Source organism: Rhyacophila brunnea, unplaced genomic scaffold (assembly GCF_057557595.1).
Source record: "Rhyacophila brunnea isolate RB1 unplaced genomic scaffold, BYU_Rbru_1.0 scaffold_12, whole genome shotgun sequence".
In the NCBI taxonomy this organism is placed as follows: Eukaryota; Metazoa; Arthropoda; class Insecta; order Trichoptera; family Rhyacophilidae; genus Rhyacophila; species Rhyacophila brunnea.
This window is the reverse complement of record NW_028232774.1, coordinates 42,494,995-42,567,083: the sequence shown is the minus strand read 5'-3', so window position 1 is coordinate 42,567,083 and position 72,089 is coordinate 42,494,995.

Sequence of the window (72,089 nt, the reverse complement as noted above, 5' to 3'; positions counted from 1 at the left end):
CAATAGAGAGGCGCACCAGCATGGGCTGCCCCCAGGGCTCTGTCCTCGGGCCCCTCCTCTGGAACGTGCTCTTCGACGATCTCCTTAGGATCCCGCTTCCAACCGATTGCACTGTCATCGCCTACGCTGACGATGCGCTGCTGTTGGTGGAGGCCGACAGCAGGGCGAAGATTGAGAGTGCCGTCGGCGAAGCCTTAAAGTCAATTGAGGCGTGGGGTAAAGTAAGCAGACTATCTTTCGCACCTTCCAAGACAGAAGCCATTGTCCTGAAAGGACCGGGACGACTAAACTGTAAGCGGCCACCCACAGTCCGCTTCGGTGATACGAGAGTGAAAGTGTCAAAGATCGTCACCTACCTGGGCGTCCAAATGGACACTATGTTAAATTTCCATCACCATGCCTTTACCCAAGTCTATAAGGCTGGGAGGGCCTTCCAGAGGGTGGGCCGTATGGCTGGTGATGGATGGGGCTTAAAAGTAAGGGCGCTTAAGATTGCCTATGGCGCCATTTATATGGGGATTGCCGCCTACGCTGCTAGTGCGTGGTGCTTGCGTATCCCGAAAAGTGTCAAACTTAGAAGCACTCTTTTAAGCGGACAGCGCAGCGCGCTGCTTTCCATAACCAAGGCCTACCGAACAACTTCTACGGCCGCGCTCCCGGTCCTGGCCGGCATTCTCCCACTAGATCTGCACATACAGGTCAGCGGCGCGTCAACGATGCTCTTCAAAGGCGAGGAGGCCGTTGTTGGTGACTTTCACCTAGCCCCGCCTCCTCGGCTTGTTGCTGAAAAAGTAACCTCGTTGAAGCGGACAATACGTCTCATGACGCTTGACGCGGCGTGGAAGACCTGGCAGCGACGGTGGGATGAATCAACCAAGGGCCGGCACACATATATGTTTTTTCCAAATATTAAATGGCGATTGGAGATAACCAAATATCTGACTCCTGACCATCACACCAGTCAATTTGTGACTGGACACGGTGGGTTCGCTGGCAAGCTCTTTGAGCTTGGACTTGTAAGCCGTCCGACATGTCCATGCGGAGGGGAGATTCAGGATGCCAACCACATCCTCTGGGAATGTCTTAGAATGTGCTCCGAACGGGAGGAGATGCTCAGGTCGGTCCAACCAGCTGTTGGGCCCATCGGGCCGTCTGACTTGGTTGCTACTAAGGCCAATTATCTTGCATTTAAAAAATTTGCGGCGTCTTACTGCGGGCGTGAAGATCTCTTCACATAATTTTTGCTGTCCGTATGATTAGCTTCATTATTTTGTTTTATATACACTAGAATCATTTTTATTTTGATAATTTCCCTGTGCTCTTCTCTCCCCGGCACTTTGCATTAGAAAGTAACTTTAAACTCAGTCAGAGCTCACTCTGAGCGTAGCAACCTTAGTCCTGGGTATCTCCTCCTAGGGCATTCCCGGTCTAAAACTTAACTAGATGCTTCACATCGCCAATGTAGGGTCACGTGATACGCCCGATTAAGACCGGGTGTGGTGCGTGGCGGGTTTTGGTTTGGAGGGATTAACTTCAATGTCCTTTGCCTCGAGCAAGACGGAAGCTGTCCTCCTCAGGGGCAGCTCCCGGGTCAATATAACTCGTCGGCCGCCAACGGTACGTTTTGGCCAAACCCCAGTGCGCTCCTCCGAAAGGTTGACGTACCTGGGAGTCATTCTTGACGATAAGCTGTCTTTCGCTCACCATGCGAAGACGGCCGTCTCCAAGGCCAACATGGCCTTCCAGAAGATGGCCCGAATGGCGGGCAGCAATTGAGGACTTAGGCCTAGAGCCCTTAAGATTGCGTACGGTGCAATTTTTACGGTTACGCCTCCAGCATTTTGCATTCCCGAGTCAACTCATTAGCAAACGTCGCGTCGCGTATTACTAAGCGGGTAGCGGACGGCGCTGATCTCGCTTACTTTTAGCCTACCGTACTACCTCCACAGATGCGCTTGCCATGCTCGCGGAAATTTCGCTTTACGAATGGAATGCAAGTATAGAGTTTTAAGTATTACAGTGAAGTTAAAGTCCCTCCACCAAACCCGCCCCGTACCACCCTCGGTCTTAATCGAGAGTATCACGGGACCCATCAATTGGTGATGTGAAGCATCTAAGAATTGGCCTGGGAGTGTCCTGGGAGAAGATGCCCAAGACTTAGATTGCTACGCTCAAAGTGAGCTCTGACTGAGTTTACTGAGTTTACTCTAATGCAAAGTGCCAGGGAGAGAAAAAGCACATGGAAATTACTAAAAAGAAAATGAAGCTACTTGTTAATTAAATTAAAAAACGAAGCTAATCATACAGGCAGCAAAATTTATGTGAAGAGACCTTCACGCCCGTAGTAAGACACCGCAAATTTTTTGAAAGCAAGATAATTGGCCTTAGTAGCAACCAGGTCGGACGGGCCGATGGGTTCAACAGCTGGTTGGACCGACCTGAGCATTTCCTCCCGTTCGGAGCACATACTCAGACACTTCCATAGGATGTGGTTGGCATCCTGTATTTCCCCTCCGCATGGACATGTCGGACGGCTTGCAAGTCCAAGCTCGAAGAGCTTGCCAGCGAATCCACCATGACCAGTCACAAATTGACTGGTGTAATGGTCTGGAGTCAGGTATTTGGTTATCTCCATTCGCCACTGTATGTCTGGAAAAAACGTATATGTGTCCCGGCCCTTGGTCGATTCCTTCCACTTTCCCTGCCAGGTCTTAAAGGCCGCATCGAGCGACATGAGTCTAATTCTGCGCCTCAATAATGCTACTCCTTCGCCAGCGAGCCGAGGGGGGGGGACGAGGTGAAAATCACCAACGTCGGCCTCCTCGCCCTTGAGGAGCAATATTGAAGCGCCGCTGACCTGAATGTGCAGGTCAAGTGGGAGAATGCCGGCCAGGACCGGGAGCGCGTCAGTTGAGGTAGTACGGTAGGCCTTGGTAATGGACAGGAGCGCGATGCGCTGTCTTTTTAAAAGAGAGATTCTAAGTTTGACACTTTTGGGAATGCGCGGGCACCAAGCACTGGTGGCATAAGCCGCGATTCCCATAAAAATGGCGCAATAGGCGATCTTGAGCGCCCTTACTTTTAAGCCCCATCCTTCACCAGCCATGCGGCCGATCCTCTGGAAGGCCACCCCAGCCTTGTGGACTTGGGTTTCTGCATGGTGTAGGAAATTTAACATTGTGTCCATTTTGACGCCTAGATAGGTGACGATCTTCGACACTTTCACTCTCGTGTCACCGAATCGGACCGTGGGTAGTCTTGAACAGCTAAGACGTCTCGGTCCTTTCAGGACAATGGCTTCTGTCTTGGAAGGTGCGAATGATAGTCTAGTTAATCTACCCCAAGCCTCAATTGATGCTAAGGCTTCGCCAACGGTACTCTCAATCTTCGCCCTGCTGTCGGCCTGGACCAGCAGCAGCGCATCGTCTGCGTAAGCGATGACAGTACAGTCGGTTGGAAGCGGAATTCTAAGGAGATCGTCTAAGAGTACGTTCCAGAGACGGGGCCCGAGGACTGAGCCCTGGGGACATCCCATGCTGGTGTTCCTCTCTATTGTGGTTGATCCAACTCGAAACTCGATCGATCTATTGGTGAAATAACTTTGAATTGACGCGAACAAATTTCCTGGTAGTCTCTTCAGCCGGAGCTTTTGAAATATAAGAGGCCAGGATGCACTATCAAACGCACGTGCAATGTCCAGGAAAACTCCTAGGACGTATTTACGGCGGGAATTTTCAGCAATGGCAATCACATTCCTTATGGCGTTGACTGTTTATTTGCCTCTTCTGAATCCAAATTGTTTATCGGAAAGCGGCGAGTGTGTCTCCAGGTAGGCTTTAATCCTGCGGCACAGTAGCTTCTCCAGCACTTTGCCCAGAGCGGGCAGAAGTGTTAGAGGGCGGTAGGCTTTGGGGCTAGACGGTTCCCGGCTGCCAGCTTTGGGGATTACCTTAAGTAAGCCCCTCTTCCAGCAGTCGGGGAACGTGCCGCTCCTGATGCAGTCACTGAAGAGGGCTGTAATCTCTGGCACGGCGATGGCCCATGTGCGTTTGACAAGTAAATTGTCAATGCAGTCCGGGCCTGGGGCTTTGCCAACAATCAACGTGCGTACGATGTGGTTGATCTCCTGTTCGGAAGGCAACGATGAGTGATCCGTGTCGATGGGAAGAGAAGCCTCGAAGCGGGCCATCCTCATGGCGTCATCATCCCTGGATACATCATCCAGGGGGATGAGAGCCTAGAGTAGGACCGCAGCCGTTTCAGACTCAGTACTGGTGAATCCGCCACCCGGTTTCTCGATACCGCACAAGAGGCTCGTCGGTCTTAGTCCCAGCCTCAATGCGCGGTATGGAGGACTCCAGGGGTCCGAACCTCCCTCGACGGTGACGAAGTTACGCCAGTAGTCTTTCTTGGCTTGAGTGATTGCTTTCTTGTATTCCATTCGGGTGGATTTGGCCATGGTTGCAAGGGGATCGATGGAGGCAGGTGGTTGCTTGCGCAGGCGTGCACGTTGATGGGCCTTGCGTGCTTTTCTGAAAAGTTTACGCAGGCGCGAAACATGCTGCGTCCACCACGGCGACTGGCTTGGTGGCTTGGGCTTGCAGCGTCCGAGTGAAGCTTCGGCTGATCCGGTGATGTCTGCAGTTAGTCGTGAGGCGACCGAGTGTAGGTCCGGAAAACGGATTCTAGATGTCCTGTCAAGCTTTTTGGAAAGCACCTCTTCAAACTTTTCCCAATTCCCGTCACGCGTTCTAAATCGCGTAGGTGGGGGTGGGGATAAGTCAGAGACGCCATCGTGCGTCAGCGGCCAGCTCAAAAGTGATCAACCGGTAAGTATTACAATCAGACGTGTAAAAATGTGTGATTATCTATTATCCACACTTCAATATTCAACGCCACAATCCAATTATAATAACTGCTGAAGTTGCTGAAAAATTTTAGGTCTCTGATATGTATGCGGACCTCAAAATAAAATATAGGCGAAAAGCTTTTTGAAATGGACAGAAAAACGTAACAACACAAAAACGTAACAGATTTTAGTTGATCTTTAATTAGAGAAGAGATTATATATGATAACCAAGCGGTTTACGCATCAGCTTATAATGTCATGAGTCCCAGGTATTAATTATTTTGTTTAGCAAAAGTACACAATATTCTTTTTCAATTCGTGGTTGTAGTCGGAGTATTGACATTCATTTCGCGTAAAAACAAAAATCTGTAAAAACCAGCACTATGTGGAGGTATATATTTAGATTATATTAAGATTGAACATGGTAAAAAAAGAAGAAGTAGAGAAGTCGATAAATCAGATAACTGGTAAGTGATGGCAGGGAGGGGTACAGTACTTTATTCTGTTTTTAGTTTAAGCGTGCACTTAAGCACTTTTGAAAATTGCCTGTTTAAATGTTTGAGAAACACTTCTGCAATGTTTGAACTTTACGGGAACACGTGGGCGAGATTTTATAGGTGCGTGGGTGACATGACCCGGCTCACGGCTAGCTCAATAATGCTACCGGGCCGTCACTGAGGAGACTAGTGATGAACTAGGAGAGGTGGATCTCCTTTGTAGTATCACAACTTTTGAATTCCCAAATAAAACTCTCAGCTGGTGTGGTGCCGAATTTATTCGGGTTCTAGAGTTCACGGTTTCACAATAAAGTTAACTGTCATTGTTCCCGTAATTAAATCTCATTAAAGTATCGGTAAACTATTTATTTGTTCACTATAGGATCTCTGTGAAATCTTTCACAAATTCCCAAAAAGTCACACCTAATTCAGAGAATGTATACGCAGATATTCTTTGGATATTTTTAATTCATGAAATATTTTCCCATAAGAAAGAAAATATAATTTATTCTTTGGTCACACAGTATTAGGTTTATAAAAAGAATAGAATTTATTTTATTGTTGTTTATAAAGTTTATTTATGTTCACAGTATGTTTACAAATATTTATTTGTGTTCACAGCTTGTTTACAAAAGGTTTGCTTAATGTTTACAAATTTATTTACTAAAATTTGTTTTTATAATTATGTTTACTTAGTAAAGTTTCAAAAATTTATTTTATAATTCCGTAAAGATTTGTAAAATTTATTATTACAAACTGAGTTTATTAATTTGTTTTTATAAAACAAATCCGATCACGTAATTTATCCCGATTACGTCACCTCGTATGATGAGTAATGAAAAATAAAATTACTCCGCGAGCGCGTCACTATCGACAGATACGTGGTATTCGAGCTACGTTTTAGCGGCCGACGTCACTACCGACAGATACGTGTTATTCGCGCTACGTTTTGCCCGCCGAAGGGGACTTACTGGTACGTATGAATCGCGAATGTACTGAGAACCGTGTCTCACAACTTGGCAGTGAGGACTGCTGCTGGTTGAAGATCGCCGGTGAAGAGTGTAGAAACTAATGATTTTACGGAAAAAGTGGTCGCCTTTTATACCCTTCGGATAGAGGTTTAACAGGAAACAGTCCGTAAGGGATAGCAGATGTATATCTTTCTCTCACGGGATAAATTTACGTATATCTCCCGTTCCTGACAATTGTCTAATAGATATATCTTCTACTTTAGTCGGGTTAAATTTACTCTACTTTATTTCCGCAAAATTAAGACTTAATAGGGGTGTTTTAAGCACCCTCTAGAACATGTCTTTTAAATACGCAGTTACGGTGACGTAAGCAAAATAGTTGATTTTATATGATTTTTCGTGTTCAAACGAAGGGGAAAGTTTCTAGCTTTCCAACGAGGTATCGGAATAGGCATTCGTGTACTAGATAAGGGGATGGCAGTCTTTAAATTTAAAACGTCAAAACGAAAGGTTGACACCCACGTTCTGGTCTTTTCCACCACTCTCGGCCTTTTTAGGCCAATAGAATTTTACTAAGTTTTAATAAAACTATTTATTCCCGCAGAAAACGTTTCATTCGATATTTACCTTCCGGACGAATATTATTACGTAGAAACTCTATAATATTATACTTAACATTTCAACTTAAATATATAAATGCTTAATCCTAACAAGATGTTAATTACGAGCGACTACAAATTTATTTAATCTTTAATAGTGGCTTTTCCATAGTAATCTAAACGTAACCTTGAATCTATTTTTATCTAGCAACTCAACACAGCTGGGCCGTAAATTCGAGTCGAACAGAATTCAGTTAAAGTTCAAGGTCACACGTCAATTTGTATTTTTAGTTGCAGTATTTGATTCTTTTATTTACCCAAGATGCGATTAAGATTTATTATTGTTTATGGATAGAAACCCATCTATACCAGAATTTTAAGTTTTTCCAATTGTTACTTTTACAATATTCATTATAGTCAGCAAGTTATAGCATTAACAAAATCTATAATTATAATTACGCGTCTATAAGTATAGGTACGCGTTTACAGTATTTTTATAACGATAGTTATCTCCTATCTGGTATTGATAAAATTAGTATCAAAATTCTCTATTCACAATTATACAGTATATAAATTTATAAATATTAAATTTTCTTTTTCAATTTTCATACATTTCCATTATTGCTATAAAAGTTATTGAAGCATGTACTTGCTAAATTTTACGTAAACAATCTCTCCCATAACTTATTTTCTAAGTTTAATGGAGATTTCCCGGAAATTTTATTCAAATTAGATCGCGTTGAAATTTCATGACGTGATATTTCGAGGGCTGTGGTCACAGTGTTCCAATTACACTTGAGCAGTCTCGATTCTCCGAGGCGAAATTTTCACGTAAAATTTTTATTACATTTACAAAGAAAAGGTTAACAACATACATTTTACTTCCTATTACTAAACGATTACGTTACTGGTTACCTGTTCAAGGTCTCTTTCGACCATTTCTTCCCTGCTTCTTCCATAGTTTAGAACCATGGGACTTATATATCCTGTTTGTACCTTGTCGTGAGGTTGTCGCACGGCTATTGAGAAGTAGAATTGACTACACGGCTAGATTTGTATAGTTATGTCGTTAAACCATACTCTGCCACAAACACTAACTGAAGGTCGGCGTTTCTGCTCGTGTCATGGGCCAGGTGGTTTTTCCAGGTATTAAAACAAATAAATGTGAAAGGTACGTATGCAAAATGATATGAAATTTAAAACAGCACGGGACTTTCTACTCGGCAATACTTAATTAGTTTCGACGTGAAAATTTACTGGTGCTACCCCTCGATATGCATGTCCAAACGAGAGGATCGATCACCCTCCTCTTGAGGGGGATCAGCACCATCCGAGGACGTACCATACAGAAAAACTGTACGCGAGCTAACCTACAAGACCGCATTTGCGGCATGGCAGTCGAGGTGGACGGCTTACCCCAAGGGGCGGCATTATCATTTTTTTCCAGACGTATTCTGCAGTCACCAAACGCGGAGACTTCAACCGTCGCACTGGACTAGCCAGTTCCTCACCGGTCATGGCAACTTCGCCGCCAAGCTTCATAGGTTTCGCTTAATTGAAGATGGGCCGGGTTGTACCTGCGGGCATGACCAACAAGACGCTGAACACGTCCTCTGGGATTGCCCGTTTATGGAATCCGAACGAGCGGAGCTGTTTGCCAGGGTCCAATTGGCCACGCGGACCTGATTGCAATAGAGGCCAATTTTGCGGCATTTTAAAATCGAAAATCGAGTCGTATGAGGATCGGAATAATCCCGACTCCTCCGTAAAATCAGACTAAAATCTTGAGCATCACGGGTGTATAACCATATTTTCAATCATCATAAATTATATACTCAGCTTTACCTACAAGTTTCATCTGATTTGCCATTAACCTGGTCATATTTCTGGAGTCATGACTCATGACCTCCGATCGTGATCAAGTCTACTATTTAAAGGTTAGTGACCCCATTTTCCAATCCATCATAACCGCTCCTTCCATGTGGTTGCAGTTACATCTTACATCTTACTTCATTCGGTCCAATTACTCGTTTCGTAATATGTAATTGTCAGCTTCTTTTATTATTAAAAAAGCTATAATATTTATAATAATATATAGGTACCTAGTTCTAATTCAACTTTGAAATAAAACGGTGTTACATAATATTATAAACTTTTCCGAAAGTTTGAAATCACTGCCCAACAACCTGCGACAGTGTCACGACAGGACCGCATAACAAAGGAGACTTGCCGGTCGTCAAATTCATGTCCTGGAATGCGGCAACGGAAAACGGATGTGGCTTTAGATTAATTTCTTGACATGTATATATTATTATTGCATACGGCTTGCATATGGCTGACATACATATTTGAGTTAGACTTTTCTGACAGTCATACAATAGCATACCTGAAAGGATTATTGCAGTTATCCTTCATTGTATTTTGTATCTAATAAATTATTAATAATTATTATCATCGATGTTCAGGAATGGCAAAAAAACTTTCCAGATTTGAATATAGAATGTGGATTTTTTAATCGACTTCAATCCATTCTAGCTGAAATTTGTTGAAAATTTACGAACATTTTTTTTATATTATGTAACTACTTCTCCAGTTTTTATGAGCAATTTACACAGCTGAATCTTAAATATAACCTATTATTTATTCATTTATAATAAACGGCGCAATCACCTAAGAAAAAAATATAAAATTAAACAGATTAATTATAATAAAATTATTATACTTACATAAAATAACTAGATACTACTTTCTACCCCAATTATTGGTCCAGATAATCGAGGTTTTACTGTAGTTACATACGAGCGAGCTTTTTTTGTGAAACTAGAATTAGCAAAAATATTTGTTTATTAGATACAATCTTGAATTACCAAATACCCTTTTGGTTATTATAATATTATGACAAATAGGTACATACTAGCATACCTACTTATTAGAACAGTCCAAACTATATTCTAGAATATTTTCTAATACGTATATTTCAGAGGTTCATCAAAATTATGTAGTTTCTATATTAAAGAATTTGGCATTCTTAATCTAATGGGTGGGACTCGAACTCATTTGAGTTTCACTTAACGGCCCACATGCCCAACGTTGTTCAAAATGGAGGTTTTATGGTATTTTCAAAGCATTAGCCTGAACATTCCTTAAACGTTGTAGATAATCTATTTATGTCATTTTTTTAAAGCCCTATTTATCTTTTATATTTATTTTAATCATTTAATGACTGCATAAAGTATTTTTATTACATAAAATAGTATTCTTCTAAACCTCTCGCTCTAATGTTTTAGAATATAGTCATATTTCAGTACATCTATGTGAAGTGGTGTAAACATTTTATAGTTTTATTCATTTTTAAACGCATTTACAAAACCATTAGTAAAATTAATATTAACATTATATGGTGAAATATTTACAATAAAAAAATATATTTTATAATCTCTGTGATCCCAAATTTGACAAGAATTTTAGCATTTTCTTATTCAAAAAATGGGCACCATCAACACATTTAGATAATTCTAAAGATACTGATTATAAGCTATGTCATTTACCATTCAAATTTAATAAACATCTTATGAATAATGATTGTTTTATAATAATTATTAACCTAAGAATAAGGTAGTATTTTTTTTAAATACGCCATTCTATTAGCATTTCCCAGTGGTTAAGCTACAATATACGGCCGTAGCCATAAATCGACAAACGATAAATGAAGCAGGGAGTAAGATCACGTTAATGCGCGTGTTTGAACATGTACCGTTTAAAAAAACTATTTTTTTCCAGTTAGGTACATGTTCAAACACGCGCGTTAACACGATCTCAAAGTAAACTGTTATACTTACATGTACGTGAATAATAGTTTTCGATTCTTTTGTGGAAAATAAAATCTTTGGTAATTAAAAGTACCTATTTGGTCATAGGTGTGACTATTTTACAATTATATTATAATTACAACGTTTTTCTTAGCTCGTATTCTTATTTGTCCGGTACAAATCTTGCAGTCGATTTTTAACCAACTTCCCGACTAGCTAGACATTTGAAACTTTTGGAATATATCAGAACACGATGCCAATGCATTTTTTAATACTTTTAGCCATCTTTGAGTAGAATTGAATTCATTTTCAGTTAATTCTGTTGTGTATGAAAAGTTATTTCGACACCATTATCGGTTGCTAAGCGGATGGTGCGTGATATACGTGCGTTACTATGGAAATCAATATGAATGTCAAAATGACATTTCAGTATTATTTCTATCAAGTACAATTTTTTTTGATTGTTTAAGCTAGTCAAGTCAAGTTTATATGATTCAACAGAAAATTTAAAAACGTTGTATATAAAAAGTTATTTTTATCTTGTAATTATTTAGTGAATATATTATTGTTTGTCAACCTGAACAATTAATTATTGTTTGTTTTCTGTGTGCAGCGTGTTGTTGTGATGTTTATAATAATTTAATAATGATTATATTATTGGAACATAATATCACCTATTGTGATTATTTGATGACAAACGAAGCTTCCTATAATATTATTTAATACGAGTTTAATAATACCTCGAAACAACAGTTGTCCTATCAAATAACCCAATTACCGCAATAACATGCCACAGTTAATTATTATGGAGATTTAACAATGAAAGTCACAAAGTGACCTGATTGATACGAATATAATAAATTAATAATGTATGGTTTTATTTATCAGATGGCCAGGCACTTGCAAACGGATAAACGCAAAGGTTAAATTTGTGTGCCTACTTACAACAGATTTATTGAAATAGGAAATTAGACATTTTCGATCTCTCTATTAAATCAAAACACGTCAAGGATGGGTCGAATAATTTATATTTTGAAATACGGATGTAAATAGAAAGGTTGTTTAGGTTTAGATTTTCCATTCATTCAAGTCAGTGGCTCCCAACCTGTAGGTCATAACCTCCAAGGAATCATGACAGGATGTTGTGGAGGGTGGCAATGGATCAAATTTTGATAGTAAGATAAGTATGACAAAAAAACAAATTCAAATATTCGCTTACAAAAGAAGAACCTTTTATTTTTATTTTAAAATAAAATAACACAAGTATTTAGACAGGTTACATGTAAATTATACGTAAAATATTTCACCCTGGCACAGTTCGCCGTGAGCTTTCTTATCGGAAAGAGAAGACCATATACAGTCTCCAATTTTATTAGATTCAATATGAACATTAATTCAATTTTCATAGCTGATTTTGGCAAAATTCATAAATTCAAGAATGAAAATCTAACCTAACCTAACAATTAATCCAGTAAATTGGCTATTTTCAAAATATATTTGCTGCTAGCTTCCTGTAAAGTGTAAACCGACAAGAACCGTGTTTTATTTAAACACGAATTGTATGTCGGTACTATACGACCCAAAGAGGTTGGACGGTCTTTAATATACGGCTATATATTTCCGATATAACATTTCACGGTGAAGTGTAATACAGCGAACTGTATACGTACAAGTTTTCGGACACGATTTAGACAACCCACGACGGCCGCGCGGCTTAAGCATCTGTCTATTATAGCGTCGTGGATCAGAGTGTGGACCTAATTAGGTTGAGCAAGTGGCTGACATCCATTTCTCGTAAAAACAAAATCAGTAAATACAAACCTCCACTATGTGGAGGCCAATATGATGATATTAGGATCGGACATGGTCGGAAAATTGGACAATTATTGCGGTCTTAGAAGAGAAATCGATTTGAAAGTCCGTAATCTACATTTTTTTTTATACATACTTTTGTTGAATTTGATTTTGTCGTACGTTTTCATATTATTTATATATATTTCATATATTTTATGAAATATCAAATTTAACCCCATTTGTAAATTTAATAGAATTAAACCGGGGATTGATTTCAAAGATGTTTATCAGCCGCCATTTTTTATATTTTACGACTAACTTTAAACATGATTTTATAGTTATTTCAATAGAATAAGTACATTTTATTTTACTATCTAATTGTTAAGTAATATGTTTGCAAAAAGAAAATACCCATTTTCTTTGTATTCCTAAATTTGCTTGACGAGTTTTTACGATTAACTCAAAATATATCTATATCCTATAAAATAATCGCGGAATATGTAAATTCGACTTTGCAACTAACACCCTCAATAAAATTAATACTATCGACGGAGACTAGATAATTGACAGAATTTGAATTTTTTTACCATAGATGATGCAACACAAAATTTTAAAATCGCTAGATAATAACATAACACTAGACTACGTGACTTTTAGCAAAATATAAGAAAATATTACTTAAATAAGAATTAAGAGGGCTTAATGAAAAAACAAAGTTAATTTCGGGTACTTTCAAAATTATTCACGAGAACGTGTGTCTCGTATAAATAGCGATCGCTGATTATATTAAAATTTAAAAGTTTGACAACCTTATAAAATAGCTTTAAAATCATATTTCATATAATTATTAATATAACCATTTCAATAGACATATCAAACGATTACATTTAAAGAATTTTATGAGTATTTTCAATAAGAATATTGTTACATTTCTAAAGCACGTGTCATTCAGTTTTGGTTTGAATAAAAAAATAATTGATTATGTAAAAAATACGGAGTTTTATATACTGCTGACGCAAGTCAACTGCCCGACCTCAAAAGCCTTTGATATCTAAACACTGCGATGCAACAACGGTGTTCCTCTCATTCTACCACTAGAGTGACTTCCCTTTCCGGCGTGGTTCGGAGGCTGTAGCGCTTGTCTAGCGCCGCGACGCCGACGAGGCTGTGCAAATCCACATGAATGATTGATGAATGACAATCAAGCCTACTACTGGAGGCTTTGACGCCACCCTGCCCCCCTCAATACAACTGAACTGTACGCCTCTGACACTGCGCTTGACAGTAATACAGCTCGTAAATTTTATCGCTTTCGAATTTTGGCGGCAAAAAACGTCGCTGATAATTTGGCGAGAGATTTTTTTGTTTGCGTATACAAATAAAATAATGACTCATAAATGTAACCGCAAATTTTTTGTTATCATTGTAATAAACAATACTTTATCTATAAAGGTAGTATAAATTATAATGTAGGTATAATTATTTCGCTGTTAAATATACGGAGGTTTTTTGTACTTACATAACATAATATAATATAAGAAATTAATATATTACTCGACACCTACGACATGAAACAAGCTACTTTTAGTATAGTTCAAAGTGTAATAATATGACACACTAGTGGTAGATAGGTGGAGAGACCATTATTTATATTTTCTTTACGCATGCCACTAAATCCGTGGGTATTAGGTTCGATACCGCGGATAGATCAATGTTTTGTATTTCTTCGATGCGTATTTTAACAGGATTGGTTGCTCGCTATTAAACGTATAACCAATAACATGGAAAAGTAATCAGTTCCTAATCTGGATCAACCATCTGATTTAAACCCGTGAAATACAGAATAAGAGGTGAGTCTTTATGGTATCTACTCCACTGTGGGTGCCTTTGAGAAAAGATGAACGCGAACTAGTATTAATAATTATTGACAGTACCTACAAATGTATAAACCGACCATTTTAGTTCCTAAGCGAAGCAGAAGGTTTGCCACGAAGTAACAGACTTACAAGATTGGTTGATAACCATTCATCCTACCAATAGATAGGATGAATGGATAAAAACACATTAAAATTATAGCATTTGATTTATGTTAAGCGCATAATTTGAATTTGAATCTGCGCCTTCTGTAGTTGACTCCATTCTATCTTATGCGCCAGCTAGAGGGCAGTGATTTGCTTGCGCGATATAGTTTGTGAAAAAATACGGCTTTTTAATACGCTTTTTGGTTTGCGCAAGTTATAGTTTTCCCGTCCATACACACGGGCGTCCCGATACAAACCGGTTTGCGCAGGTAAGCTTGTCGTAAAACAAGAGCATTTAGCCGGCGCTTTAACGATAAATGTATACTGAACATCCATAATATATCGAATAAATGGTTGATAAATGTATAATTTCAAAATATGTAAATTAATAAGTTAAGTGAAATTTGTTATTTAAAACCTGGGAATTTGAAATGTAATTCAATAGCGAAGTCAAGTGATTTTGTTGTAAGGTTTAATTTAAACTAAGCAAACATATAATATTTCAAGCAAAGACTCAATTTACGGATAATTTCAAATAACTTATGTATACTTGATATTATTTCCCGGGATAAATCAGGCGTGATATTTATTCCCAACTTTGAGTTCATAAGTATATTAGATGCCAACGCCGCTCGAGTAAGAAAGCAATGTCAGAAATCCATCCAATCCCTGCGATACTTGACCTGTTATATCGTAACTGATGATGTTTTTTTAATTTATTTTTTAGGTCATAGCATAAATAAATATGTCGATATCCAAATCGAAAACCTCGAATTATAAAATTTATTTTCTTATAAGTATATAATTTTACATTAGCAAACAATTTAAGAGCACAAAATGTGCCGGGGGTTTCTACGGAAATCCAATTTCCCTACAATTGTTGCGAAATATAGTTGATTTTCTGTTTAAACATGTATTTCATGGTGCTGAATACAATTAGAAGCACACAAAATAAATAAATTAATTATTGAATTTATAAATATTCCCGCCTAATAATTCACCTAAGTATTTAGTTACTGGCGATCGCCCACTGCGTCATCTGTGTGAAATACGGGAGAGGAGTGAGACAAATAAATATGCATAATGAAAAAATCCTCATATTGTCGATACGTTTTATTTGAAATATCGAGAATCTAGATGAAATTATACTAAGTCAAGTAAATTGATATGAATAATTTAGTCGAAAAGCTTTGTAAGACTCATCAATACTGGTCAAGTAGTTTTTGAATTACTTATTACCGAAAAAACGACAGATAGATACCCCAATTTTATTATTTGTAGTATTGCTTGTCTTTGTACGTCCTTGGATAAGCTTTCCACATAGTTATCAATAAATTTACATTAATAAAATGGAATTCTACTACAAAATTACCAATAAAATCAATGATCTGTTTTATGTCAATGCATTTGAATTACATCGCTGATTAATAATTCTCTTCTGGTCTTCTTAGTCCATGTCGACTCCTTAATTGGAACATATGGATACAATAATTCAGCTTCTCCGAGAATCTCTGTCGATCGCCAGTCTTCTTGCATTTTCCCAGGTCATGCCATAATCCCGTAACTCTTCCTCCGTAAATTCTCCCGAGGCATCCGTACCATGAGGCCGAGCCAGGTCTAACGTCTTTTCGTCACTCTAATTGTAATTCTTCTGCTTTGGCCATATCCGCCCCTTTACTGGAGCATATGGATACCACGCGGCGCCTCCAAGAATCCCTGTCGCTCGCCAGTCTTCTTGCTTCATTCCAGGTCAAACCAGCATCCCGTAGCTCCACCGTATACACTCTGTAGATTGTATTTAGTGGCCTTCCAGGACGCCGGAATCCGGTCGGCTTGAAGAACAGGCAAGCCAGGTTGAAGTTCTCTTCTGGCATCCGCAGCACGTGACCGGGCCAGGTCCAACGTCGCCTCTCCACCTTCAGCGTGATGAGAGGCTGCTTGGTGCGTTCTCTTATTTCCTCGTTGCTCCTAAAGTCATACCACCACACACCCAGTATTCGTCGCAAACATCTGTTTACGAAGCTCAGTATACGGTTGCTCTGAGCCTTCGTAAGGTGCCATGATTCGCTACCGTAAAGCAGCACAGTCAGAATGCAAGCGTCGAATAGGCGGCATTTGGTTTTGACCGAGTACAATTGTGAATCCCAGACATTCCGCATCGAGTTGAATGTTGCTCCAGCCATTCCCATTCGGATATCGAGCTCTTTCTGCAAAATGCCGTCTCCCGTGATATGTACCCCCGGGTAATGTAATTAGAGGCTAAATAATCTATCTTCTCAGCACACTAAATAATATCAGCGTTTTTAGCTCTTCTTTGAATTTATCAAGTATCAAGGCATCTGCTATCAATTCAATATTATGAGTAACAAATCATAAGCAATATGAGAATTTACGCATCGTACTGAATAAAATATGAAAGTTTTAATGTTACAAGCTTACGAGCTTTCGAGCATACTAAACTTGACGCTTTCAGATTGGACATGGTATTTATAATAAATGGAATCTTTAATATCTCTACGTAAGGCAGCTCTCGTGGTGCAGTCGATAAGGCGCTGGCCTTCTACCCGAGAGTTCGATTCCCGGTCATAATAAAAACGTTTTTATGTGTTTTTCTCAAAGCCTGGGTGTTTGTGATTGTTCAAAATTACTAACAACCACCTTGTACGAAAAAGCAAGGACATGGTTATTTATAATTCTAAAAAAAAAAAAATCTCCACGAAAAAACAATATTAAATTGAATTACTTAATACGAATAAAAATATAATATTAGTAAATACATGATTAAATGCAATGATTCTAAACAATATAATTAATGTAAGAAAAATCAAAAATTTTAACACATATATTATACAAATTATAAACAAAATTACACACCGGTTCGAACGAGTTAGTCACTTACTCCACAATATTACAAACACGAATATTAACTTTATTACAAGGTTAGCTTATTTTGGAATTATTCGTGTCGAAAGCTTTTATTAAGCTCGAAAATATTCTCCCACGTTCAGTATGATTAATTTTATAACTTTGATTTGGAAAAATTACGACATTTATAGTAATACAGTTTCTGCTTTTGAAGTATTGTCCCATATGACAAATAAAAAAACTGAAGGAGTTATTTATGAGCCGTATAAATTTGTACGATAAAAATTCTACGGCAGGAAAACACGTTATTATTCCGATGAAAACTTTCCCAACGAAGTGTGTAGAATTCAAACATTTTCCGGTCATGTACCTACATAAAGAGCTTAAAGTTTCACTCAGAGAAATTGAATATATTTTATACTATTATGTAATACATTAGGTGTTATTACTATTATTTAAAGAATATAATTTATTCTGTGTTCCTTGCTATTATTATTATTTAATCACTTTTCTTATATTATGATGGTTGGCACCCATGGTAACGCCGTGGGATGCGTTGCTAACAAAAAATAATGTTGCTTATTCAATGAATGTTTGGAATTATATAATGGGTTGGATGAATGAGTAGATAAATTTACTGATAAATAATTACAAGATTAAAAGAACTTTTTATATACAGCGTTTTTAAATTTTCTGTTGAATCATAATATATAAACTTGACTTGACCAGCTTAAACGATCAAAAAAAAATTTGTACTTGATAGAAATACTGAATAATGAAATGTCATTTCATATTGATTTCCATAGTAACGCACGTATACATTATTTAATAATTTAGTTGCTAGGACCCCCTAGCAACCAATAATGGTATCGAAATAACTTTTCATACAAAACAGAATTAACTAAAAATTTATTCAATTCTATTAAAAGATACCTAAAAGTATTAAAAATGCATTGGCATCGTGTTCTCATATATTCTAAAAGTTTCAAATGTCTAGCTAGTCGGGAAGTTAGTTAAAAATCGATTGCAAGATTTGTACCGGACAAATAATAATACGGCCTAAGAAAAACGTTGTAATAAAATACTATTAATATTATAACCTTGTCGGCCCATATGACCGCCTTTGGATCGACGGAGGATATACAGCCTGTCTATGCCTAAGCAGTAAATTGAATAAAAAAGATCTACCTTGACAAGAATTAGATATGTCATTTTCCACCACAATAACGGTAGACCTCATACGGCATTAAAGACAATGTAAAAACTGAGACAGTTTAAATTCTAATTTATTTAAGTTATGTACTATTCCATTTGAGTCGTTATTTGCGACTCGGGTTTCGCCTTTCGGCATCTTCAGGCACTATGTGCACTCAACAAAAGGTAAATAGATGCTGACAACGAATATAGTTAATTCTAACTTATATAATAAATTAATACAATAAAGTAGGTAAAAACTTTATCACCTACCTATTAAGTCAAGGATCACAAAAAAATACTTATAACAAACAAATTATGAATAGTTGAAGTATTTGTAAAAAAAACCCTATCACTAATAATACAATCAATAGGCGTATACATCGTCAAAACCCTAATAATAGATCATTATATCAATTACACTACATTCAAGAGGTGTAAAATCGTCAATACTGGGAAAAACAATGGCATCATATTGGGAATTTAATGGAGTTAACTAATGAGATATACATATCAATATTATCAGCCTTTAAAAAGTTATATTAGTTATTAGTTAACAAATATTCCAAATTGCATATATATAAGATATAACAATGGGCTATTAGGAGAGGTAAGTTGATCATTCAGGACCGGTAAGCTCTGCAATTATGCTCTATTTATTTCTGATATTTCTTGATTATTAGAATTTAAATTCAAATTCCATCAAGTAGGTACCCTTGGTTGATTGTATTAATATTATGAGATAGTTTGTATGGGATGATTGGGAAGTAATGATATTATATTCGCCAAATTCTATCATTTTTAAACGGTTTATTACAGAAGATTTTGTCCGAAAGGAGCTCGTTTTCATCGTCAGTTCAAACCTGCGTTCGTCAAGGAATTGAAAATTTGAGGAAAATATGGGAAAGAATCTTAAATCATCGATTACAATAAATAGTACATAATATGGCATCGCAAACATTCTTGAAAATACCCTATATTTAACAATATGAAGTTTATATATAGTAACATACCAATTGGAACTACAAGTATTAGTGTCATAATGAAAATTTAACACAGTGCCCGAGTTTGAAATTTACTGTCGATTTGTCACATTAACTGGTTCGTCAGATAATTCATCTCGGCACTCGACCCGGAAACCCGCGGCTTTGCGTAACAGTGTAACACACTCGCGACATTTCAGCCGCTGGCCACTCAATTCGGTCCATTCGTCTATGTTCGCTCGGCGAGACCTGTCCTGAGCACGCTGTACTAGCCTGTGATTCTCAAACCAAGAAGATAATCTATATTAATTGTATGTCACATAAAAGTCATAAAACAAAAAATTATTTCGAATATTACCCTTGTATCAGTAGCGAAGAGTGGAAATAGGCACATTAAATTTTGTTAGTCATACGTATTTATTTTGTTTTTATTGAACTGTTGGGGTCACTCGTCTGTGGTGTTCGATGTGTAGGTAGAGGATGATGATAATGACGAAGTCTACGATGTAGCGGGGTGAGATTTATTAGCAGCGTATCGGTACAATAGTATATTATACATGATAGTTACTAGCTAAGTACTCTGATTCAAGTGACATTGAGATAAATTGTTCTTCGCTATTTATACAATAAAAGTTAGTACATTAACATTAAATTCTGTTACATAATCATATTAAACTAAATATAGAATCAGCGTTTTAAATTGAGTAGCGAAAAGAAATATTATTTGTTAATACAGTTGTAAGAAAATACTATGAGAAATGTTTATTCAGCTCATACACCGTAATGATGTAATAATACACCGTCTCTTATTTCGCCTAATCGACTTGCTGTTCTAGCTGAGTTGTTTACTGGAAATGGCTTGGGAATATTTTACTGCAAAGTAATTTGATATTTTTATAAACAATAGATATCTGATCGCTTATTATTCTGCAGTTACAAAACTAAGACTACAATTTACAGATGGCATTGGTTAGTTTTTAAAAATCAATTAAACCATGCCTAACCAAATTATCATTAACTTCGCAATATTCAAAATATACACTGTCATCATCATCATCATCATTAGCCTGAATCTATTTACTGTTGGATACTGGATGAACGCCTCTCCAAGCCGACTTCACTTCTGTCGGTCCTGTGCATTACGTTGCCACGTACTTCAGCAGAATTTAATAATTTCATCGATCCAGCGATTTCTAGGTCTACCTTGCAGACGTTTTGTACAACTTCAGTATCTCTGGATGACTAAATTTGTCCAACAATTGTCCTTTCTTCGACCTACATATCCAGCCCATTTTCATTTGAGACTTTTAGCAAACTCTGTTACATTGCAAACTCTTCTTCTTCTTCCCGTAATCACATATGCGTGTAAAACATGGACCCTAAGTAAAAGAGAGATCCAGAAACCAAGAATAGCAGAACGTAGTATGGAGAGTGAATAAGGAAAATATATGTACGTAACATTAATAACATTTATGTAGTAAATTTAAACGAAGCAAGGATAAGTAACATTTACATTACAATATATTGCACAAAAATACCTGAATACTTCTATAAGCTATTATATAGTACTTTGTCAATTATTTGAATGGATACTCTGCATCTGCAGCATCTAAAGACGGTACTCTACTGCTCTGCAACCAAATAGTAATGTAGTTTTCCAAGCAAGCATATGAAAAATTATTTTATTATTATTTCATAATAATGCATATATTTAATAAAATACATACTACGCTAGTCATTAAATTTAATGATTTGTTTTAAGTCTAGGTAAACGTTAAATACTCTTGTACGTATTAATGTGTCTTCGCTATTGACGTAGGTATAATGTACATTTTAATAATGAAAGCCATGTAGGGTCGTTTCGCAGAGGGACCGCCTTTGTAAAGTTTGACAATAAATAGTGCCGTAAACAATACAAACTGAATGACCCATAAATGACATAAACAGCGGTCAGCTAACATGCTTGCACATCCAAATTAATTATTATCAAGCGTCACAAATCCGCTAATAAAATTTTACCACTGTAACTGTTATATTGCCGCCCACTCTAGAGCGGTGGGTAGTACGTTGCGCTTCTTTGAAAAATATATTGATTTATTTTTAGAAAGAAAGAAAAATAACACAGTTTTCACGATTTGGTTACATATTTATACCTATTACATATTGTATCGAATCCAAGCACCCGTGCCAAAACAAATCGTTTGTAAAGTAAATGTGTTGACAAAGTCATGCTAACAGTGACGTCCCGTGGGGATAGGCAGATTGAGCGTCGCTTGAGGGCGGCAGTTACTCGAAGGGCGGCAAATCGAGGAAAATCATTTGGAATATATAGAAATAGCTATATGAACTTAGTAATAACGAAAATATCTTTCCATTAAAAAAATCAGCTGACTGGTTTTGTCGGATTTACGATATCTAGTTTAATTCCGTTGCCTTTCGACGTCCTTGGTGACCAGAAACGACACGAGCAGATTTTCGAATAATTAGTCTGATATTTTGATAGTAATGTATCCATACACCACATTTCTTAGTCGGACTCATGAAAGGATGATGAAAATAATGTATAAAAAAATGAGGCGACATTTGGCGTATATATATTCCAAGTGTAAAAAAATGCATACAGCTTTACAATGTAAACACTAAAGCTGACTAAAGAATAATTCGATACAATCAAAAACACAAGTTTGCGCAAATGCCTTATGTCTTGTGCCACGTCTTGGATTTCTTGACATTTTGATCATGACCAATATGCATATTGCTTTTGTCATAATCGTTATGTTTTAATTTAATTTAATTTTCAATGTGTAATTGACGTACTCTATCTCGCTCTAAAACGAGGTGTTAAAAGATAGCACTTTTGACGGTTAACTTCTCGTGATAATTAACAACCTGAATACATTAAGTGCTATGTTAGAATAGCCTCGCAGCTGTAATACCTAAAATAATACACGAATAGTATATAATTTATAATATTCATGATCTTGATTTTCTAACAGATATTAATATGCAAATATGGGTGCTTTGACTTATTGGCATGTAATTTATACGAGCGGTTTGGCAATATGTGTAAAATCATTTGATTTTAACCTGAATACATTAACTTAAGTCAACCAACCCTTCTACAAATAATCTTATATGTTAATTTAATAATATCTTTTGAGTATAATATACACACATAGGTATCATAGCACGAATTTGTTATGAGTAGGTATATCAATTGAATTTGAAAGATAAATTTCAAAAACTTTTCAGTGAAAAATCTGCGTTCTTCGAATAACCCCGATATCTACCAGGTCCAGATATATAAATATTGTAGATTTTTACATAATACACTCTCCCTTTTTTCAATAGTACGTACTACCTGAGCAATATACGTATGGCGCAATTGACATAGGACCAATGAATTTTGCGCGACTATGCACTCAGCTTAAAGCCTTAAACTCTGAGATAGAAACGTATTTCTCATTCCGCTTCTAGAACCAAAAGTTTGAGTCGTGGTCCACCCATCCAATTACTATCGATGTATCTTAAGACTGTCTCTATAAGGATCGATTTCTGCCTCATTCACTTAACCCATCGAATTCTAAAATACATACCTACCGTAATAAAATAATAAAATAAAATAATAATAAAAAGTTAGAGGAGTTCTTTATTTCGCTATCTGTTTAATCCGTTTCATACGCCGTGTAAATGACAACTATATATTGTTCCTGATATATTGATAACTTAAATGCCATTTGTTAGTTTTCCCAAGGTGCATAACTAATCTGTAATTTGTAAATCCTATTATTGGGTACACGGTAACTATGTTTAACCAAATCACTTCAGATATCGATACATTCCAACTACGTAAGGGTAATGGTTGCGCTTTTTGCAGTGGACTGTAATTTAAAGATTATTTTCGATTACGGATCTGGGGGGGGGCTTAAAGATGATACCGGGCACTGACCTTTGACCACTCACTAAACGGACACTTTGGGGTAAATGATAATGACAAGATTAAGATGGATGATAGATGCGACGTTCGCTCAAATCGTATAAATATCGCAACAAATATTGAACAAATGCGTTTTGGATGAGTCACTCTGTGGTTAACAAAAGCTTAGCTTTACCAAGCCTAGGCGCGTCCGCTGTCTTGAAGTAATTGAATGTAAATTAATCGCGGTCGACTGATGTCCGTAACTGGTTGTCGCCTGGTTTTGCGACAATAATTGGAGATTCGAGATAGGTGGGAAGAACGAAATGATTGCCACCATAATTGACCCAACCAAGTAAGTTAGGTGGAGATTATTAATTGTGTCAGCATTTACTTGTTAGAATTCAATTTATATTATCATTATGTGGGTGTAGATTGTTTTATGTACTATTTCGCTCACTTGATGTACTTCCTTGTAAATTTCATTTGTTTCTTTGGTATTGTATATAATATTAATTATGTAGCTATAACCTTACTGTTTACAATGAGGTACTTATTTTTCTTTATTTTCTTTCATGCATATTGTACACTTATTATACTTACCAACATGTAATATTATTTTAACATATATGCATGTAATTTTTTTTTTTCAAAACAATAATAATTGCACCCACAATAGCCTAGTTTGTAGAACGGTAGCCATCTTTGTATAAATACAAAGTCGTTGCGGTATTGAACTCAAAAATTGATGTGTTTTCAACGTGTATTTGATCCAATACACTTACATAATAATATCTTGGCCGAATAACAACTATGTATTGCAAAACGACTATTAATACAATACCCACTCTGTTGATGCACATATGCTGTATTTATAGTCAAACATTCTAAACAGAAAACAATATTCGTACCTACTTTACTCAGGCGTGGAATAGGAACTCATAATCTACTGAGCAAAGGCTAAGCATATTAACATCTGATCCACGACTTTACTTCAAGTAACCTATATTGAACCTAATACATTTTAATATATTATAATCATAGTGAATAAATGTATTATTTTCAACACCCCTACCATCTACTTCCAATAGTAAAATCACCCCAATTCTGTTATTAGAAATGATTTGGCATATTATGTGGTATTTGAAAGATGAATTATAATATCACTGATATACTTGTAGTATATATATATATTAAACATATTATATACATTGTATTATTACAATAGCAGTGTGTGTCAGTCGTCCATCAAAGGTTAAATATGTCTTCTATTGATCGAGAATGATCCTTTTGTTAAGGTTTCCCTTATTCTGGAATAACAGCGCTAAGACAATATTTATAATGAATACAATTTCAGGGTTGTCGAACGCCAAGTGTTTCAATATTACAATGATTTATTATTTGAAAAGGCCAATAACCACAATGGTTATTAGATTAATGTATGTTCAATTATTACAAAATTATCAATTCATAGATTCGTTTCTATTAGATTCAAGTAGTAATAAATAGATTCTACAAAATATCAATTTGTTTTCAGTAATAACCATAGAAATACATTTTCATATAAAACCGGGACATTCATACAAACAAATAATATTTATAATATTTGTTAAAATTATTATAAGTGTGTATATAGCTTTAATAATTCCTAGAGACTCTAAAAGCTTCGTTGTAAGGGAAATAAAAAAAACAATTATTTCGTTTGATATAATATACTGAAATGTAAAATCCGTTTTGTATACTTGATAAATTTTATTTCGTGAGCGATACATAAGAAAAAATAAATATTTGTTATATATGTTGAATAAATACTAAGTAATAGACAAATATTACATAAACAAATATAGTTAGTATATTTATATTAAAACGATGACTGGGAAACCTGATATTATAAGATTTTAAAAATTTTATGTTTTCAAAGTATTCAGTGGTATTCATGGAATATAATATATACGTATATATATTTAATTTGGATATATCACTTGGTATTGGGCCCTGTGCCAAAATCATACGTATTCTTTCATCGTGGTCGACCACGCCCTCTGTAGCATTGCTACACTACACATACATTATGCGCTCCAGGTCTGATATGGCAAAAGGCGATGGAAGTAGCGCTGGACAGAGTGACATGCCGCGACATTGTGCTTGTTATATGCTCATAATATTATGCTAAAGCATTACAGGATATATTCAATATTCGTCACATCACACAAATTTTATCAAGTATTATTTATTGTATGAAGCCGTATCTATTAAATTCATTAAACTTGTGTGAATACGAAGAAATCCAAATCACTGAGAAAATTAATATATAGGTTAATTTTCATGTCCAATTTAGGTATATCCAATTTCAATTTGATTTACTATTCAGATCCAACTCGCAGTGGTCAACCACATTCTTCAACTTTAACAAATGTATTATAATTCGTTGAGGACACTGAATTATTCTAAATCAAACAACCACACCTGCGTTATACCATCACAAAAAAAAATTACATAAATTTACAATTATGATTTTTTTGGGCATGCATCGTCAAACAATTACCCTAGTATTAAAATACCCCACTGCGTGACGGTAAGCAGAATTACACCTTAGTTTAAAATGCGAGAATTCATATGTTTTTTCTCTCACTCCTGTGAAAGGCCGTAAGTGATGCAATATGAATCAAGTGATACGACGAGGTCATACGTGTTTATTCATGGTTAATTTGCAGACGACTTTCACGTAAACTGGTTTACGAAATAAAAATAGATTAACTATTGATTAATGCTTCCCTTAACGGCCCACATGCTCGTCGTAGGTCAAAATTGAGTTTTTATTGTATTTTCAAACCATGATCCTGGACACTCCTTAAACGTTGTAGATAATCTATTTATATAATTATGAAGCCTTATTATCCTTTATATTTATTTTAAACATTTTATGACTGCATAAAGTATTTTTGTTACATAAAATAGTATTCTTTTAAACCTCTCGCTCTAATGTTTTAGAATATAGTCATATTTTGGTACATGAATGTGTAGTGGTGTTAAGATTTTTGACATTTATTAAATGTTTAAAATAAATATAAAGCATAATAAGGCTTCAAAATTATATAAATAGATTATCTACAACGTTTAAGGAGTGTCCAGGATCATGGTTTGAAAATACAATAAAAACTCAATATTTATTTATTTATAACTTATTCGTATACGAGTTAATCGAATTATTATTTCAATATTTAATAAGGCATAATATACAGTACATAACTAACTATTTCATCAAAATATTATTCAATAACATGAATAGGTATTATTATCATCATGTAACTCCCATATTATAAAATTGAAACCATATAATATACAATCGACGTAAATACTGTTTATGAAGTTTGTTTCCAAATCTACGTATTGAAATATTCATGAAAAACTACTCATCGAGTCGCACATCCCACGCAACTTTATATTATTTAAACCGAGTTCGATATCATAGAATGAATAATGAATAAGCCAGCCACTCTAGCGGGTTGGCAACCCTATTATGGAATAGGCATATACTCCGACGTGGAAACCTTACATAATTAAGAAGCAAAGTCTTTGACTCCCCGATATCAGGTTTACGCCTTAGCTTTACCGCTTATCGAAAAACCCGATTAGAGCTTTCATTGTGATTCCGCGTGACAAAATACATATGACTTAGCGACGTTTTATCGCATATAATATTATATTTTTAGAGTTTTTAACGGGAATACGATACCTATATATTTATTACGGTAATTGTATTCAATCACAAACTTTCAATAAACGTTTACCTGACATAAATAGTACACTTAACTCTGACAGTCATACACATTTATTTTCATTCAACTAATACTACAATGTTTAAATTGTGTTTTGTCAGTTTTTTTAAATTCAATTAAACTCTGCCTAATCTAAGCTATAGTAAATACAAGTCAAAAATATTCGTTTATCTATAACATATCTCAAATGATGTAATTAAACCATAAATAATTATAGATATTTTATAGATAGAATAATATTTTTTATCTATTATGCTTTGTTGAGGCAGGACTTATGAATTTGAAAAAACTAACCAACACCACCACGTAGGCATGTATTCTTACTTCAACGAAAACAAATACTTACAAATGACTGAAAAAGTGTGATTATTATTGTTGGATCGCCCATAGCATATCTATACCACAATGGTTTGGTTCAGGCAGGGTTTAATTAAATTTTAAAAAATTAACCAGCACCATCTGCAAATTGTATCATTAGTTTAATGAAAACAAATAAGTATGACTGACAAAGATTGGTATGCACTATTTATGTCGTATCTTACGAGGGTGGGTCAATAAGTCCTTAGAAAAGCCGACAGGTGGCGCGACTAGTACTGTAAGCGGTTTGTTTTCATGCAGCGGCACTACCGATTCAGTATGCTGCGAAGTTTCAATCAGATTGGTCGGGTTGTTGTTTTTTATTTTCGTACATTTAAAAAAAAAATTTGCTTGTTTACAAAAATGGAGAAAATTGAGTTTAGAGCTGTTATTAAACATTTTAATATAAAAGGGTTAACAGCAAAGGAAATAAAAAATGAGTTGGGTTTAGTTCACGGCATATCTGCTCCTTCACTTGCAACTATTTATAACTGGTTAAATGAATTTAAACGTGGTCGTACATCAACAAAGGATGAACCACGCTCAGGACGTCCTGTAGAGGTGACTACACCAGAAATGATCAATAAAATCCACGATATGGTGTTAAGTGACCGAAGATTAAAGTTGAGTGAGATAATTGAGGTTAGAGGGATCTCAAAAGGTAGCGTCATTTCTATTTTACATGACAAATTGGGCATGAAAAAAGTTTCTGCAAGATGGGAGAAACGTCTAACCAAGTGTATTGAGCTCCAAGGAGATAATGTTGAGAAATAAAAAAAAATACAAAAATAAAAACTGTTTTAATGCTTTTTTCTAAGGAATTATTGACCCACCCTCGTAACAGCCTACCTCCACCCCTCGCCACTGACGTTTACTTTGTTTTCATTATAAACAAACAAACCGCCCTTTGACTCCAGACGAATACGGAGAGAAATCGCGGGTTAGAGGGTGCAATGTTTTTGGCATAGGAGAAGGTTACTTCAGGATGAACAGTCATTATAAAAACGGATTTATTGTGACACGGTAGTCCATTATCATCAAATTTGTTTACAAATCTTCACCTATTACGCCGACTTCTATCGAAATTTTACGTATTTTAACATTGTCATTGAGACATTTTTTTCACAGAGATAAGCTGCCAAATACATATATAAATCACCCAGCATAATCATCTTAATTAACTATAAATAGTAATCGCTTAAAAGACCCATATAACGCGTTGATAAGCATTGGATTTAGTACCTACTAGTTAAAATTATCGTAACTGTAGTGTTTTTTGTGTGGGTTATCACTTTGGGAGTCGTCGATGTGTCGTAGGTTATGGTGTTGAGGATGATGATGATGATGAAGAAGTCGAAGATGTTTGCAGGAGCGAATTTTATTAGGCGTAACGGTTGGTACAATAGTATGTTACAGCAGTTATGTTACAATACTAAACTTATGATAGGTACGGATCCGAGGTCCGCATTTCGGTACAATCAGATGTTGGGCGAAGCGATATAGAGACTGCGATGGTAACAGACTGGAAACGTATATTCGAGTGACCTTTTGATAATTAATCATTATTCGTAATTTATACAGTGGAAAGTAATACCTAAACATTATATTTCAGTACATAATTATATTGAACGAGTCAGCGGTTTAAATACGAGTAGCTGTGAATTTTATTTATTATTACAGTCATAATATAATATGATACTATGGGAATGGATATAAGACTAATTTTCCATTGCGATACCGAATTTAATATCGCCAATCAATCTGCTGACACAGGTAAACAGTTGTTTACCGGTATATGAGTCGCTGGGAATTTATTATTGTGGTCGAATTATTTGATACATTAAAAATAGATATTTGATCAATAATATACTGACAGCTATAGGAGTAGTAAGTAGGAGGCCCGTAGCTGAATTCGTTAAAGTATATTGGCGCGATACGGTATACGCTATACGAGTTCAAATCCCGTCGGGCGTCGTACTTTTTTCAAATGTTATTTTTTCTAGTAGGTATATATCTGAGGTGTTTTCAAGTTATGTATGTTCTAAATTAAATGTTTAAGAATAACCTGTCAATATCCCTGGAGCGTAACTAGTTTCACAAATATGTTATTCCGATGATACTAACTTATTAGGTGTTTCACACGATGGATCCTTACACTCAAAAAAGTTTTAAAAATTACATGCTGTGGAGACATGCATGTTTGGTATAACGCGCAGTACATAAAATATCAGACAAAAATTTAGTCAGGTAATCTGTTAGATATTTATATTTATGTGACCGAAAATGTGCAAGTAATCTAGACTACACAAGTAAGAAAGTTTTGTACGCTCTCAAATAAAAACAATCAGCGGATAAATTTTATCATACATGATACCCAAGAAGTAGAAAACATCCCAAAGGTAGACCTGTAGACCACAGAATCGAGCAGATAACTGAGTTCTTTGAACGTACATACGTAAAAACGTAAATCACATAACTGAGATGAATACAATCTGATTTGAAAGGACTTCATCTAGTAACTGTCGATTGATTCAATGTGTATGATCCTAAATATTCATACAAGTCCAGTCATACAATCCTTCAAATATTTCAGGCTTTCATTATACACCATGTATTCACGTATTGTAGCAATTCTGCTTAATAGATATATTGTCTACTCACTCTACTCTCTCGTTGCAGCGTCAATATTATCACCTGGATTCCATGAGGAATGTTTGGCTAACTAATTGATTGGATATAGGTGAATTTCAATTAAGTGTGACAATTGTCCATTTAATTATTGAGGCATGCCAAAACTTTACTAATCGTTTCGTGGAAATAGTGAGTAGGTAATATCTACCACAATGTAATTTATTTTTTCAATACTTTTTTGAAAGTGATAATAAATAATGACAAGATAAAAAGAAACTTTTATATACAACGTTTTTAAATTTTCTATTGAATTATTATGCTCAATATGCTCAAACTTGTACTTGGTATGAAGTAAATAAAAAACTAACAAACAAACAAATATAGAATACTGAAATGTCATTTTGATTTCCATAATAACGCACGAATATATTAAAAATTCAGTTGCTAGGACCACCCGCTTAGCAACCAATAATAATCTCTTACTTTTTACGAATTTTTCTGAAATAACTTTCCATACAAAACAGAATTAACTGAAAATGAATTCAATTCTGCTTAAAGATGGCTAAATTGAAATATTAAAAGAATGCATTGGCACCGTGTTCTGATATATTCTAAAAGTTTCAAATGTCTAGCTAGTCGGGAAGTTAGTTAAAAATCGATTGCAAGATTTGTACTGGACAAGCAATCACCGGACAAACAATAATACGAGCTAATAAAAACGTAAAAAATAGAAAGATTTCTTCCATAAATTTTCCTTATAGTATTTTTTGATGTGGAAACATCAAGGTACAACTTACTGTCATGATTACCGAGATGAAATAAGATGCTTCTGTATGACATTTGAAAAGCGGAAAAGTTTGATACGATAAAATAACGTTTTTCATTATTTTTCTTTTAATATGAATATTATTATATACAATTTCTTTCTTAACTTAATTCAATCATCGATTGTTTTCGCTCATATAAAATAGTGTTTAAGTCAGATATACATGATTACTCGCCGCCACAGTGCCTTGGTATAATTATTAATATATGTGCGTTTGACATTATATTTCATTTGTTATTCAGTAAGGAGTCATACCAATTAACGTAATAAATGCCTAAATCCCCCATCAATAATCCTGTAATCGACAAAATCAAAAGGAAAAATATTATATTATGTAACTAGTTGTAACTTTTAAATGAGATGATCGAAGAATTCTAAACCGGGATGCACAACAAGACAAAGAATTCCACGAATCGTGGCATAGAAAAGAAAATAACGTTGTTTGGCTCTGTGTGGCTGGAAGGATAGAGGATACGTAGTCGGGAAATTAGCGATTGAAACCGCCTAACCTAATTCACCACCTTTCTTTTCCTGCTCCAAAGTAGGCATAGGTCATCATCATCATCAACAGGGGCGCGACAACCCGGTGTGGGTCCTGGCCTCCTCTAACAGCTCCCTCCACCTGTCCCTATCTAGTGTGGCCACTTTCCAATTCGGTACCCCCAGAATACGGCAGTCACTGGCAGCTCCATCCAACCAGCGAATCTTTGGCCTCCCTCTTCTTCTACGCCCTATTAGATTGCTGGACATCACTCTCTTTGCCGGTTCATTGTCATTCATACGGTGCACATAACCTAGCCATCGAAGACTCCCAATCTTAATTGATTGAACAGCGCTGCAATCTTCGTACAGCCCGTATAGCTCAGCATTATATCTTTTCCTCCAATTGGTGCCATCCCTGATCGGTCCATATATACCGCGGAGATTTTTTCTTTCAAAGATGTTCAGGGCTCATTCATTTCGCAGAGTTAATGTCCAGGTTTCCGATGCGTAGGTGAGCACTGGTTTTACAAGTGTCTTGTAAAGACTGCTTTTAGTTCGGCGAGATAGTATGCGGGACTTAAAATGTCTTAACAGGCATAGGTACCTAGTATTAATAATAACGTGCAATCAAAACGTAAAGCCTTTATTTAATATTATTGACCAGTGCATAAACAAATAAAACAGTGTTTCGTCCCTTATAAAATAATGACAATCATTATTAAATAAACTTTCACCTAGGTTTTGTTACTTCAGTCAATATATAATAATATGTCTTATATCTCGTGTGAAAAGCAAAATGTAATTAATATATAATTTCCTCGAATCCGTAGTTTTAATTCTCTTCCAGATTAGTAGGTAGGTACTCACTTACTGCCTTACTAGCCTTGAACCATGGGCCACATGCAATGTTGTGGCACTTCTCTTAATCCAGCACCAAGTTTCACGTATCTTACCATGTCAACAATGTATCTCGTACATCGCCTTTGTAACATCACTCCGAAAGGATTGTTTCATAAGATCGCACGTGTCTCACTCACGGGTGTGTTACAAACACTTGAATTGCTTCATGATTATAATCATTCTGTCAGCGGGCTAGTCTACTAGAGTGCGTAAGGCGCCCGTCTCAGTGTATCCTTAAGAATATAAAAATATAATAATTATAAATTATCAGATATTAAAAAAGTCAATTTATTATTAAAAATGTATCTCATCACAATATATGTAATAAAGCCATTCTCGCTTTCGTCAAACTTTTTTTCAAAATTATTATTATTAGACGTCGTCAGGAAGTCAAGGCAATTTCCGCCATTAATAAAAAATGACTATCTTTATGTGAATGTTGATCATTTGAAATACCTTTACGAGAATATTGTGCAACGCTTGCTTGACAGATCCATTTGATACGAATGCAATAGTCAGTAATGCTAAATGAAAGTATAACTAAACGGTAATGCGGTCATATTGTAGAGTTCAAGTAGATATTTTTATTAGTTTTTTTTTAAATGAGTGTTCGTCAATGACTATTGATACGGGGAGTGTTTGTAAAAATATTGCTAGATTATTGAGAATTACGATTAGAATTTTTCTTTTTAATTGGATAATTTTCATCTTTAGATGATGATTTTCTATCCATTTACTAAGATCATTAGATATCGAATGTCGATGTCGACGTAAACATCATAATTATAGATATACTGAAAAAATATGACAAATAACATCACACGGAAAGTAACTAGTTAACCATAATACCTAATTGGTATTAATAAAAACCATTTAATTGAAACCCAAACCTGAAAATCTCACACAACTCGTTATCAGCTACTAACCAAATAACCTCACACCGTATGTAGGTCCTGCGGTAGAATTATCAAAGGCCCTACGTCCGCCGCTCGCTCGGGAGTCGATACAGCGACGCCTGATTTCCCTAATGCACTCCGTCGAAGCCTCCGCCCTCCCCACACTGTCGCCGGAAGCCCGGCGCCGCGTACCGGAAGCACTTTGCACGCGTCGCTTTTTCAAAAAGAGAATCAATTGCGTGATATGCTTTATGGTCCGTTAAGAATTTCTGGATTTGTTTATGGCAATCTGTTTATGAGGGGATGTTTTATGCGAAAAATGATTTAGCCACAGAGCTTTTTTAAACTGTTTCGCAATTCGTATGACACTCTCTATTGTGGTATATTATAAAAATAATTATTCAGTGTATTTGTAAAACTTTAACAAAATAAAACCGAAAAGAAATTACAACTTATGTATAATATTCTCTGCTGACTAGATAATGATTTTTTAATTACCACCATTAAAACCCATGTTGATTACATCGATCGGCCGCCTGGTCATTACGCGCCAGGTGCGTCTCCAGCGTCCAAAGTATTAATCAAAACTATCAATAATTTATGAGCTTAGATTTATTATATAGAGGGTTTCTTACATTACTTCCGTTGATAATGTTGTGTCAAGCGGAAATAACGTTCTGTCTACTATTATAATGCTGTCATATTATTTAGACGAGTATTTAACTACAGGTGAAAGATATTTTCTTGTCTTTTAGACGTATTAATTAGGTACATATAATATATGTGACGTCTTATTATTTGTATTAGATCACACTTTCTACATAAAATTTATTACCTCTTTAAATAATTAAGATTTCATAAAATACAAACATAAACCCACGTCATTTTACGCATTAAATATAGAAATAAAAAGTAGATATACATACAGAGTAAAGAAATAGACTGATTAGACATATTTTTTTCAAGTCGTTGAGATAGTCAACGGTTCGATCCAGACACGCACATTTTTACCCAGCCGTTCTATTCCGATGATTATCCAGCCAGTGTCTATACCAAAGGTGTCAATAAGGTCGCCAAAAATATTTAATTTATTTATTCATAATAAAAGTATATTGGGATTTTATTTATTATACCTACATATTTCTATTAAGTATCCAAATTTGTAATTATCTAACTCTATCAACCACTCATTCTGATAAAAGGAAAAACACGAGGTGAGATTTATTAACCAGTTTTAAAAACTTTAATAAGACTGCTCAAAAATTGTAGAATGGTGTATTCAAAATAAAATAACTTAAGTTATATAAACAAAAAATCTATATACAACGCTTTATTTAATTTTCCTAGTAAGATTATTATATACAATCTCTATATATATAAAAATCTCGTGTCACGATGTTTGTGGTCGAACTTCTCCGAAATGGCTTGACCGATTTTTATGAATTTTTGTGTGTATATTTGTTAGGTATGAAAATAGGTCAACAAGTATATTTCATACCGCTAGGTGATTAGGGTATCTCTATCCAGAAAAATTTTCTTTTATTTTTTTGACAATTTATTTTTTGTATTTTTTTTTATATTTTGCATAAAAAAATACCTATAACCCCACATTTTCACCCTCCTACTCCCACCCTCCCATTTTTAATCGCGATTTTATTATTTTTGTATTAACAAATTTAACCGTCGTTCGTATTTCAAACAGAACGAAATTATTTATGTTGTCGAATGACAGATGGCGCTACGTCCGAGAAGAATTCAAGAAAAGCGTCGCGTCATTTTGACATTTCATTCGGCATATCACAACGCAAGTGCGTGCAAAATTTTGTACGATTTATTTTAATTTATCTATTTTTATGGTCGTGTATTACAGTACACAATGCCAGCAAGACGCAAAGGGGGCTATTTGGGCCATCGAACGAATAAAGCAACAAACATGCGAAATAGTAGAGCAGAAAGAACAGACGAACAAATCCAACAAGATAACAGAAACGTGCGTGTAAGCATGTCGCGATTGCGTGCGTCTCAATCACAAGAGGCACGAGCTGAACGAAATCAACAACGACAATTGGAACGGAGCCAAGCGCGCCGGTTCGTAGTTAACACACGCAGAGCAAATGACCGACAACGCCAACAAGTACATCGAACATTTACATCCGCTTCGTTCCTTCGTCTCGCATTCGACTACGAGCCAGATATTGAATATTCCGCTCATCCGAAAGTGCTGATTGGTGTTATGGACAAAGAATGTCCCCATTGTCATGCGCTCAAATTCAAACATGAGTCAGCCGGGATGTGTTGTGCATCAGGAAAAGTGCAACTACCAGAAATTGAGATACCACCAGAACCATTGAACAGCTTGCTCATCGGCACGGTTCCAGATTCAAACCTGTTCCTGAAGTCCATTCGCACATTCAATTCATGCTTCCAAATGACTTCGTCCGGAGCAACAGAAATAGTTCACAATACTGCGGCAAATGGTCAACAATTCCATTATATGTTCAAAATCAAAGGCCAAGTATACCACAAAGTAGGCTCATTGCTGCCAATGCCAAACGAACCACATACATTTTTACAAATCTACTTCATGGGCGCGGCGGTGAGGACATCAATCATGTGGATGCACGTTGCGGCTACAATAGCCTCAATTCGCATAATGCCAGGCGCATCGTCGGCGAACTGGACGCCCTGTTGAATGAGCACAATGAATTATTGAAATTCTTCAAAGCACACATGCACGAATTTCAAAGTGACAATCACGCTATTGTCATCAATCCTGATAAAACACCAGCTGGAGAGCACGTACGTCGATTCAATGCGACTGTTGTTGACGACATTGCTGGAATCATGATTGGCGACCGCACATCGACGCGAAAAATCGTGATTCGAAGAAGAAACAATAATCTGGAGTTCATAGCTGATACACACCGTTCATACGACGCTCTCCAATATCCGCTAATTTTCTGGAAAGGACAAGACGGATATTGCATAAACAGTAAACAACGAGATCCTGTCACAGGTAATTCATTCATTATGAACATCATTACTCATTTTGAATTGAGAAAATTAATGGTTGATGTTTTTTTGTTTTTATCGGCGGTCATCGTCTACAGCGCTCTATTCCTCTTTCTGTCATAGATCCCATCCCCACACACTTACGATACATTCTTTATTTTTTATTTAACAACCAAAATATTCACTAGAAATAATTTATATGGCAGAACAACGTTTGCCGGGTCAGCTAGTACTTATATATTATATTATATGTGTCAACAATTAATGACAGACAACAATCTAAATATAATATTATGTATAATTTGTGGTTAGATGTAATAAAACTTGTCAAACTACTTAAATTTTTCGATTAAAGTAGATGTTTAAATATATGTGTGTTGAAATAATTTGACTTCTTCTGGAATTTCGTTTATTTATTATGGTACACCGTATCGATTTGCGAAACGTAGATTCATCTGGCAGTTCAATATCCATTCACATTTCCCACAAACTGTGCACACTACATTTCCGTCATAGCCCGACCGATTATAGAACATTTCACGAAAAGTGATTGATACCTACATTATTATTGATACTAAATTTTATTCATAGACACATCAATATCCTTTTGTTTGGCTTTCGTAATAATTTCTTTGGTATTTTTGGGGGTTATTTACTATTATAACAAACTTATATAACAAAGTTTTTCATATGGCGGTTTGTGTTTTAGTCTTAAAAAAGTTTACGAATTATTTTTATAGGTCTTCGTAGTACCTATATTAAAAAATAAAATATATAGTGACCAAGCCACTGCCGTATTTGTAAGTTACTATAAACATCATAAGTATAATATATTAGAATTAGACAACTTTTTATAATGATATTGATTGAAAATTAATATACACAATAAAAAAATAGTATTAATTAAAATAAAATAAAATCTATTCCGCCAATAAGTATATTTTATCGATAAAATTATAGTAATGATTTGGACCGGTTTCGCAAGATTAGATAATTGTCTACCAAGAAAGTTAACAAGTTTTAAAAATTAATTTAGTATTTATTTCCATTTCTACAAGATTGAAAACTACTATGACAGGTTTCGTCTATTTAAAGAGACAGTAGAAAAATAATATTCTTCTGATTTGTCCAGTCTATTCTAAGCAATCAGTCTTCCTTTACCATGTCGTCATTTAGATTTATTTAATTCTGAAAAGCTATTGACCAAGATTCATGAGGGGTTTTTTTTTATGGAAAAACTGATCATATTGTATTATCTACAAATACTAAAAAATTGGAAGAAACTCTACATCTTACTATATTTATATTTATAATATTAAGTTTATAGGTACCTATTTTATAGTAAGTATGTTCGGCCCAGACGAAATTCTCTTCATTCTATGGCCTATGTGACAGCGAAATTGGGACGTTGGACACTTATGATTTACATAGCATTCCAATTCATTACTATACATTATACTCGTAGTATTATTGAACATAATATATAGTGAGTTGTTCATTTCATACATCTTTTTAGTTCAATATTATAAATTTGAAAAATAATTTCTAAATATTTAGAGCATAAGGAATACATATTTTTTAAGTGATTTCTAATTTTTTAACGGTTTTAATTTGTACAATTACCGGTTTAGCATACTCTTTCGAAAACTTTTCCACTTATATTATTTAAAAAAAACTTCCCAATGTCACCCACTTTCATGCGCTAGTATATTATAACCTTTAAACTTTTACCTGGTCAAAAGCTACAAGTTTCTTCAGCCGGAGAAAAGCTCCGCCGTATTCTTTTGCTTAATAATATTCTGTGAATAAATTTCGGAAGTTTTTCACCGCACCAGGCGCGAAAGCTTTCGGGTTGTGTCCTAGCCGACGGTAAGGTATAAATATTGTAGTCATCATCATTATCACCAGGTTTTATCAATCAATTTGTAGATGAAGGTGTGTTCAAGGAGATTCCACTATTCTCAGTTATGTCAATTGTATCTCAATTTCTTCAGAATTTTACTATCTCGTTGATCATGTAGTCTCTAGGACAGCGCCTGGCAACCTATGCCATGGGTGCCACTAGGTGGAACCCGAAAGGATTTTTAGTGGCACGCCTCGAAAGTGACGATTTATTAAAATTATGAAACCCGTATCGAATTCTGTTAAAAAAAGAAAATTCGAAAATGTGCATAAAATTAAAAACTTCAAACTACGAATCAAATATTGAGATGTTAGCTTCCAAAATTGAACCTCAAGGGAATCACTAATGTTTAAATATTGTAATTTTTATGATGTCTTTATGTAGCGTATATTATTATAGTCAAATAAAATTGTCTTACAATAGATTTACTAGTTTTATTTCAGTGGCACGCTTACTGTCCAGTACTTTGAATTACCTGTTTTGTGGCACACCAATGCATTTTGGTTACCGACCGCTGCTCTAGCATATTTCGAGAGTTTGTACGTCTTGAATATAAAACGATGGATGACTTGATTAGCCCTTTTGATTTTTTCTTCTTTGAGGTATGTTATATTATGTCCGAAACATATTAAACGAAAACTTATAATAATCACATATTGCATGTAATCGAAAACAAAGTAAGGAATCGTCTACTATTGTAATTGGCTGTGTTTTACCGCCGCAAGTATTTAAAAAAAATGCGATGTTAGAATTTTTATTGTACGAAATAAGGAATATAAGATCGCTTTGGTTTTATTTAAAAATGTCTGTGAATTATTTAAAATATTTTCACAACTTTGTAAATCACTATGGTTATGTCGACACATCAATAGTCAACTAGTTATCATTAGAGAAACTAGTCAGGTTCCTATTTTAAATATAAATTTTGTCAAACTGAATTTTTTAAAAGAAAAGTTCTGAAATATATTTTAGACTATATCTATTAGTCATGTAGGACGTATCGTTTGAAGTGGAAAATTTCCTTCCCTCATTTAAATTGCTAGAGATTAGCGAGGCTTGATTGCAAATTTTGGGAAAAAACTTTTATTTATGACTAAGCACTTTAAATTCAAGGTGGAAAACTACAAAAAAAAAACACTTCCGCTAATTACTTGAAAAATATTATCACTCTTCAATTTTTTTTTCAAAATATGAATTAGGTAAGTAACTAAAATTTTCGGAATAATATTATTGAATTTCGCGTTAAGTACCCTACCTATTAAACCGGAAATAATTTCGACATTCAGCTATATTCTTAGAATAATACTCGTATTACAATAATTTTGAGGAATTTGTTAATTGAATAAATGTATTAAAAATAATAAGACAGTCTTGAATAAGTATTTTGATTTATTCATTGAGTATAAAAATAGTTTAATATATTTTCAATATTATATATCCTTAAATTTATTAAAATTTACTTTTTCCAATATTCATATTATCATAATAATATTACTATATAGTTAATCTCATACATAAATTATTATACAGAGACAAATTCTGACTAAAAGATTTTAACTGCCACGCGTTTAATATAGTATTGCCACAGTTATCAGGCACAGACTCTAAAATACTCATCGGGATTCCCCGTTCACACTCGCCTAAGTGCTATCACTTACGACTGACTCCGTATTACACGGCAAATTATGTATGCTATACCGACCCTTGACTATCCGTCAACGTGCGAACGGATTATATCAGCAATGTATTATCTTCAAACCATAAAATAATCACACATGTATCTCGTACTGTTCACATTTTTTCGAATCAGACTAACCCGTTTACCCGAATGGCGGCGGTTTGTCAATGACAGAAGAAAAGAAAATGTATAGTTTACCAAGAAAGTACCATTCCAATAGTGTATTCCTTCTTCTGCTTATTTCCTCTAATTTTCATAAATTTGAGAAATACACCAGAACCCCAACACTATGGGATAGGTACGATAGAAAATATCATTACTTTAGATTCTTTCGGCCAAATCTAATATCACCTCTGGTCTTAATAATTAAAACAGTATCCATCACCATTTCCATTTCTAAAAAACTAATACTCATATTTTATTCTGACTTAGGCAAAATATTTTCGTGATCATAGTCAATTTTCTAAAATGTAGATACTTGGGCTAATTATGGTCGCCACCATACAACTATTTCCCTTCTACCTTTAATCCATATTATTCTCGCAAGTCCAGGCGCTCAACACAATCACGGGTCATCAGTCTACCGTGATTGATAAAGTTAGTTCAACTCCTCCTCTCCTTTACTCCTTTATGTACTCCATACAGGGGACTTACAAGTGACGGTTCAATCGAGTTGCATAAAGATCGCCACGCATCATCATAAATTCATTACTCACTAAGTGTCATCATCCATATAAAGAAAGTTCTTGTACATTCTTTTGAAAGTGAGGGTGCTATTATACATAACAATCAGCAACAGATGTGTGCGTGTAGGACCCGGAAGTCAAAGGAGCGCCTCAAGAGCCAGCAGTCCAAACCACCTCAACATCAAAGACCAGTGCCTGGACATATCCCTGCTTTCGCAGTCTCTCACCAACATACAAATACTCAACCCACCTTCATACAGTCCACAAAAACGCAAATGAATGGATTAACATATTTATTCAATTTATACAGATAAGTTGTTATGTCACGACAAATAATCAATTGATCATTATAAAAATACAATATTATGCCATATGCATTATTATACTTATCTATGTATCATAAAGATTCTGAGGTCAAGAAGGCTCAGATGGGCGGGCCACGTTGTACGATCTGAACGATCTAGAACTCTCTATAGGATTTACAAAGGCACACCAGCTGGCACTCGACCTCTTGGCCGCCCTCGACGGAGATGGGCGGACAACATTCAAAGGGATGCGGAAAGGCTGGGGATAGTCAACTGGGAAGAGAGAGCGCTGGACAGAGATGCCTGGAAAAACGTTGTGCAGTCGGCCATGGACCTGAACGGCCCCTAGCGCCAGTTTAATAATAATCTATGTATCATAAAACATATAATTGTTAATTTTAGTGATGTTATGAATCCAAAAAAACTATGTTTCACGTTCAATACTATTTATTATACAACCCACAAATAAAAGTTGAAAAGATGAATAAAGTAGTAATATAAAAAAAGATAAATAATTCATGGCTTTTTTGTTATTTTGTTTGGGGCCGTTTGTTGTTGAAAATAAACTGCGTACTTTGAAGAAATAGAGAAAACAAATCGCCCCACTTGAAGAATATCTTTCTGCCTTTTGATATAAAATCGTTTTTCATTTTGAAGGAAAACTGATTTATAAATTTCTCACTGAGTGTACACGCAACGTAAAATAGCTGTTATAGGTGAGTCTAGGAATATTTTTCAGCCACAATTCCTCACAGATATTCCCCTGAAATTTCTTTGCTCCGTGATATTATAAGTTTAAAAAAAATGTGTAGGTATATAACAATTACCGATATATCAGCAAATACATTTATAACATGATTCCACTTTCGGATTGATTAACCCCTCCAACAAAAGAACATAGCCAAACAGGATTAAGTATCCCAAAACACTTTATTTACTTTTTTTATCCGAATACTGTCTACATCTATCTCTCGAGAAATGCTTCCAACTGAGAAACACATTCGCGTTAAACTCTCTTAAGTTTCTTAACTAACGGTTTACACGGTCTTTAGTTTTTAGCAATATAGCCCGCGTAGATGATGACATCTTAGAATCATTGTATTAATTTGATCAAGTTGATGAGCGGAGATAATAACCTAACTATCTAGAAGTACCTCTTCCAGATAAAAAAATGAAACTAAGAGTATCACAGATATTCTACTGTCAAAATCTTTATATATCGCTAAATTCCTTAACGGCCCACATGCTCAGCGTAGGTCAAAATGGAGCTTTTATGGTATTTTCATAGCATAACCCTGGACATTCCTTAAACGTTGTAGATAATCTATTTATATAATTTTAAAGCCTTATTATCCTTTATATTTATTTTAAACATTTTATGACTGCATAAAGTATTTTTATTACATAAAATAGTATTCTTTTAAACCTCTCGCTCTAAAGTTTCAGAATATAGTCATATTTCAGTACATCCATGTGCAGTGGTGTTAAGATTTTTTAAATATATTAATTTTTAAACGCATTTACAAAACCATTAATAAAATTAATATTAACATTCTATAGTGACATATTTACGATAAAAAGACATATTTTATAATCTTTGTGTTCCCAAATTTGACAAGAATTAGGCATTGTATTATGCAAAAAATGGACACGATTAACACATTTGAAGATAATTCTAAGATACTAATTATAAACTGTGTCTTTGACCATTCGAATGTGATAAACATCCTACGTATAATGATTGCTTTATAATAATTATTGACCTAATAATAAGACCTTATTGTTAGGTCAATAATTATTATAAAGTAACACTCAGCTCACAACAGCTCTCTGCAGTGGACGAGGTGTGCTGACAAAATAGTAATTTTATTTACAGGCAACACGGTTAATTTATAATAACTTTCAACGTTAAAGTAAAGTAATCCGTACGCTAAAGGGTTCCCATCATGCATTTAAGGGTTGATAATATTAAAACAATAAACAAACTTAAGGTTTTACTTCTAAATAATTGCTGCTAACCTTATAAGGTAGTTTTCTGTTTCATTGTTTACTCAGTTAGACCGCACACTCTTGCAAAATCCCATGGAAAGGAAATAATACAAAATTGTTCTGTCCTCCGACAAACAGGTGGCAATGAGTGACAAACTGCCCCTTCTAGTTTTGCATGTTAAGCCTTGTTCACTATAGATGAGCTTTTGACTAAAAATAAATTTTAAAAAAAAAACAAACATAAAAACTATGAAGACGTAGGTAGGTAGTAATACAGAAGATGAAAGAAGACTCACATGTAGGCTGGTAAGATCTTTCATTAGGCATTACTTGTGTTTGGGAAGTGAGGACATCATGGGGCACAATTAGTTTAAAACACAGAAATTGAAGTTATAATTCCGCGCGGAATCAGATTTATTTACACTAAGGCATAGGCAAACATTGATAAGTTTACATCATTAGTTACAACAGAGAATACACATTATTATTACGGGTTATTCTAATGACGTTTTTAAGTTTGTGGTTAGATTACTGATTTGGAATGTGAAATGTTCCCGCGCTAGGGGTTTCATTTGATAACAGTAGGTAGGGAAGAGGTAGGTTATCCGATGCATAGGTACTAACTACTAGGAAGAAAATGCTTTTTACGATTATATTTCTTGTATAATAATATTTTAATATCTACCTATATGACAGAATCAGAGGATTGAACGTTAGTCTAATCTAATCAGTAACCATATAGTAAAAAGTAAAATTACATTGTTCGCTTATAATCTTACTTATATCACATTTTTAAATAGAGAAGTGGTTGTCCGACTAATTAGGTAGGTACTTGCACTGCACCAAGCAGTCTTTGAAATATATACGTATGTAGTTATAAAAAAGGTTAAACATCGTTTTTTACTCCAAAACGGAGCAAATAGAACTCCAGAAAATGGATATTATTATCTGAGTAAATTTGTTTTACTGCGGATATTATTAGTTAGACATTCACTTTTCTGATTAGCACTATATTGCATCCACAATGGCTTGATTAGTAGAGCAGCCATCCCTGAACCTATGAAGAGCCCTTTTCATGTTCGATTCCGCGACTGGATACAAAAATTCATGTTGTTTTTTCAAAGTATGTTTGATCTAGTGCGATAACCCAATGGGTGGAACAAATGGCTCACAACAACTCCCAGTAGAGCAAATAAAATAGTTGGTGTACTCCGCAAATACTGGGTTAATGAATCAGATACTTATAAGAATTTTATTTAAAAAAAGAAAACTGTTAATGAGTAACTGAACATGTACTACATTCAATAGGACCACGTACCTACTTGTCAATTCATAAAGTATCAAGTATCAGTATTTGTTTGTTGATAACATAACATTGGTAAATTTATCTCGTCGCTGGTTGCGCAACACACGCGTTGTTTAATCAGCAAGTGCATTATCAAAATTAATCACTTTGCACGAGCACACTTTTCATACACAAGTGCAGTAAGTATACAGTTGGTGTACAGCTAGTGTACAGCCAGGGTACAGCGGGAGAGAAGGCTTTGTGAAATTGAGGAGTAGGTATTAGAGTTTCCATAAATATGATAATGCTCTCCGTAACGAGATCGCGCAAACTGTTCCAACTTTGCGCAACTTTTCAGACGCGATGTAGTGTTTACATATAATATACAAGTTGCAAGCAAACTACTAAATATTGAACAAATAAATACCTTATTTTGAAAGTTTCGACATGATAATATACCTCTACCTATTTTAGAATAATAAATAGCCATATAAAGCATATACTGTTCAATATGTTTATGTAGCGTCTGGAAATTCCTTGGTCGCTAAGAGCGTCTATAATAGAAGATTTTTTTATTGAATCAAATTCCTTCTCACAATCAATGAAACCAATGTGCTTTCGGACGTCTGAATAGTATCTTCAAGAGTGACCTACCATTGTGTCTTAAACGAAGGGTGTTCGACCAATGTGTGCTACCCGTGCTCACTTATGGCTGCGAGACGTGGACCGTCAACACGAGAGATGTCCAAAGGCTAAGAGTCGCACAGCGAAGCATGGAGAGGTGTATGCTGGTCATCACGCGAAAGGACCGTAAGAGAAACGAATGGGTTAGGAAGCAGACAGGAGTATGCGATGTAATAGACTTTGCCAAACAGCTGAAATGGAGATGGGCGGGGCACATTGCTCGCCGAAAGGACGGCCGCTGGACAAGTGCCGTCATCCAGTGGTACCCAAGGGGCACGAAACGGCCACAGGGTCGCCCTAAAAGCCGCTGGATTGACGAACTGGTAAAGTTCGGCGGAAATACGTGGCAGCGAATGACACAGGACCGTGAGAGTTGGGGGAAGCTTGGGGAGGCCTTCATCCGGCAGTGGATTGACCCCGGCTGATGATGATGATGATAAAGCATATACCTGAGTTATACTGACAAGTGATTGTTGATAACGATTATTATTGTTGAATATTACACGATCCATATAATAAATAATTACAAGATTAAAAGAACTTTTTATATACAACGTTTTAAAATTTTCTGTTGAATCATATAAGCTTGACTTGACTAGCTTAAACGATCAAAAAAATTGTATTTGATAGAAATACTGAATAATGAAATGTCATTTCATATTGATTTTCATAGTAACGCAGGTATATATTATTTAATAATTTAGTTGCTAGGACCCCGGATCCTAGCAACCAATAATGGTATCGAAATAACTTTTCATACAAAACAGAATTAACTAAAAATGAATTCAATTCTACTTAAAGATGGCTAAAAGTATTTAAAAAAAAATCATTGGCATCGTGTTCTGATATATTCTAAAAGTTTCAAATGTCTATCTAGTCAGGAAGTTAGTTAAAAATCGATTGCAATATTTGTACCGGACAAATAAGAATACGACCCAAGAAAAACGTTGTAATAATGAATCTCAGAAACTTGCAGAGTATTTGATAGGTATATATTATTATATACTCATGTATCTATAGAGATACAGAATTACAAATTAAATATATATTTTCAATAGGGTCAAATTATAGCAAACTCGGTAAGGAGCTGACCGCAATAATAAATATCCACATATCCGTTTTTCACTTAGTCAGTCATTCATTGACGCAAACGCCAAGCTGACTCGATTATTTCAATAAAAAGAATATTATTTTTCATGTATAAATAGCGAATAATAATTCATCGGAAATGTCACTCGAATATATGTTTCCGGTATGTTACTATCTCAATCTCCGTATCGTCCCGCTATATAAATAAATAAAAAGTATTTCAAGTTATTCAAATTTATATTTTTATAAAAATCGATAATAAAACTATAAATTCGTCAAAAATCTCTTAATAAACTTAATTTTAATAATAAATATGACTATAAAATATATGTTTCTAACATTTTTCTAAAGTATTTGACTTAAAATTAAAAAAAAAAATCTTTTTAATGTTTTCAGATACATATTTATTTAATAATACAGTTGAAATTGTAAATTATCAACAAAATGTCTGAAATTCCAAGCTTCATATTTCTGGCGCGCGTGTTTAAACATGTATCTAACCGAAAAAAAATCGTTTTTTTTTTTTTAAACGGTACATGTTCAAACACGCGCGTTACCATGATCTTACTCCCTACTTCATTAATCGCTTGTCTATTTATGGCTACGGCCGTATGTTGTAGCTTAACCACTGGGAAATGCCGATAGAAATGGCGTACTTCAAAAAAATACTACCTTATTCTCAGGTTAATAATTATCATAAAACAATCATTATTCATAGGATGTTTATCACATTTGAATGGTAAATGACAAAGCTAATAATCAGTATCTTTAGAATTATCTCCAAATGTGTTAGGTAATCGTGCCCATTTTTTGAATAATAAAATGCCTAATTCTTGTCAAATTTGGGATCACAAAGATTATAAAATATAATTTTTTTATCGTAAATACGTCACTATATATTATAATGTTAACATTAATTTTACTAATGGTTTTTTAAATGCGTTTAAAAATTAATAACTCTAAAAAATCTTAACACCACTGCACATGGATGTACTGAAATATGACTATATTCTAAAACATTAGAGCGAGAGGTTTAAAAGAATACTATTTTATGTAATAAAAATACTTTATGCAGTCATCAGATGTTTAAAATAAATATAAAGGATAATAAGGCTTCAAAATTATATAAATAGATTATCTACAACGTTTAAGGAGTGTCCAGTCAATTTTGACCTTCGACGAGCATGTCCCCCCTTAAGCAATATTATGTTGAACGACCTATTTCACTTTTTACAAGATAAACTATAATGTAAAGTTAATTAGCTACCTTAATCATCATGTGTTTCATTTACTAAATTTGAAATCATGATATTAAACACTGCCTGAAATTACGAATTTTAAGTTATGTGTATAATTTCATACATTTACTGTAACTCAAAACTTAGAAATATGCGCGTCGTCGACAAAATGAGAGTTCAAAATATCACTAGAGACCACCTCGACTACATACCTGCTTATACTATTATGTCGTATAACACGCGTTTCCTAATAATATTATGCAATAAGGAAACTAATACCTAATATTTGATTGGATTTGTGACATTCTAGCAAATTTAGTAACAAAGTTACGAGGATTATTTAATTCTCTACATAATGTCAATATTCTAAAATTTTGTGAACATAACTGCTCAATTAGTGGCGTATAAAGGTTGAAAATAAATAATTTTCGTTATATTAAGTTAAGCCTAAACAATCTGTACAATGCTTTTACCATATATTATTCCATTTTTTTGCATCATGTAAATCAATTTTGAAATGAATGATCACATAAAATGTATATTGATTGCATAAACGAGGAGTGTTTGGAAGTAAATCCATGAGTTAGCTATCTACCCAATGAGTCGTTACTGAAAAACCTACAGTAACCTCGTGCCATTTAAAATGGTCTTTGGAGACGAGGAGGAAAACAACATCGATTCAAATCAGAAAATTACAATCGTGAGCAAAAATACAATTGCGATACGATGGTGGAAAACGACTCCTCAGTGTAAAGCGCAAGAATTAAAATCTTCTCTTTCTCTCACTACTGAGTCAGGCCGTGAGTTTAACAATTCGAATCATTTGATACGACGAGATCACGTCGGTAAAAATAGGTCATAATATGTACTTTTACATAAGCTGGTTAAAAGAATTAAATAAACAATAGGTAATACTTACCCTTGAAAATCAGTGAAGTAGAAGTTCTCCGAGATTTCATAAAATGCTTCAAACGTTCCTCCAGATAAAAATGTTAATAATCACTGCATTATAACAATAGAAACAACTGAAACAAAGAGTCCACGACCAAGGTATTAAATTTCATGAATCAGACTTTTCGAGGAAGCTGACAAACATACTTATAAGTACAACTTATAATAATAACATTAAAAAATTTCGTCGGGTTTGAACGAGACAAGCCGCATTTGTAAGCCGTCTTAGTATCAAAAACTCTCAACTCACTAACTTCTTCAAACAGTGCAGCTTTTCATTTCAACTATCTACCCCGTTGCAAGTAATATAATAAAGCTCTGAGGTAGATAGGTACATTATTTTTATCAATTAAATAAAAACAATAAATTAATTTATTTGATAACATTATTCCATATAAATCAGTTTTAATGATCTGAGTATTTAGGATAATTCCAATTCTTCTGGCTATATGACGTATAAATACCTACCAACTGTAAGCCATTAGCGAAAATTCTCTGTTGGATGGAGATAAACGATTCATACGTAACCAAATATAACTGTAGATACATATAATACTGGACACTAGGCAGGTATGTGATATAAACCCGAAATCAAATCATCAGTGCATTTTAAAAACAGCAAATAATTTAAAATATTGCATAATTATTGTTTCCACTCACTTACTTCGAAATCAATCTGGTACCTGAAAATGACCGATATACAATTTTCAATACCTACGATAAGGAATTGGGTTTCTGTAATACTGGTCTACACGTGCTATTGTTTTTCATATTATATTTTAGCAACTAAATTTAAAATCAATATGTAACTTAAACGTTGTTTACCCTAAATATTCAATTGTAACACTTTAAATTTAAAAACAAGCGTTGTACCACCTCTATGGTTGTACCTATATGAGCATTCACGGAGTGGAGGTTAGCATCAGAGCGTTGGAGCGGAACTCGGAGCAGGTGCACGGTGCAGGAGCACGGAGCAGTGGAGCAATGGGGTTTTAACCGAAGTAGGAGCGGAGCCGGAGCACCAGAATTTGTAGTGCTTCACTGCTCCGGACGTTTTTTTTTTATTAAATTTTCATCCTAAAATCCAATGAAAATAGTATATTTTGACACTTTGCAACCTGGGATTATTTGAAATGCGGCAACACTGCCGTGTGATACATAACCTCACTTTTTTGACAGAAAAGCCAAATAATGAGAAACGATTTGCTGTTGGAATTTTGTTTAATATAATTAATAATGAAAATGACGATTATTTTAAAACTACTTATTTTTTTATTTTTTAACATCTGTATGCATAATAAAACTTTTTACCTGAAGCGGAGCAGACCCTGGAGCGGAGATGGAGTATGTAGTAGGTCCCGGAGCGGAGCTGAAGCGGAGCAACTCAATAAAGGGTCCGCCCCAGCCCTCTGGTTAGCATCACAAACTTTACTAGAAAGCGAAAGATTCCTAACAGAAAAATAATGTAACTAAATCTTCTGCAAGTCATAATTATTGTGATAAATCATTACTGTCTAGCAACCGAGTACAAAAATACATTAACATCCCCCTTCAATGAAAACCCTTAGCACTCACATAATGAAATACCCCTTGTATTGTTCATAGCGATGATTAGCATACATATGCAGTGAGAAAGGAAGATGGTTGTCGGGCGAAAAGTTTAAAGCAAGTCGTTCAACTAAGTCGTACGTAGAAGTAATCGCAGTTCGTCTGGCAGATTTGCAATTCAATGTCTCATACCATTATTTAGCACGAAGAGTGTGGGGGTGCAATGTGCATGTCGCCCCGGAATGTGTTTAATACGATCGAAAACATTTGATAGCAAAATCCTATTTGGTAAATAGAATATAATACGACGCATGTTTGATTAAGGGAAGTAATTCAAAAAGACGCGACTGACAACAATAAAAAAAATATATTTGCTGCTTCGTGTTAGCATCATTACTTAGGATGGCGATCTTTTAAATGAAAGACATTGACAACAAATTTTCTTCATTTATATTATTGATTTATCCATTAATAATTAGGTCGCTTTTAATGATGATGTCATTTCATTTAGATGACGAGTCGTTGTAGTAGGCGCTATTTTGACTATCTCGTAGTACAAGTGCGTAGATAATGTAGAATATAAAATGTATAATACCTATACATAATATTATTATACATTATGGCATATTATGCCACATGGCATTTATAATAGAATACACAGGCCGGCGCAGATGAAGCAAATGGACACTAACCAGAGTAATATTATTACTTCGTTACGCCACGGTATACGCCTGCATAACGGGAGTGGAGACGTGGCGTGTGCTTTAGGGAAAAGCAAGTCATCGGCGCCCCCATTTCTTATAATAGAATGTAACAGAAGATACAAATTCAAATTCAAATGTATTTATTTTCTTACATACGGTGAACATTACAAATTATAAATTTAAGACGTTCACAACATGACATATAAAAACAAAGAGGTACCTTGATTTACATGCTTTCGTGTTTACCATTTATACCTACAACTAATATTTGAATCATGCACGCAACATAGATCGATTGAGAAATTCTAGTATGTCTATTGCATTATTTGGAATAGTGTGATGAAATGACCGTCATGAAAGAGACCACGATGACGTTTTGACGTTTTCAGCGACTGTGACTCTAATTAGCTTAAATTTCATGGCCAGTTGGCCAATAAAAGTGTTATATACATTCCTGTACGAGTATATAACACTTTTATTTGACCTCGAACACCATTTGGAAAACGCCACTGTAGAGCGTCAAACTGCCTTTAACTTTAGCGATAGGTGGTGGGCCTGGCAAAGATTCTGGCCTGGAGGCCCGCTTCAGGATGTGAGGTATATGCCTGTACCTCTATATGATTCACACACCCCCGACTATTTAATAATAATATGTCAATTTATCTACATAATAATACAAACACATTTATCAATTTTGGAACTAACGTACCTAATCCATTTGTCCAAATGAAAAATAAAACGGACAACTCACCTAACTAATGATTGTAATACCATTTGTCAACTTTTCAATGTCTACTTCTTTGTTCTTTATTTCTTTTTGATGGAGGATTTTCGGTTTACATAACGCAAATTTTATTATGTTGAAGTTTGTGAACATTTCACAGTATAAATACAACCTGAGTGTAAACTATTTCAATATATTAGTTGTGAAATAATAATTATCTACCTACCTATTTTACTACGTTGTTATTAGCTCGTATTCCGGTACAGATTTTTTCTTCTGTGTCCAGTACATTTTTTTTCTTGTTTGTCCAAGATTTGTATTGGAAGATTGAAGATTTTTAACTAACTTCCCGACTAGCTAGACATTTGAAACTTTTAGAATATATCAGAACATGACGACAACGCATTCTTTTAATAATAATAATTTAGCCATTTTTAAGCAGAATTGAATTAATTTTCAGTTAATACTGTTTTGTATGGAAAGTTATTATTATCGGTTGCTAAGGGGGTCCTAGCAACTAAATTATTAATATATACGTGCGTAACTATGTAAATCATTATGAAATGTCAAAATGACATTGCAATATTCTATAATATTTATTCAGTATTTCTATCAAGTACATTAAAAAGTTTTTATTAATACATAGAATTGCCAAGTTTAGATTCAACAGAAAATTTAAAAACGTGATAGGTATATATAATATAGAAAGTTATTTTTATCTTGTAATTATTTAATATATTGTTCATAAAAATAATAAAACTGTGTACTGTCCCTTTCTAATGAGATGAAATGCATACTAGTTGACATTGCGATAATAATACGATCAATTTTCATTCTACTCTATACAGTTCTGCCTACGCTTACGACGTTTTCTCTGACTATTTCCTCTAATATTCTATATCGAGTCACTTTATTAAGGGTAATATAATATATCATAGTATGAAATGTTAGAACAGATGAATTTCAAATCTCTGTAATACCTGTCATGAATCCAACTATAAAGAAAATTTCTCAGAAACTAAATGTTTTATTCATGTTCATTTATGTGCATGAAGACTTAGTGAAATTTATCAATTTACTACTAAAGGACGAGTAAAAGCTTCGTTTTACGGTTGGCTTATTCATTTGTTTCATCAAATTATGATTTATAGAAGAAGTTTTGAACTCTTTCAAATTCTATAAAATCATTTTGGTGAATATTTTTGTGACACGATTCAATAATGTGCTCCATCCATATATACAGAAAAAAATAAATACTAAAATTATTATATTAAAATGATACTAAAATAACTTTTTTCTACAAATCAAATGTATTTATTTTACAAAATATAAAAAAAACTATACTTACATGGTACAGAAACATAACACTATAAATATGTACTACCTAGGTACTTCCATGAACCAAGCATTTTTTTTAAATCTAAATTCAAATCCGTTAAATATCTCCTCAAATCCCTTGGATACCCCAAGCGTACCCACAGCGATCGTTATACTTATTTGGATATCTATGCTTATTCTCAGGTACTAATCTGAGCGACATTCACCTGTTTTATCAGTAAAATGATAACTGACCTATGTACACCGTCCTCAAAGCATAGGTACACATAGTATTAATCGAACGCGCATTGACGAGTTAAGGCTCCATTACGGTGATATTGGAAAAAATATTTTTGTTAATTCTGTGATATTGGTACTTAGAATGTATTACAAAATATCTCAACTACGCCACTAACAGAATAAATGACCTCTTTATCATAATATAATTTATGAAATATTTCTTTTAGTCAACGAATAAGATTTCAGAATGTAACATTCTATATAGGTACTGAATAATATACATAATTTGAGAAATCTCATGCATATCATCATCATCATCAGCCTGAATCTATCCACTGCTGGATGAAGGCCTCTTCAAGCTGCTTCAACTTCTCTTGGTCCTGTGCATTGCGTTGTCACGTACCTCCGCAGAACTTTATCATTTCATCGATCCAGCGGCCTCTGGGTCTACCTTGCAGACGTTTTGTACTTCTTGGATACCACTGAATGACTAGATTTGTCCAACGATTGTCTTTTCTTCGAGCTATGTATCCAGCCCATCTCCATTTAAGGCTTTTAATAAACTCTATTACATCGCAAACCCTTGTCTGTTTCCTTATCTACTCATTCCTCTTTTTGTCCTTTCGCGTTATGCCAGCATGCACCTCTCCATGCCACGTTGTGCTACTCTAAGTTTCTGGATCTCTCTTTTACTTAGGGTCCATGTTTCACACGCATATGTGAACACGGGAAGCAGACACTGGTTGAACACTTTGCGCTTTAGGTACAGCGGAAGGTCACTTTTGAAGACATTATTCTGGCGGCCAAAAGCACTCCAGCCTAGCTTTACTCTGCGAACAAATTCATCAAATATACATCCATCTACAGACACTTGTTGTCCCAGATAAATGTAGCTTTTCACCTGTTCGAGTTGAGTGCCATTGATGAGGATCTCTTTTTGGCCTGCAAAGCAGTTGAACATGACTTTCGTCTTTGTTACATTTATTTTCAAACCTACTTTGTTGCTTACTTCAGCGACTTATATAGCGCCCAGGAATTCCTTGTTTTTTGAGTGCGTCGAGTATTGAACATTTCTTTATCGAATCAAACGCCTTCTCATAGTCTATAAAACCCATGCATAGTGGCAGTTTGTATTCCTGGCACCGCTCTATGATTTCTCTGACGACTTGGATATGGTCCATAGTGCTGTATCCTCCTCTAAATCCGGCTTGCTCTCTCGGTTGGTTCTCGTCTAGTACATTTTGCAGACGGTTTGAGAGAATTTTTGTGAACGTCTTGTAGAGAATAGGGAGTAGACTTATTGGACGATAATTTTCTAGGTCTTCTCTGTCACCTTTTTTGTTAAGAATGACAATGCTGGCATTTTTCCATGCCTCTGGGACATCCTCTTTGCATATGTAGGCTGTGAAGAATTGTGCGAGTACTTCATTTGCATCCTTTCCCGCTTTTTGAGGATATCTATCGTTAGACCGTCATCCCCGGAGGCTTTCCCACTTTTCATGTAATTTAAAGCATGGCTTACTACCCAGGATGTGATTTCGGGAGTATGGTCTTCCGAATTTCCATTTTTCTGAAAATCTAAGTCTATAGTCGTATTGTCAGTGTCATCACTGTAGAGATCGCTGTCGAACTCTTCAACTCGGCTTAACAAGTGTTCCCAATTTCTGATGATAGAACCATCTTTTGCTTTTAGTGCTGTGATTTGACGTTTTCCTATCGACAAGCATTGCTTGTTTTTGTTTAAACTTCTACCTGCTTTCACAACTGCTTGTATGAGGTTTACATTGAATTTACGAGGGTCTTCTCTTATCTTCCTTCGGAGGGTTTTGCAAAGTGATGAAAACTCCATATCGTTTTGTGCCTGTCTATCGCTCTTGGTTTTCCTTCTCTGCTCCATAATTCAATGTTGCCTTCGAAAGCTTGGTGGGAGGTGTGACTTCCGAGCTTTTTACTCCTGTTTTTTCTGCACATTGTAGAATGATATTCGTCATATCCTCCGCGTTGGATAGGGAAACGGTTTCGTTTTCATCTAAGAAAGCCGATAGTGCATTTTTGAGTTCATCTTGGAATACAGTATTGTTCTGCAGGTATATGCGAGCATTTGACTTCTTCTGCAGTTTGGATCTTTCTGATTTGACATTCAACCTTGTATTACATCTCACCATCCGGTGATCGCTGCCGGTATTAAACCGATTGATCACCTTACAGTTTAAAAATGTATATTTTCTGTCAGTGAGGATGTAATCGATATCACTGGTGCTTCCTGACGGGCTTCTCCACGTCCATTTACGTGTAGGTTTATGTTGAAAAAGAGAATTCATGATGTGAAGATTGTTGGTTTCAGCAAACTCCACAAGCATGCCTCCTCTACCATCTCTTGAGCCATGTCCGAAATGTTCGACCGCTACGCCATCTCTTTGGTATGATCCAATACGTGCATTGAAATCTCCCATTATGATGTTGAAGTGACATTTACTTTTATTTTTCAAAGATGTTATTTCCTCGTAAAACTCTTCCACTTTTTCATCAGGATAGCTCTGTGTCGGAGCATATACTTGAAAAATCTGAATCCGGTACCTAACATTGATTTTGAGTATCACGCTTGCGACCCTGTCAGAAATGCAGTTGAATTCGACTATGCGGTCTTTCCAGGTTTTTTTGACAATAAATCCAACACCGCTCGTGCGTCCTTCATCGGTTTCTTTGTAATACAGCACATATCCGCTTTGTAAAGTGATATATACATATATACACACTAGAAAAAATCATGTTGTAGAAAAAAAAACACCCGGAGGAACTTGAACCTGTATCTGCAGGATTCGCGCCAGTATGTATATTCTGTATGTTCATATACTGCTTGAATTTATTTAATACCTCTATGGTTTGAATTATAGCTGTAGTTATACCTATTGTGATTATTCTGTTGGTTGGTTTATGTACCAAAACAGCTGTCAATATACCTAAGTAAATAACTAAAATATCTTAAAATTGACAAAAACTTTCGTTTCATTGACGTTTTTCACTAAAGCCCTATCAACCAATAAAACTGTTACTTTAGTTATCACGGAATAACCAATCTCTACGTAAATTTTGGAACTCTGAAACGGTTTAATAATCATCATTATTTCTAACACTACAGCCTTTGGTGGGTTTCCTCCAAAAACTTTTTCCATCTTAAACAATCCTGCACTGACGCTTTCCTGTTGGTTTATCCGAGTATCCTGAATACTCCGTGGCACTCGTGAACCGACGCAGAAAAGAGAATATTGTAGCTAGATCGCCAAATGCCATATTCTCTAAATGAAATTCTAAACTAGTTAAACCAATGACATTATTAATGGACGACGCACTCAATACAGTAGCTAGCAAGTAAATTCGCGCATTCGCATGTATTGGTAGACGTCACGCAATTTCCATTATGCGATATCACGCATCGGGAATTTATAGCAATATGACCTTTATTGTAATGGCGTTAGAGCAGTGTTTCTAATGTCAATGTTCATTTGAGCAAACCCGTTCGAACCGAACCATTCGGCAGACACAACAAAAATCATCAGGAATTTATGGCAATATCACCTTTATTGTAATGGCGTTAGAACAGATTATCCCATTCGGCAGACCCGACAATAAAGTGAGTGTCATTTTCTTTTCCAGATGATTCGTCCATATTAATGTCATTGAGTTGAAATCATAAGTAACCCATTTTCGAACGAATTTTTCTTTCAGAAAAGAATATTTGCAGAAATTCAAATATTTTTTCTGCTTTATTCTGTCGCAATATTTAATATGACTGTATTTTTTTGCAACTGTATCCTTTTGAACATTATGCGATGTTGCTGTTAATATGGTGTGGAAATCGCTTCGTCTGCATATGACTGTAAAATGCTTGCCCAGTATGAAAATGCTCGATATTCATTTGAAAATTCCAATAGAAGAAAATATTTTTGCCGAAAGTGAAATCCAGCCGATATGGATTTTGATTTGAAATTTTTGTCACGAAAGAGGCAAACAAAAAGACCACGTCATGAATAATATAATACAAAAGGCATTTTTTTCTAGACTTCTCGAAGAAAAAATAATCTTAATGAAAATACGTAAAAAACATTTTTTCCCTAAAAATATCATTTTATTATTTTTTATAAAAAAGTCAAATAATGGAAATATTAGTTCTCCTAATTTTCTGATATAATTTTTGATTTATTTATACAGTTGTAGGTACATGATAAAATAGTAATTCTGGACTCAAATTTCGAGCATAGAACGATTGAAAACGTGATAAGTTTTAGTATACCGTTGGCATGGTAATAAGATAGTAATTCGTGTCTTTATAAAAACGAAACTTATATGTACCTAGCATTTAAATTTTTCAGTAATTAATGTTTGTAATAATATGCCATTGTTTCATTTTCATTTCTGGCTAAGCTGCGATAAAAATAATATTATCTGAATATAGGGATTACATTGTTAAATGTTTAAAAATAATATCGTACCCTTTTATATGTTACATTGTTTCACAATGGTTTCATATTTCGAATTTCAATGTATTAATTTATTTTTGCTTTCTTTTGTCAATGTTGCATTATTTCTGAGATGATTTTTTTTAACAGGAGCCTGAAATTATAGTGACGGGAAAAAGTAACTAATCGATAATAATGATTAATAATAATTGAGTCGCTTAGAATCATAACTCACATATTGCAATTTTGTCGTTTTTTAGTTAAATATGCCAAGTGATTCTAAATGAATTAATCTATATACCCAAAAAGAGTTAAGTATTAAAAGTCAATTTAAACCATGTGAAAATCGTTGACAAAGTTCATTGTTGGTGTAATATGTCGTATATTTCAAAGAATAGAGTTTTGTCACCAACGCCTTCCTAACCAATCGGGGAGCTCTATTTCTCATAGTATGCTGTATGTCTGCAACGTTAGGAGTATTAGGTATATATATTTAAAAAAAAAAAAAAAAGTTATTCGACTCTCTCACTCATTAATATTCTAGGGAGTTCAATACTGTTCTTCTAATTACAAAAAATAGTGCTCTGTTGGTTTTTAGCGATTATCTCAAAACTTGATTTTTGGAATATGTGAGTTATGATTCTAAGCGACTCAATTGTACATATATTGAATATTTTTCTTTAACCAATTACGTAAAATTATGTAAACAGCATGATATTATTGGAAGTATCAATAAATACGATGTGATACGAGTGCTCATATTGACCGAGCTCCTTTACAGAACTTTTCATAAAAAAAATTGAATCAATTAAATTAGTGACATCCTCGGCTCCGCGGCTAAGCTAGCACCTTCAAACAGACCCTAAGGCATAAAGCCCACCAAAAAAGTGCTCGGTGCGCTCACTACTGAGTAGGCCCCCTCCCACCCGCGCATTACCACTCACCTATGTAATAAGGGGCCCAAGAAGCACAAAATAATTATTATTATCAGCGTCTCTCATAACAAAGCAATAAAAATATTATATTATTTCTCGGGGCTTGTAATTAATATTCAAGATGACATCATTCTACCAGCGAAATATTGGAAACGCAGCAAACTAAACAATGGGTTCACTGTTATTAAATAATGGCTTCTCGCCCGTCTATCGACGACGCTTCGAGGAGCGTAATTTTGCTTTCCGTGTTCAATGAATGGACTACTTTGTATTTTCGTTGATTCGTATCGCTGAGAAGCCAAAAAACGATGAATCATGGGGCACGCGGGCACAATGCGTCGTCAAATCCAGTGTGCGCTGGCGTATTTGATTACGTTGTATTTTCGATGATTCACATAGAATATGCGCGAACGCCCCGCAAGTCCGCTTTAGTGGACTTTATGCCTAAGTGCTCGGCCGTAGTAGGATTTGGCGGGCGCGGTGGCGTCTTGCGAAACTCAAACGAATAACTGTGTGTATTATGTCCCAAAAAAGACACTGTCTACAAACATTTCACACAGGTTATACGTTCGAGTTGCGCAAGATGCCACCGCGCCGCCCCCGCGTGACCACTACGTTCTTGCACTAAGGCATGACATTTGACTTATCAAAAATATTCCGACTCAGAATTATTTTTCTATCGAATATTCTGGAATTTAATAATACTTTAAATATTGTTTTTCAAACTCAGGTTTTTATTAACAGTCCGGAGTTTTTGTATAGTGTTATAAATAAACCTTGATATTTTAAATGCTACATATTATAATATAGTAATTTATAGATTTACGTACATTTTCGTACATTTTATTAATTAATATCAAAAACAATTAAAAAGAAAAATGCCTACCTAATTATTCTTTAAATTAATGAAAATTTCTTTTTACTAGTGATAATTTAGTTTTTTTTATCTTCGCATCAATAGAATCTAAATTGATTTTTAAATTAAAATAATTTACCGCTCCTTTTAAATTGTAATCAACTTAATTGAATTGTATAGCATTGTATGAGTATGCAATATGGATGCCAATATGCTGCTGTATCCCTAACGCAAAGGGAAATGACTTGTTCTCTCCCAGTCCCTTATTTTAGTTTAAGCTTTATAGTTAACTATAAAATACAGTTTATATCATCAGCACTTTTGTAAACTTTCTGAGTATGGGTGAAATTTTTTGGAGTCGACGCACTATTTTTATAGTGTTGTGAAGACGGAAAATCGATTTAATTTCAATTATTGTTAACATTATTTTCACTTATCACAAACATGTTCTGTAATAGCCCATAAAAATAAGATTAACTATTTCACACATAAAATATTGCCAACATATATATCAAAGGCATGTACCAATGCAAATACAGTATCATTGCTTGAAAAAATTAAAAACAATCTAAGAGCCCGTAAATACGGTCTCAATCTGAACATTAAAAAGACAAAATACAAGTCCCATATAGATGACTGAACGTGCACAGTGAATGGAGTCCCATTAGAGAGAACACATTCCATTATATATTTGGGTTGCACTCTGAATGATGACTGGAACCATACCACGGAATTGAGATGCCGAATCGAGAAAGCCAGGGTGGCGTTTACTCGTCTAAAAAAAGTATTATGTAGCCATGATATACACCTGGGAATCAGAACTAGAATGGTGAGATGCTACGTCTTCTCGGTCCTCTTATATGGAGTAGAGGCTTGGACGCTCACAGAAACGATTCTCAAAAAACTTGAAGCTTTTGAAATGTGGGTGTATAGGCGCATGCTTCGTATCAGCTGGAAGGACAAAGTTACAAATGTCGAGGTGATGTCAAGGATGAAAAAGACCAAAGAAATAATCAAACTAATAAAAACCAGGAAACTGGCATACTTTGGCCATATCATGCGGCATCCCGAGAAGTATCGACTTCTACATATCATCATTCAAGGGAAGATCTCCGGTAAGCGAAGAAGAACGTCCTGGCTCAAAAACCTCAGGGACTGGTTTGAGCTCAGCACTCCATCCCTATTCAGAGCAGCGACGGACAGGGGCCAAATGGCCAAATTCATCGTCGACGTCTGATAACGGATATGGCACACAAAGAAGAAGAAGAGCCCGTTGTAGAATCCTAAGGATAGGGCGGGACGAATCTTAAGGATAAGTTGCCGAAAAGCATGACTTAACTATAGACTATACTGAGTATAGAGTTAAGGAATCCTTAACCATAGACTACTTTTGTTATAAGCACGCCCCCTTCTGTATTACCATTTACCACTGACAGCTGCCGTCAAAATAAATTCGCGTGTCTATAAACAGTCAATACACTCAAATTCATTTAACAATGTATCTCAATATGGATATTGATAGTGTTAATTCGTTTGGCATGTACTTGCAGAATATTATTTTACTTTTTAACGCCAGCCCGCAGAAATACAAGATGCCAGATGATAGAATGACATTTGACGCTAGTGTAACCATGTTAAAAAAAATATCTTGCAGTGCCTGTGGAATCACGAATAATGACTTATAACGGAAACATAAGAGTATTATAATAATATGTATTTATAGTTATTGCATTTATAAAGTGCAGTTATCATATTTTTGTCATCGTTTAACAATTATAAAATAATTTACCTAAACTATAGGAAAGAGATTTTTTAAATATGGTATTATTTTCAATAGAAAAAAACGAACGAAGCTTTAAGACGAAGTGAACCATGGACAACATGATCTTAACTAAGGACAATGTTTCTGCATAGTGTTTTCTGCTAAGGAAATTTTAGTTATGACAAATGTTTCTGCATTCTGCTTTAAGGCCCTAGGCATTTTTATTTATAAAAACGTCTATTTTTTATTTACTTAATTTCATTTTTTCGTGTTCGTGACCACTTCGATTACTTGTTATTATTTTTTCCCATTCAAATATCTAGGTAAGAATTATTAATTTAACCCATTTGAATGTTAATTTTTGGACCTAATTATTTTTTCAAAAAAAAATATTAAAGACCCTTAAAATAATAGCCGGCTTTAAACTAAAATGGTTCATAGGCTCTAGCCCAGGCACTTTACCCATTAGCCTATTGGATAAAGTAGCTCTAATCACTACTAAAAAACAGATCAGGTCAATTATCATACGTAGAAAGGCACCCAATTATTTAAAATATCACAATATTTTGAAAAATAATAAAAACTATATAATATCATTACGTATCTAATATCGAATTATCTATGAGCTGCTAAAGATGACGACTATAAAGAGCTAAGAATTGCCGCTATGTTACAATGAATCAACGTACACGATATATTTTGTGTGCCTACTGATTCAACTACACTATAAACCACGCTAAATTGACATCAGGTGTTTTATTATATATTTTTAAATAAAAGTAGATACCTGACTGTCAATACACAAGTTGAAGGCGGCTCTCGTGGTGCAGTGCGTAAGGCGCTGGTCTTCCACCCGAGAGTTCTGGGTTCTGGGATTTTCTCAAAGCCTGGGTGTTTGCGATTGTTCAAAATTACTAACACCCTTGTACGAAATAGCAAGGACATGGTTATTGATAATTTTAACAAAAAAAAAGAAAATGTACTAGTTGAGAACATCATAAAAATAAAAATGGAGAACATAACGATAATAGTCCATACTTACAAGAAATGTGTGAATAAATAAAACTGTTATACACATAGTTTAAACTGGTTTGGGTTTAAAAATATAGACATTGTCCATGTATATTAAATGCATGACGTTATGTGGTTTGGGTCATATTCTGAGTTAATCGAAAAAAACTGTTTTAAAAATAGTCGTAAATGATCGTCATTTTTTTGTAGAGCGTAATCATAAATTAAAATTGGAGAATCATATATTTATCATATATTTATATATTATATCATATATATATACTTATATATTTATTATGTCCATGTTTTTAACAAATAGGATTAATTGTATATGCACCTTGTTGAACACATTTAATCATATTATAACACACGGTGTTTACATAATATTATTTTAATACTGACCTATTTGTGGCGGACGCTAACATTGGATTAATAATTATTACGGTGTATGACTTTGGATGCCTTAGGCCATATTATTAATTTAATATCGATTTTATTTGGTGATTTATTTATTTTTTGTTTTGTTTTTCCATAAGTGATACACTACAGATAGTAGAGAAAAACATGCCCATCACGTGGTGTCAATAACTCATTTTCGTCAAAAGGTATTTAATAATTTTGATATACATGTATGATACGTTTATATAAACATAATATATTTTTTCCTCTACGATATTTTGTCAAATCGAAAATATTTTCTTTCAGAGACTTTGAATCGATGAGAGGATGAAACGTTGAGACAGGAGTAAGAAAAAATATCATACACTGTTATTAGAAATTATTATTAATCACATAAATATTCTTAAGTTAAAAAACCTAAATTTATACCAGGACTTCTTGTGTTAACACAATGCAAAGTTATTGCATTTCGACGTCTAATGACTTAGAAATAAACCTATAACTGTAACTAACAGATCACGATAACAGACTATGGTGGCTCGGCATTGAGTTTTAACCACTTCGAACGTTTTGGGAATGCAATTAGCAAGCATATTATTGTTCTAGCAGTCTGTGGCAAAACTGGGAGTTGGAACCAATCAGTCATCTTAGCTAAGGATTCCAATCCCGGGATCCCGAGCTATTTTTGATACATATGAATCCCGGGATTGGTAAACATAATCCCGAAACTTTCGGAATTGAATTTTTATCAATTTTTATGAAATATAAAATAAAAACGAAACGATAACAGAAAAGATACTTTTAATAACAAATAACTACATTAGAAATATACTGAGTTTGAATGAAGTTTGATTTATTACAATGTGTAAGTTGCAGACTCATTTTATTTTTTCACATAAATTAATAAAAATGAGCTAGATTGGAAAAAAACAATGCTTCGCACTTTTAACAAAGTAATTCTACCATGATATCATAAGTTTTACGGCAGTTTCATATTTGGCTGACTAATTAGATTTATGAAGCGGAAAGGTCATACAGTATACACCATGATTTGCTTTACTATGTTAAATCTCGCTAACCCATTCATTAAGTCTTTACTATCATAAACAGCAATCTCATATTAAATTCACATGATTATTTATATTAAAATATTATTTACTCCATTAAACTTGTGTATTTCCAAGATTGAACGTACACAATATTAACAATACATGTCTTAAATAGTATAAATTATAATAGATTTATTTTTGACTGATTTTATCAATATTATTTGTATATATAAAAATTTTATATTAACTATGGAAAAAAATGCCAGTCCCGGGATTGTCAAATTGTAATCCCGGGATCAAAATTTTTGCTCGGGATTGGATTCCCTAATCCTAGCTAAGGCACATATTCGGAAAATAAATTGTTATTGATACGTCATATTATTATGAGAGTTTAACAAACGAATACTTTATAAAATTGAAACTTTCATATTATATTCTTTTACATTGGGCTACGTGGAATATTAAATATAATTATTGAAGTCTCTATAAAACCTCTGGTATTCATTGAATCTGTCAGAAGACACAATAAACGAAAACGATGCATTCAGGGTTATCTCTATATATATAAAAATCTCGTGTCACGATGTTTGTGGTCGAACTCCTCCGAAATGGCTCGACCGATTTTTATGATTTTTTTTTATATATATTTTTTAGGTATGAGAATAGGTCAACAAGTATATTTCATACCGCCGGGTGATTAGGGTATCTCTATCCAGAAAAATTTTCTTTTATTTTTTTGACAATTTTTTGTTTGTATTTTTTTTATTATTTGGCATAAAAAATACCTATAACCCCAAATTTTCACTCTCCTACCCCCACCCTCCCATTTTTTAATCGCGATTTTATTATTTTTGTATGAATAAATTTAACCGTCGTTCGTATTTCAAACAGAACGAAATTATTTATGTTGTTGAATGACAGATGGCGGTACGTCCGAGAAGAATTCAAGAGAAGCGTCGCGTCATTTTGACATTTCATTCGGCATATCACAACGAAGTGCGTGCAAAATTTTGTACGATTTATTTTAATTTATCATTTTTATGTGCGTGTATTACAGTGCACAATGCCAGCAAGACGCAAGGGGGGCCATTTGGGCCGTCGAACGAATAAAGCAACAAACATGCGAAATAGTAGAGCAGAAAGAACAGACGAACAAATCCATCAAGATAACAAAAACGTGCGTGTAAGCATGTCGCAATTGCGTGCATCCCAATCACAAGAGGCACGAGCTGAACGAAATCAACAACGACAATTGGAACGGAGCCAAACGCGCCAGTTCGTAGTTAACACACGCAGAGCAAATGACCGACAACGCCAACAAGTACATCGAACATTTACATCCGCTTCGTTCCTTCGTCTCGCATTCGAATACGAGCCAGATATTGAAAATTCCGCTCATCCGAAAGTGCTGATTGGTGTTATGGACAAAGAATGTCCCCATTGTCATGCGCTCAAATTCAAACATGAGTCAGCCGGGATGTGTTGCGCATCAGGAAAAGTGCAACTACCAGAAATTGAGATACCACCAGAACCATTGAACGGCTTGCTTATGGGCACGGTTCCAGATTCAAACCTGTTCCTGAAGTCCATTCGCACTTTCAATCCATGCTTCTAAATGACTTCGTTCGGAGCAACAGAAATAGTTCACAATACTGCGGCAAATGGTCAACAATTCCATTCTACGTTCAAAATCAAAGGCCAAGTATACCACAAAGTAGGCTCATTGCAGCCAATGCCAAACGAACCACATAAATTTTTACAAATCTACTTCATGGGCGGTGAGGACATCAATCATGTGGATGCACGTTGCGGCTACAATAGCCTCAATTCGCCTAATGCCAGGCGCATCGTCGGAGAACTGGACGCCCTGTTGAATGAGCACAATGAATTATTGAAATTCTTCAAATCACACATGCACGAATTGCAAAGTGACAATCACGCTATTGTGATCAATCCTGATAAAACACCAGCTGGAGAGCACGTGCGTCGATTCAATGCGCCTGTTGTTGACGAAATGGCTGGAATCATGGTTGGCGACCGCACATCGACGCGAGAAATCGTGATTCGAAGAAGAAACAATAATCTGGAGTTCATCGCTGACACACACCGTTCAGACGACGCTCTCCAATATCCGCTAATTTTCTGAAAGGGACAAGACGGATATTGCATAAACATTAAACAACGAGATCCTGTCACAGGTAATTCATTCAATATGAACATCATTACTCATTTTGAATTGAGAAAATGAATGGTTGATGTTTTTTTGTTTTTATCGGCGGTCATCGTCTACAGCGCTCTATTTCTCTTTCTGTCATAGATCCCATCCCCACACAGTTACGATACATTCGTTATTTTTTATTTAACAACCAAAATATTCACTAGAAATAATTTATATGGCAGAACAACGTTTGCCGGGTCAGCTAGTATTGTATAAAATAGTACATAGTCGCAATATTCAATCATTAAGAAAACAAGTTCTGTATTTTCAAAATTTGAAAACTTGTTCAAATAAACATTGTTCTATCATGATATTGCTGCTGGTATAAACTTTTCTTATTTAATTTAAAGATTTTGTCGGCGAATGATAGAGAAGCGATACAGGTATGTAAAGCAGGAAAGAATAAGAGAAGGTATATTTCGATTATTATTATCATTCGACTCACACGATAGCTAAGCGGTAACGTCTCGGCCTATAATGTCAGTTCAAATCCCAGGTCTAGCAAAAATAAATGTTTTCTTTGTGTATATGGACCTAATTAGTTGAGTAAAACGTGACTATGTCTCGTTAAAACAAAAATCTGTAAATACAACTTCCACTCTATACTCTATATATAGTATCCCATATGATAATCTTAGGACCGAAATGGTAACAAATAAATAATTATTAAGGTAGGCAGGTAAAAAAATATATTTTCATAACACTTTATGAATATTCAGATCAACCGTAAGCTGAATTTAAGAATGACGGTTGTGTCGGATAATGGGTGTTATATTTTCAGTAACGAGTAAATATAGAAATCACGCACAATCTAGTGCACGCCAAACAAAGTCTTAGGAAGTTACTCCTGGAAAACTCAGGACAACTTTGAAGGTCGCCTAACGTTAGTTACGCCACGGTATACTTCAGCAAAACTAGTGTGGAGGGTGGTAGAGGGAAAAGCACATAACGAGTAGTTACATAACTCTGGTCGCGGTTGATTTTGTCACGTAAAACCATTAATTTATTTCAAGAACAAAAACACAATGCACGTACTTGAAGATGCAAGGGTTTTTAAGATTATTTTAGAGTTTTTAACATATGCATGTGGACGGCAAAAATTCGAAGACCACCGATTGAAAAACGCTGCTCCAAATAATATATCTGAAGGTTAGGACTGGTATAAGAAGAAAAAGCTAGCTCGTATTTTAGTTTTAAATATTTTTTCATGTAAATATAGTCGGATAACATATTATAGTTAATGATATTCAGGTTTTATAATAAAAAAGAATGTGGTACCTATCTAATAACGACAAACAAATCGAATGCGCGCTTTTTTCCAGCCAATGTTAGGATAATATAGCAAAAAGTACGGACATAAAACTAATACTATAGAAAAAGTGTACGTCACAGAGTTTGAAAGTTTTTAATCAAAATATAAGATTGCTCAGCGGCAAGTTCGAAGAGTAAACTTTCCCTCCAAAAGACGATGCAAAGCTGCGAGGCTCGATCCCGGAGGCTTCCTCAACTACTCAAAGCTTAAATCAAACTTAAACTAGAATGCCGCAAAAGAAAGGGGATCTCTGAAAAATCAATTGATGGTTACATTCCCTTCACCTTATGAAGATTTTACCTTAAGGCCATACTTCAGTTGAGGCGCGGTCTAAAAAGATCGTGGCTAGGATATTTGCGGATTGTGTAAATGACGCGTGCCGAACGAAATATAATTTGTCATAAAAATTCAACATGCGTCCATTTAATGTTATGTTTATTGTTTTATTACTAATAATAATAGTACATTCATTGGCATGTTTTCTTTTTCAAGTACATACGTAAAGTTTTTTGTAATCTTTACATGAGTTAAGAAGATATTCATCCGACGACATGAAAAAATAAATCGACGTGCGCATACCTCGACTGTCGGTCTCCGATTGGCGACGAGTGCGAAATTTCGTCGCACCTACTGTTGAAAATTATTTGCCGTTTCACTGAAGTACGCTCTTAATATGTAGTGTATGTACATTTATATTCTCATCGAAAACAAAACCTCCACGTAGGTTTTCGCACATAATAGGACAGTTTGGTGATCGATAGTGCTACCATTTTTAATACTCGATTTTCCATAAAATTTCAAAATGAGTACAAAATGATAAAACAGCTTAAATTAAACATTTAAGTAACGGTGATTTTTCCTGCGGTGAATTTGAATGCACGTGTCACGCACGTGTGGGTACAGTGTTTGGCAATTATTGTACAATTCTACTTAAATTGCTAATATTTCAATATTAGTTTTATCGAATGCTTCATAATAAAATACGACATGTTTTAAACAGCTAGTCTTTCGTTTTGTGTAAATAATCGGAAACGAGTAAATGACTAAGTATCAATACTATATTTACTTGATGTGTTTACGTACGATGTCATAGGTTGCGATTAGGGAATCCAATCCTGAGCCACATTTTTGATCCCGGGACTTCGGGATTACAATTTGACGATCCCGGGATCCCGGGATTGGCATTTTTCGATAGTTAATATTATTTTTTTATATATACAAAAAACATTGATAAAATCGGTCAAAAATAAATCTAGTATAATTAAATTTATACTTTTTAAGACATTTATTGTTTAGTGTTTACATTATGAGATTGCTATTTCTGATAGTAAAAACGTAATGAATGGGTTAGCGAGATTTAAAATAAGTACATCATGGTTTATGACCTTTCCGCTTAATTAATCTAATTAGTCAGCCAAATATGAAACTGTCGTAAAACTTATGAGATCATGGTGGAACGACTTTGTTAAAAGTGCGAAGCATTGTTTTTTCACAATCTTTGTCATTTTAATTAATTTATATGAAAAAATAAAGTGAATTGGCAACACGGTTAATAAATCAAACTTCATTCAAACTCAGTTTATTTCTAATGTAGTTAGGTATATGTTATTATTACAAGTATTTTTTCTGTTATATTTTCGTTTTTATTTTATTTTCCATAAAATTGATAAAAAAATCAATCCCAAAAGTTTCGGGATTATGTTTACCATTGTTATGTTTCATAGGTATCGAAAATTGTTCGGGATCCCGGGATCTCGGGATTGGAAACCCTAGTTTCGATAGTAAGACAATAGGAATATATTATATTCATATTATGTATGCCGATGGTAAAAAATTAAATCGCTTTCAAAGAAAAGTCATTAGAAAACAATATCACGGAACTAGTGATATTATATCAGGTCACAGTGGAACAGGCAAGGCATTCACGCAATAGCTTGCGGGTTGGCCTGGTGTATGGACGAAACTCCTCCGGAGAAGGCATACGTGTTATATGACCTCGCATAGTGGGGACTCGTTCTAGCCCCACTTTATGCATCATAAATAATAAGCAAACCAGAAATGCCTACACTGGACTCTTTTCAGACACATCCCATATTATTTGCGCGGAAGCCTAAAGCAAGAAAGACATACTCTTGAAGAGCAATTTTTTAATGAAACAGTATCTAAGCTATTCAAGCTACCTGTTTTGATTGATTTTATGTGAGAAATTTTATTTATGCTTCGATTTATACAAATGCAACTGAAAGTCGCGGAGGCTTTTGAGTTCCACACGCTTTGGCGCCAGAGGCGCTAGTTTGTGCTAGCGGTCGTCAATTATAATTTTGACAGATTGTAAATAGATTGAATGTCGTAATGTAATGTCGCGAGGCTCTGTTATTTATCATTTTTTGGCTTTGTTGAAAGTGTGTACACTCTCCAAAAGGCAAATACATGTGTGTGTATTCGTCGTAAAAAACGACTCAAATGGAATAGTACAAAACTTAAATCCATTAGAATTTAAATTCAATTTCCATCAAGTACCTTCGGTCTAGGGATTGCAATACCGGTATTTCAAAACCGGTATTAATTTTTTTATTGATACCGAAATACCGGTTTGAAAAATCCGAAATACCGGTATTTTCGGTATTAAGAAATCATACACGTTTATGTTATCAAAAATGAATTAATGTTTATTTTTCATTATTTACTAGATACTATATTGTACAAATATACAGTATATAAATTGCATGCTGCCAAAACACAAATTTATTGACTGAAACCAACAAAAGTTTAAAGTTACATAATATTAAAACAAAATCCCTCAAATATACTTATAGAATTGTCGTGATGAATTAACATATTTTGAAAAAAAAAATATTCGTGGCAAATATCTCTAATTATTCTATAACTATTGATCCAACGTTGATAGTACATCCAACAAACGTTGTATTTCAGAGAGATTTTCCTGTACCCGGACTAGTATTTTGTTAAAATTGACAGTTCTAAAATATTATCATCTATACATATTTATAAAGGTCAACATAATAAATATAGGTAGATTGCAAAAAAATAGTATTTCAAATAGATTTTAATAGTTATATTTATTGAAACTATGGTACTTATTTTTTTCTATAATAAGTTTTGACGATTACCGGTATTAATACCGGTATTCAATAAGAAATACCGAAATACCGGTATTGATATATTCATTCGGTATTGCAATCCCTACTTCGGTCGATAGTATTAATATTAAAAATGTGTACATATGTTAAAAAAAAATAAAAACACATTCTAATACTAAATTCAGGCATTTACAAGTTATAATAATACAAACTCATCACTCGCCCTACGTGGATTTTCAACATATTTATTGAGTTCGGGAAACACTCATGAAAATAGATTTGTGACTTGTACCTATAGTCCCTTAATGTCTGCTTCGGGGGAGGATGTCTTCTTATTTCGATTTTCTTACATGCTCCTGCTTGCATACAAGTACAGTTTGTTATATCCTTATTGCTTTTAGAATTTTAGGAGTTAAATATCAATGCTGTGACTTTCAAAGGGCTAGTTAACTATTAGCTATTCAATATGTATATTAGTTTATAATTAACTATTTCTTTTATTTAACGAATAATTCACAATATTTTAAGAATGTATCATTATAATTATTGAACATACATAATTTTGAAAAACACTTTCAGTGAGAGTATATATTATAACCAACAGAAAAAATCTTTTTTGAAAAAAGTAAGCCACCCCGACGGGGAATCGAACCCTGTATCTCCCGGTTTTACGCCCCATCCGTCGCATTTACCAATATGCTACGGCGTGACATACTAATTGCAACAAATTTAAACTGTTTTTAAAAAATCTTGAGCTGATGAGTATGAGCTGACGAGTTATAATATACACTCTCTCAGAAAGTGTTTTTCAAAATTATGTATGTTCAATAATTAGAATGATACATTCTTAAAATCTTGTGAATTATTCGTTGAATAAAATAAATAGTTAATTATAAATTATTAGCAAGTTCAAGTAAGTACACATCATAAAAAATATTGGAGAAATCCACGACGTCGATTAGTAATCGAAGTTATATGTATCTACTTTGATTTAAGAAACAAAAATCGATTGCCAAAGTAGCTTGATTTGGAAGAGCGCTGATGAGTAGATATTGTAGAAATTGACCAACAGTTAAAATTTGTCGCAATTAGTATGTCACGCCGTAGCATATTGGTAAATGCGACGGATGGGGCGTAAGCCCGGGAGATACAGGGTTCGATTCCCCGTCGGGGTGGCTTACTTTATTCAAAAAAGATTTTTTCTATTGGTTATAATATACACTCTCTCAGAAAGTGTTTTTCAAAATTATGTATATTATATTAGTTTGTTTTCCATTTCTTCTAAAATATTTCTATAGAATTACTTAGACTGCAGAATTTAAAGTATGTAATTTTATATAATTTACTGATATTTATGTACATATCTAAAATATGAAAAAGAATAATAAAAGTTTAAAGATAAATCGATTAATTAAAAATAATAAAAAATCAATATAAAGTGTGCGTTTGAGATCAATTTATTATTATTACATATTTTATGATAAATTTTAATATTAAAAATCTGTGTGCGAAAGGCGTTAACCAAAATAAGATAGATTTTTAACCATTTACTATGGGAACTCAAATGTTTATGTTTAGAATTTACTAATATAGATGCGTTTATTCGACTAATCCTTTTTTCTCATTTGTGCATAATATAATGTATTAAAGATTATTAGACATATCTCACTCATTTTTCAATTTTTAGGACTTATCGTTTTCACCCTTTCATTATAAATAGTTTATGGTATGGTTTCAATATTTAAGGTGGAGTTTATATAATTTCAATAAATAACACACGTTGTTATTTAAATTAAATATAAAATCACTTAAAACTATAAATTATTCAATTACACACATTTTAAAAAACCTAATAAGCTAGTGGTTTTCAAGCTTTTTCATCTTGAGGTGCTTTTTAAGTACTTACTCTTAAAAATTTCTTCACGGCAATATTATATTAACATGCTTGCGTTGCATTTTGTTTCCTGTGGCATGCACATTTTTTCAATTTTACATAAGATTATATAAATATAATACTAATTCCCTCTACCATCTGCCACGTTTCCGCACCGTTTATGCAGGCATGTACCGTGGTGTAACTAACGTTAGGCGCTCTTTAAATTTGTGGTGAAGGTGAACTAGGAGCAACTTCCCAAGACCTTGTTTGGCGTGATTCCTACTTCGATATAATATAGTACGGTCAATTTTCGATGAGAAATGACCTTCTCGCTCGCCGTAAAATGCCGAAAACTTTTTAAAACTTAGAAATTTGCCCTTGTAGACACTA